Raw genomic sequence first — 72,089 nt, 5'->3', positions numbered from 1 at the left:
AATTTCTTTATAGTTAGAGGGGAATTCCAAACCATGATTATACTTGCAATATGAATTGATTACTTTCAATTGCGATTTGATAAATTGTGAATGCAATTCCCTTAACTGTTTTATTCAAAACTTATTCTTGTATGGTTATTAAGGTGGCCAACTTAGTTTGCATGCATGAATTTGATACTAGAATGTAAGGGAGTTTCACCTAATCATTATGAACTTATATTCATAAGTAGTAAAGGTTGTTAGTCACAATCATGTTAAGTAAATTCCTGGCATAAGTATCATGCGCTTTCATAGTTACGAATGCCTTGTCAACACTTATGATTTTCATAGCACTTAATGATCTTTGATTGTGTCTCTATTATGCGCTTCCATGTAGGGAACTTTTAAGGAATAATTTGATTGTGATGCGCTATTTCCATTCAATTCAATGATTTAAGGAAAATCTGAGGGTTAATTTAAGCGTACCTAATTAACTTGGGGTGTTGAGGTTCATGGTTCATTGAAAAAGCAACTGGAGATTGTTTTGTATGCAAGTGTGTCATGTGTGGAGAAAGACCCTCTAGCTAGCCCATCATCCATCTAATTTCACCAAATTCGTGCAAATCTACCTAGTTTAGTTCTTGCTTTGTTTTACTTTATTTTCGTCCAAAACCAAATCCCCCTTTACTTTAGAGTGTCTAACTAGTTAAAATCTGTTTTAGATTGTGTTTTTAAGTGTTTTGAGTCAAGGAAAACCCAAAATTCGTCCAAAGTTATGTTTAAAGTTAGAAACTGCCCAGATTACGTTTTTAGGCAGTTTTGAGTGTTTTTAGCTTATTTTGAGTCTTGTGAACTTGTTTTGAGTCTTTTAAGTCTAGTTAAGTGTTTTAAAGCTTAGTTTTATCTATTTGAGTTAGTTTAGAGTGTTTAGCAATCCCTCCTAATCCCCGGTCCAGAACGATCCCTACTTATACATATACTACAATTGTCAAAAGAGGGTTTAATTTGTGTGTTAAGTTAATTTTCGCATCAACTATTTAATTGCTTATCCATCTCATATATATTTCTTCACTTTCATCCTTACTCAGTGTACGATCCATTAGGTTCCAATTAGCGAGTCAGTGGGTAATTGTTACCCTTAACGATCGATTGTGAATTGAAACTACATTTCAATTCTCCCTTTGATGAAGATTAGTGTTTGCTAATCCTCAAGGCTTCCACTAACCATGTGTGACACCTAGCAGTATGTCATGGCTACCCAAGCTAAGTAGAAGTGGTTAGAGAACCTATCTAGTTACAATTACAATGCAATACGGTCCTTTTCTAATACAATACTCTTAATCACATTGTTTAAGTGATAGTTTGTTTCATGTCTACTATCCAATGTGATACTTCTCTATATGATTCAATTGAATATGACTTGGATAAAACTTCCTAATTCATATTCGTATGCTTTGGCCAAAGACTCCCGAATCATATCTCAGAGTATTCTCCCTCCACCATGGAAGGATAGAGATCCCTTGTTGTGCATTCATATGCCTACATGACTAGATAGCTTGACCCCAACAATGCCGTGGACACTCTCAATGGAATGCCTTTAACATGATCAAATATCAAGGACCCAACCATTAGACATCTATGATGCCTCAGGTCAAAAGACTACTTTGCATATTGCAACTTAAGAGTTCTGACATGACATGTATGTTCGAACTCATTTTTTATTGTTGTTCAATGTACTTAATTACCTTTTGAGCACCTATGTGTTTGTCTCAGTATCCAACACTAAATGACTTGAGACTAGTCATAATCACGCTTGAGTTAACATAACACATACTAACCTTAGCGGATTGTCAATGCCCAATTGGCAATCCTATGGTTAGGAACGTTTTAGGAATGAACATAAGAGAAAGGTCTCGTTAATCTAACTTACTTAGATCACTTCTCTCTTATATTAAATACATTCCTTGGATTCCCTTATTGCTTAAACACATAATACAATAAATAGTGATTAACAATAAGATTTGCCCTTCATTAAACATATAATAGTTTAACACAACAAGTATTCCAAAAGGTATTACATCAAATGAGTGGCTTTGTGGGCATACTTCCTACAATCTCGATCCAGGTTCAATTCGGTAAAGGATGTCGAAGTGTGTAAAGATGGGTATATTGAGATTTTTTTTTTAATAGAATAGAGAGTGAAGGAGGTAGAGAAATGTGGACTGGGATCGTAGGTGATTGTAGGACTGGGTTTTTGGGTTGACAACTTTTTTTATTAACTATTAAATTATTAAGCCTATTTGTAATATATTTTTTAATTTAATTAGACTTGTATGACCCATTTATGTGTCACATCAGCACATACATAATTTTTGACAAAATTGTGATGGAAGGAATACATTGATTTGAGACACTTGCAGAACTATATTGTTCAATTTATAATTTCAAAGACCATTTTGATGTCCCGGGTCAATTTCAGAGACCATTTTGATGTCCCAGGTCAATTTCAAGGACTATTGTAAGAAAAAATTACTTATGGAGCCCATTTATATAGCACATCAACACTTCACAGATTTTTTAACAAAATTGTGATGGAAATACCATGTTGATTTGCAACCTTTATTTTCAGAGGCTACGTTATTTGATTTTCAATTTCAATGACCATCTTGATAGTATGGGTCAATTTCAGGGACCATTTGTGATAAAAACTCTTCCTCATTTTATGTGTGTGTGTATAATTGAATTGACGCTACGTCTTTCTAACATGTCTCTAAACTCAATTTCCCGCACTCATAACACAATGTAAATAACTTTGCTATACGAAGTACATTAAGAAAAATGCGCTCATTTTTGCTGGCTGAATCAAATGTTCAACGTTAATGCATGTTCTTTTTTTTTCTAGTTGGTAGTTTACATTACTAATTTTGTGGGTGAAATTCTTAGGTAGCTGCCTCAAAGTGCGGTGACACGGCATCAATTGACCTGAGAACATATATTTAGACTTTTTTTTATTAGCATCCTACATAATGTTGAATGCATCCCATATTAAAATTTAATATTAAGTGGCTTATGTAACTTACTATGCAATGACAATTTCGACCTTATGAAGTTTAAAGAAAATAAGAAATTTCTAAATACACCCCAAATTACTTTTAATGTATTACTTATCTTCTTCAATTATCAAAACCCCTCTCACCTTCCACTCCATTATTGAATAAAATTCTAACTATTGAAACTATAAAAACGTTGATTGAGAAAAGAAAAAAATTAACAAATGGAACACGATATCAATATTTCGGAAGCTTCACTGTTTCTCTGTTAGGTTCCTCCCAGTTGCCATTTTTTAGCAGAAATCCTTTTTTTGTTAGCAAGAGGCTTAAGAGACAGAGTAATGAGATTGGTTGTGACGACCCAATGAAATTCAAGCTCAACATACCGGATTGTAGACTTCTTTTTTTTAGAGAATGTTAGGGTTTTAATCCCAAGTCAATTTAATTTATTAAAATTGAAAATGAGTATTATAAGATTTGAAGAATGTGGGCTGTATCGAAAATGTGGGGCGTATGTGGAAAATATTAGGTGTATGAGAATGTGGGATGTAAGAGTATTATGAGAAAGTATGTGAGGTGTATTAAGATAATTTTTAATTGAAAAAGCAAATATTGAGTGTATTAAGTATGTGAAGTTTAATCAACAATATGTGAGATGTTAATTGAATAAGCCTATATTTATAAGTCAGCAATTTGACTTGAGACTTTTTGCATAGGCTTATACTAACAGTTGTGTATATAATTTATAATAGCAGAAATGAAATTGGCCACCTACCACCTCATTGGTTGAAATTACAAACATCATAAAATTAGGGGGGGAAATTACATATTGGGAAAAAAAAGTGTGAAAATGATTTGGACAATTGGCCATCTCAAAAGGCTAATCAATCTTGCTTGAATCATAGGGGCACCATTTTATAAGGAACTGATCAAGTCCACAAAATATTATTCTGAATTTATATTAATTGATATAATTTTAAAGGATTTACCACAATATTCTTCTTCTTTGTTCTTATCTATCCTAATTAATAATATGCTCGTTATTGTTTATATCTTTTTCTGATGGTGTAGTACTTTTCTAATGAATTTCCTATCAATTGGTTAGCCATTGACTTAGACTTACTCTCTAACGTATTGAGCTTAAGTCAAACTGAAGGTAAATGGAGTACTTTAAATACGAATATGAGGTTAATGTGCGCGCGTTTATTTATATAAAGAATAAGAGTTGGACACTTAGTAGGGAGAAAAACTTACTGGTGTACACCGTCGCATGGTATTCTTTCTCAACAAAATAAGAATATGTGGACAAAAATTTATACATGTCTTTATTTTATTGACACGGAAAGCCACCGTGACAGTATACATATGTTATACTTCATCACGCAAAGTCACTTTGCGCAACGAAACTTTAAACTTCGTCACGCAAAGTCTTTACAAAAATAAATAAAATAAAAGAATTATTTTTTAAAATCTTTGCGCTACGTAATCCAAATATTTCGTCGCCTAAACCAATTTATTTTCGTTTTTTAGTTAATTTATATTATAAAATTTAAAGTGAGAATTACTACTTAGGACTTACGCAAACTTGAACTTTTGGATTCCCTTTTAATTGTGATATACAGCAAGTGAACATTTATTTAAGTGTCCTCGTTCATTTGTATGGTTAAGTAATGTCAAAGTCAAGGCAAAGCCAGATAGGCGACTTGCATGCAAGTGTGCATAAATGAAGGGATGTGCTGATCACGACAGGAGCATTGAATTGGAAAGGGATCCGTTCCACCAAATCCTCTTCATCAATAAATCAGGACCTTTGAAATTTGATCCAACCATTAAAGTTATTATAACTTTTAAAATGAGTCCCCATTTTTAACCGTTAGATCAAATTTCAAGGGATCAGATTAATTGATGGGGAGGATTTGGTGGAAAGGATCCAGAGAGGATCCCTTTCCCATTGAATTTACCAGTTCTGTGTACGTACCAATTAGGGTTAGAGAAAGAAGACTAAGTCTGTAATTCTTATTATATTTCTCATTTCACTGCATTTCCATGGAAATTCTCCACTTGCAAAAGATTCTTTTTACAAACACAAACAAATTTGACTAAGTATCCAATAGTATCTATTTTTTTTTTCTTTTTTTTTACTATTATTCTACTACTTTGGCAATATATATTGCAAGACTATATTCATGGAGAACATGCTTGAAGCTCAACTTAGAGAGAAATGGGAATGTTGAAAAACCTTCGATTTGTATTCCTTTGTTGTTTTTCTCTTATACTTCTAGTTCATGCACAAGATGATCAATCAGGTAAAACATTTGATCATCTAAAACTTGAAAATTATTAATTTTGTTCATAACTGTCCACCAGTCTTGTTGTTGCTAACTTACCGTCTCCGATCACTCAGGTTTCATCAGCTTGGACTGTGGACAGCCATCAAATTCTAGCTACTCCGAGTCAACAACCGGCATTGACTACATTTCAGATGCAGCCTTCATAAGCACTGGTGTGAGCAAAAGCGTCGCACCTGCATACAAAGCTACTCATCAGCTACAGGCAGCTTATGTCAGGAGCTTTCCTCGGGGGGTCAAGAACTGTTACAAAGTAAACATCACAAAGAACACCAAGTATTTAATCCGAGCTGCTTTCCTGTATGGTAATTATGACGGCCTAAACAAGCTGCCAAAGTTTGATCTTGTCATCGGAGCTAGTTACTGGGATTCAGTGGCATTTATTGATGCATCTTTAAGTACCATCAAAGAAGTTGTTCACATTCCCACGTTAGACTACATAAATGTGTGTTTACTCAACAAGGGAACCGGAGCACCATTCATTTCATCATTGGAATTAAGGCCTTTGAAAAACACTACTTATCTGACTCCAACGGGTTCATTGGCACTCTCCTTTCGATTAGATGTCGGTTCAACAGTTAATCAAACATACAGGTAAGGTCATTTCAGTAGTACTGGTTTTAATTATATTCTATTTGCTCAGATACTGACAATAAGTAGTACTTTTACTTAATTAAGGTATCCCTATGATGCTTTGGATCGGATTTGGCAACCCTTCAACTTCAATAAGTGGACGCAGTTAGCTACCTCGCTTACCGTTGATGCTCAAAGTCACAATGATTACCATGTACCATCTTTCGTAATGAGATCTGCCAGCACGCCTCTAGATCCTAGTGATACGATGGACTTCAATTGGAATGCCCCGGATACAAGTACTCAATACTATATCTTCATTCACTTTGCTGAATTCCAGCTGCTTAAAGCCAACCAGTCCAGATCATTCAATATCACGTTAAATGGAGATCATTGGTTTGGACCTTTTGCCCCGGCTTATTTATCCACAATCACTGTGTTTAGCCCCTCAGCCTTAACCGGAGGCAATTATAGTTTCTCACTTGTTCAAACGGAGAATTCAACTCTCCCACCAATTCTCAACGCCATGGAGGTCTACACATTGATAGATTTATCACAATCTGAAACCGACACAGATGATGGTAAATCAATCATTTCAACATCTTCTAGTCAATTTTTTTCCCTAAAATTCGTGTATTTGCTTTATTAAATTGACTGCTACATGAATATGCCTGTGAAAATACTAGCGTCTGCCATCACAAACATAAAGTCAACATATGGAGTGGACAAAGATTGGCAAGGAGACCCGTGTACTCCTGAAGGCTACATGTGGGAAGGTCTAAATTGTACCTTCAACGGTTCCCCCAGAATTATATCCTTGTAAGTTTAAGCAGGTCTTTCTTGTTCTAGAAACCATCGTTTTTTATTGTAACTTCGTTAATTAACAAAATTATCGAACTTTTATTTAGGGAGCTGTCCTCGAGTGGATTGACCGGGGAGATAACTTCATATATATTTGACCTCGCCATGTTACAATCTTTGTAAGTATCACATTATCACAAGCTCAATGGTTCATATATTTCTCATAATGGGTACTAAAAGTGTGAATCTTTCTTAACTCAGGGATTTATCAAACAACAGCTTAACTGGATCAATACCTGAATTTCTGTCTAAAATGCCAAACCTGAAAGTCCTGTAAGTACCTTCGATTTGAATTGTTACTCCAAATTCCGTGGTAAAGTAGAAAATCAGGTGATCAATAACTTTGCTCTTCCTTTGCAGTAATTTAGGAAGAAACAAGCTCAACGGTTCAGTTCCAGCCGACCTCATTGAAAGATCGAAAAGTGGTTCGCTATCATTGAGGTTTGTTTCTAGCCAAAACCATTTTTCTAGTATACTGCTTTAATATTTCCTTTTCCTCTTCTTTTCATTACAATTTTCAATGCTTCGATAAACACTGTTGATACCGACTGTATATTCATCAACCTTGTCAATGCTAGTGTTGGAGAAAATGCAGGCCTATGTGCAGAAAATTCATGCAAAAAGGAGGAGACAGAGAAAAAGAAGAACATAATTGTTCCAATAGGAGCAGCAATTGGTGGATTTTTTATTCTTGTGGTACTTGTAGTGGCTATATTGATGTGGCTAAAAAGAGGAAGGAAACAACAAGGTAAATCAAGTATAAGTTTTAAGACTAAGATTAAAAAATCGATAATCCAGAATACATGTTCTGAAGTAAATAGAGCGAACACATGTTCTAATGCTTATGAAACTTTTGATGATCTATTTAAACAGTTGTAACAGCAGTTTCACATCAACCCAACAATCAAGTTGATTCATTCGAGTCCAAAAAACGACAGTTTACATACTTGGACGTCCTGCAGATTACAAACAACTTTCAGACAATTATTGGCAGAGGTGGATTCGGAAAAGTTTACCATGGTTTAGTCGATGATACTCAAGTAGCTGTAAAGATGCTTTCTCCAACATCAGGTCAAGGATACCAACAGTTTCAAGCAGAGGCATGTACCAAGAACCGATACAGAAACTTTAATGAACCAATTTCTAGGAACAAAATATGACTTTAAAGCTTAAATTGCAGGTCAAACTTCTAATCAGAGTTCATCACAGAAACTTGACAAGTCTTGTGGGATACTGCAACGAAGGAACCAACATGGCGCTCATCTATGAATTTATGGCCAATGGAAATTTGGACTCGCATCTTCTAGGTATGGTAGAAACTTGACAACGCAAACACATTAAAGTTTGAAATTTTACCCAGTTTTATTGAAACATTTAACCAATATAAATTGGTTATTTTCAATACTATTGTACAGGTGAGAATAATAATGCAAATGTTTTGACTTGGGAAGGTAGACTCCAAATAGCAACAGATGCAGCACAAGGTTAGCCAGTAAACTTGGGCAAAATCCAAAATTCCAAACTTATTCAACACTTTCCTATTTTGTTTCCAGTAACAAATTAAAGAGTGAAATTGAAATGTAGGATTGGAGTACCTTCACAATGGTTGCAAGCCACCCATAGTCCACAGAGATGTGAAGACAACAAATATTTTGCTAGCCGAAAATTTCCAAGCAAAATTAGCTGATTTTGGTCTGTCCAGAATTTTCCCAACAGATGGACGCACTCATATGTCTACTGCTGTAGCTGGAACTCCGGGATACCTTGATCCCGAGTAAGTGTCTATTTCATTTTGTCAATATCGATTTTCATTCTCCTTTTTTTTTTTTACTTTATTACCAAAGCACAAAAAATAAGAGGAGCATATAGATATGATAAAATGGGAGTGTACACCTTGTATGCACGCTTTCTAAATGGTACGCTTGAGTAACATTGGTCTGGATTTGCAGGTACCACACAACAGGTTGGCTCAATGAGAAGAGTGATGTTTATAGCTTTGGAGTTGTTCTGTTGGAGATCATCACTGGCCGCCCTGCGATATCAAGAACACAGGAGAAGGTTCATGTAAGTCAATGGGTTAGCTCCATGCTTGCTATGGGGGATATCAAAACTATTCTAGATCCGAGATTACGTGGAGATTACGAAATCAACTCTGCCTGGAAGGCTGTTGAACTAGCAATGAATTGTGTGTCAGATACATCCAACAAAAGGGCAAACATGAGTGAGGTAGTGAGAGGGCTTAAGGATTGTTTGGAAGCTGAGTTGGCTCGAACGAACGTCAACCGTGTGACTGAATCAACAGATTCAGTTATTTACTCTATGAATGTGACTACGGAACTTAGTCCTTTGGCAAGGTAGTTCTTTGTTCAGAAGATGAATTTTCCAATGCTTTGTATTTCAATCTTTTTTAGTTTATCTTGTATTGAAGCTTGCAACTACTTAATTGTAAAAAAATCAATTACCAGAGTTCGTATTGGTAACATGATATAAAATCATGAATTGGCTATCATTTCCTTTTTCAATTAAGATATGACTTTTATAAACCCTAGAATTTTGCAATTTGGATGAACTAAGTTCTCGCCACTTGGTCGAGATCGAATAGTTTTGGAGCAAACTCCGTAATCACGGATAATCTGCATAGTTACTTTTATCAAACTTGTGAAGATACGTTGACCGACAACTTTGAACACAAAATGGTAAGGCAATCTACAATCCAAAATCTACTTTGAGCATTCACCAACTTGTACATAAAATTCTGTTGAGAATGTATAGAAAATGACCAAATAGATGTCCAAAGCGAAACGATGTAGAAAACAAGTCCAAGCATAAAAAATAGCTCAGCTTCATCCCGTAAACAAAAGCCATGAAGAAGGCAAAAACAGATTAAGGAGCGAAGACACAACAGAACACCATCAATCTGGAAGTACTGCATGTCCAATCCAACCGGAAAAGGTTGCAACCATGAGATATTTTTGCAAACATAAGCATGCAGATCCAGCTCATGTGGACTTGCTCAAGCCCCAAAGTAAATATTGAAAACTTCTGCTTTAACTAATTTAAATTTGCAAAGCTCCGGCTAGTTAAGGAATGAGAAGAATAAATTGATATCGGACTCCACATTTCTGAAATTTAAATCTAAGACATTTCATTAGACCATAATACTAAGTGAGTATTAAAGGATAATTTAAAGCTTTTTTGTTTCGATGCCTCTTTAACTTGACTTTAATGACTTTAATCTCAATTCCTTGTTTGAAACTAAATTCATCCCTTAACTCTTAGAACTCAACTTTTGTTCTACCGTACCTAGACTCTGTAATAGGCATTACCTTTGCTTCGGTGGCAACATAATATAGGTGCTCCATCTTTGAGAACAAGGATAATATGGGTATTTTAATTGAGATTCAAGACTGATTAGTCTGGTTTATTGTTGAAGGAGAACATTTTGGTGGTAACAAGGCCATGCCCTCGCCTCAAAAAGATTGGGTTTTAGGTAGTGGCTGTTCTGGAGTTTGGGCATAGGCGTTTCAGTTTAATAGTGGGTTTTAGGCATAGATGTTGAAGGTCTTATTGATAATTATCAAGGTTCTAAAGACACTAGACTTTAATCGGGTAGCAGACTAGAGTCTAGAGTTTAGCACCTAAGCATCTAGACTTTTTTTATTTTATTTTATTTTAATTAAAGTTATTATATAACATATAAATAAATATCTACTAATACTTAAAAATATATATATATAATTGTATTGGGATAATATCCATGATCCCCAAGCGCGGCAGGCTACCCCTAGGCAGAAATCTACATGAAGAGTACATACGGAATGAAGAGAAATTGGCAAGGCGACCCATGTGCGCCTCAAGATTACTCGTGGGAAAGGTTAAATTGCAGCTATAATGGTTATGAGCTCCCCATAATCATATCCTTTTAAGTATACAATCCTACATATGCAGACAAACATACATTTTTCACACATCATGCTTAAATTTCTATCCCACTTATATGTCCTTGGTAATGGTATGTAAACCCAATGAAGGAACATGTCTTGTAGCAGGTTAGGCGGGGTGATATAAAAACACTTAAGATCGTAGGTATTTCACTTTGTTTGCATACCCATTCAACTCTGGGTTGCCTGTATTTATAAGCTCAACAAGATAACAACTGAGGGTTTGAAAACACTATTTACAAGGAGACTCAAACGTCAAGGAATCCATAACAGAAAACTACGGATTACAAGATTACAGATATACATCCTAGAAACAAGGAAACCTAATCAGTGAGAAGTTCAAAACAGAAACAAACTCCTAGAAGTACGTTGGACTCCTCAATGCACGGTTGAATTATCCTGAGGTTGACTTCGTCTAACAGCCCCCCGCAAGCTAACTGGTTGGGAAACAACCGGAAGCTTGGAAACCAGAAATTTAAACCTTGACGAAGATAACCCTTTAGTGAAAATGTCAGCCAGTTGGTCCTGAGAACAAACATAATGAACCAAAAGCTGCCCACGAACAACTTTCTCACGAACATAATGAAAATCAACTTCCAAATGCTTGGTTCTGGAATGAAAAACGGGATTGGAAGCAAGTGCAGGAGACATTGTCACACCATATAACTGGTTGAACCAAATGCAAATGGAGATCTCGGTATAACGACCGTAACCACGATAACTCAGCAGCAGTATAAGCCAATTAACGGTACTCCGCCTCGGCACTCGATCTTGAGACAGTCTTCTGCTTCTTCGAGCTCCAGGAAACAAGGTTTGAACCCAAATAGATACAAAATCCTCCAGTAGAATGACGAGTATCAGGGTTACCCACATAGTCTGCATCAGAATAAGCTGTTAACGTGGCATCTCCAGGTCGATACAGTAAGCCATGATTAAACGTTGCTTTTAAGTAACGAAGTATGCGTTTAACCGCTGCCCAATGTGTGTTCTTTGGTCAATGCATGAACTGGCACACCTGATTTACAACATACGACAAATCAGGCCGAGTTAGTGTTAGATACTGTAAAGCACCAACGACACTACGATACATTTCTGGATGCTCATAGGGATCACCAACATGTGCATTTAATTTCTGTCCAGTCACCACCGGAGTAGAAATCGGTTTGGCTTCGGTGAACTTAGTTCGAGTGAGTAAGTCTAAGGCATACTTAGACTAACTGAGATGCATGGAATCACCATTATATTGGACCTCAATACCCAGGAAATAATTCAAGGGCCCCAAGTCCTTCATGGAAAACAAACTGCCAAGTTTCTTGATCAAATGTGCCATTTGAGTAGAACTATTCCCTGTAATTAAAATGTCATCGACATAGACTAACAGAATAAGATATACACCCCGTTTATTGAAGACAAACAAACTGTAGTCACATGTGGATTCTTCAAAACCTAGTTGAAGTAAGAAGTCCGAAAACGGTTGAAACCAAGCCCTAGGAGCTTGTTTTAAACCATAAAGTGAACGTTGCAACTTACAGACATGGTCGGGAAACTGCTGATCAATGAAACCCGATAGTTGACGCATGAACACATCTTCAGTTAAATGGCCATGCAAAAATGCATTTTGCACGTCCAGTTGGCGCACATGCCATTTCTTGGACACGGCAAGACTCAACACAAGCCGAATTGTGGTATGCTTAACAACAGGACTGAACGTCTCATTATAATCCACCCCAGCTTTCTGGTGAAATCCATTGGCTACTAAACGAGCTTTGTGACGCTCTATAGTACCATCAACTCTTTTTTTAATCTTGAACACCCATTTATTGGGGAGCACATTCATGGTATGATGATATGGAACTAAATTCCACGTGCCACACCGTTGTAAAGCATTGAACTCATGGACCATTGCATGTCGCCATTCCTCATGCTTAACGGCCTGACTGTAACAAGTAGGTTCAACAGAACAGAATCAACTGCAACATGCATAGCATACTTAGGATTAGGTTTGATAACCCCTGACTTGAAACGAGTAGTCATGGAATGACCCATATCACTAGGCTCATCAATATGCACAGGTCTTGAATCCACTAATACTTGCTCATTGGATTGAAGGGAGGGTCCTAAAAGCCGACTAGGTTCAACAGGGGACAAGGGTGTATTTGGCACGGTGGTGGGATTATTAGGGGAGTCTGAACATGGGACGGAGGTCGTGACTTGGGGGATAGAACAAGAAACATTTGGGGTAGGATTAGGCAAAGCAGGTAGCATAGGGTTACTAGATAAGGGAAAGGTAAATAATAACGGGGGTAAAAAATTGTTACCTGGTGTATCAACACTTTCAGAAGAAGACGTGAGTCCCTTAAAAGGGAAGAAATCCTCATCGAATAGGACATGGCGAGACAAATAAACTCGTCTCGTGGACAGATCCAAGCATTTGTATCCTTGATGATTGAGTGAGTATCCGAGAAAAACACATGGTTTAGATTTTGGTTGCAATTTATGTTTATTGTATGGTGTTAACCAGGGAAAACAACGACACCCAAAGACTTTCAACATATCATAATTTGGTTTTTTTTGAAAAAAAATCTCAAATGAAGTGTTTGAAAGCACATGCGTTGGCAAGCGATTGATTAAGTATGTAGCAGTTAAACAAGCATCAACCCAAAATTTATTTGACATGGAAGATTTGGAAAGCATGACAATGGCAGTTTCAACAATGTGGCGATGTTTGCGTTCTACTAAACCATTTTGTTCAGGGTGTTTAGGGCACGAAAAGCGTTGTGAAATACCATGAACATCAAGAAATTGTTGGAAAACATGACTTTTGTATTCACCACCTTCATCGCATTGAAGAGTTTTTATTTTGCAATTAAACATATTTTCAACTTTGGCTTTAAACTTGACAAAAATTTCAAACACTTCAGATTTTTGTTTCATGGGAAAAATCCAAGAATATCTCGAAAAATCATCAACAAACAAAACATAATAACGAAAACCTTCATTAGAAATAATTGGAGAACACCACACATCAGAATGTAAAAGTTGCACTGGAAATTCAGACATAGACTCGGAAATATTGAAAGGTAACCTAGTGCTTTTACCTAGAGGGCATGACTCACAAAAGGTTACATCACAGGCACCATCAATAGGTACCATTTTATTTGAAACTAAAAATTTAACTATGGGTTGCCTGTATTTATAAGCTCAACAAGATAACAACTGAGGGTTTGAAAACCCTATTTACAAGGAGACTCAAACGTCAAGGAATCCATAATAGAAAACTACGGATTACAAGATTACAGATATACATCCTAGAAACAAGGAAACCTAATCAGTGAGAAGTTCAAAACAGAAACAAACTCCTGGAAGTATGCTAGACTCCTCAATGCACGGTTGAATTATCCTAAGGTTGACTTCGTCTAACAGGTGATACCTCCTTCTTTAATGAATCTCACATTGCTACAGACTTTGTAAGTGTGTGACGGTATCAAATGATTTACTGAACTATGGAAAGCGTTACTAACTCAAGACAATTCATTTCAACAATTACATTTCACTAATTTCAGGGATTTATCAAGCAACAATTTAACAGGATCAGTACCAGAGTTTTTGTCTCGACTGCCAAACTTAAAGATCCTGTAAGTTATTAGGATTTGTAGCTAATACATCACTACCTTTTTGTAACTTCACTGTGACTCCTAAGTTTGCGATATTTATAATTACTCTACCTTTTTAGAAACTTGGATAAAAACAAGCTCACAAATTCAATTCCAGCTGGATTAATTCAAAAATCAAATGATGGTTTGCTCTCATTAAGGTGTGTGAGGATAAACAATTAAAATATCCACTCATTTATGAATCTCTGTTCAAGTTTAAATCAACTTAAGGACTACCAGTTTTCTCTTAAACTATGAAATTTTCTACTGAAACTAAATGATTAGGAGTTATATGGTCTTCTGATATTATATATATATATATATATATATATATATATATATATATATATATATAATGAAAGATATTTATAATTCCATGTCTTAATGGTGTGGCTTGTTAGAGTATGAGTATGAATAGGATACTAGGGCCGGCTATGATGTTTAAGTATGATATGGAAAAGTCATTTGTAAAGCTGAAAATTGTCCTAGTTCTTATGGGATTATAGAATTGAGAGTTATTAGTTATGTGAAATTGGACTCAGAACTAGAACTTTGTTTATACATAATATGATGTTGATTAAGTTGTTCGAGTCCTATATCGATTCTGATAGGGGATTGGTTAGGACGAGGCTATATATATAATGTCCACTACTCTTACTAAGATCTGCTCCTTTTGTTTCGTAGTCCTATTGATTTGGAAGAGTACTTGTTCTTTGTGAAAGAGAAGAAGGATCATTGTTCATAAGCTATCATGGCTTCTTCATTGATAACAAGTTGTGTAGGTATGTATTCATATGTTTTCCTTTGAGGTGTTAATCTAGTGGTTATGTTTGTATTAGTAATTCAATAGACATAATTTGGTTCTAAGGTTGTGTTGTTGATGTAGTTCTTACATGTAGTACCAGAGCCATAGATTATGCCCATTGAGTTCGAATTGATGTTCAATTTTATTGCTTGAACAAGAGCATGTTTGCTGGGTTAACCAAAGCCACTGATATAGAAAACAAGTCTAGGGTTCTTTAACTTTTTAAAAGAAAAACGACGTCGTATGAGTAAAGAGCCTTTATAACCTTTAAAATAATTTTTAAAAAAAAGTCGACCGTTAACTTTCTGGGTTTTCTCTCTTTCTCCCTATTGTTTTTGTTGGTTTCTCTTTTTCTCTATCTCTTGAATGCGATCTTCTCATCTTAACAATATGCAATCTTCAAATGTATGTTCTAGGATTCACAATGAATTTAAAGAATTTTAGATTTAGTATTGAAAATACTAGAAAGTTTTTCAAAACTGATTTTGAAGAAATTTGAAATGATTGAGATTGCTTCCGCTGCTATTAAAATTATATTGTGATTAAAATATTTCAATTTTCTCAACCTATGAGATCAGATGTATGATCTAGAAGCCATCCTTTTGAACATAAATCTGATTGTTGAATTCCATTGTTTATTCTATGTATGCTTTATCTTGAAAGATGAAAGGCTATATGTATGATTAAATTAATTCATATTGTGATTATATAGTGAATTAGATAGAAATCAGGAATCTTACAACATTCGAATTGTAGATTTCATGGTTGTCTTCTGCAATTTCACTGAAAACGATTAATTTGGGATTTGTGCCAATACTCACTAGTGGAAGCAATTATATGAAATGGAGAACAAATATAGAATTGCTTCTGACATTGAATGAATATGATCACTTGACAGACCTCAGCCTGCATCTCTGATTGACAAGAGTACAAAAGTTGAGAAGGCTAATTTTGAGAGGTGGACAAGGGCTAACAAGGTTGCATTGACCACACTAGAGAATGTAATGACCAGAGTCGACCATGAGGGTGTGCAAAAGGTGCCACTGCATAGGGCCCCCAATTCGGAAGGGCCCTCAAAGTTTCTTTACATGTGAACAGATACCTATTATATACTTAAATGTGCAAAATAATAATAATCACCACACCAGCGCTAGTGGTGTAGGCCTTCAATCTTCTTGTACATGGCCCGAATTCGAGTCTTTGTCAAACTATTTTGCTATTTTTTTAAGTTTTGCAAATTTATTAACTTAAAAAGTTGATAAGTTTTACACAAAAAACCATGCAACATATTTCGAACCAAAGACCTTTCAAGACAGGAAACACTCTTGTCCACTCAAAGTGGTGCTCTAATTTGTAGTATTTAAATTTTATAGATACAAATTGAAAAAAAAAATAACAAAGAAAATACAGTATTAAAAAATGGAGGACCTCCATCTAAATCTTGCACAGGGCCCCTAAATTCTCAGGGCCGGCCTTGGCAATGACCGATACAGTGCGTGGAGGAATCAAGAAATTTGATATGGCATTTAGCTACCTTAAAGCTATGGAGTGTGAGTTTAAAGAATCACAAAAAGGGAGAGATTGGCCAACATATCACTCTTCTGACTACTTACAAGTTTGAAGGAGGGGGGTCAATTTGAGATTATATCATGAAGATGATTGATGCTTCCCATAAGCTTAATTCTTTGGATGTCAAATTGATGAGAAGTAATTGGTTTTCATGATCCTGCAAGCACTACCTCTGAAGTTCAACCAACTGAAGATCTCTTACAACACTCAAGATAAAACCTGGACAATTGATGAACTTATTACTTAGTTGTGTACATGAAGAAAATAGACAAAAACAAGACAAAGGAAAGGAAGTTGACTGTCAATTTTGTGCAAGCATCAAGGGGAAAGAAAGAGTTCAATGCTAGTTCGGGTAAAACTTCTAAATTCAAACCTTTTGATAAGTCCAATGTGCCTGCTAAAATTTTTTTTTTCTCTAAGTCTAATAATCTTAAGGTGAAAACTAAAAATATTGAAAAGATTAGATGTCACCATTGTAAAACTAAGGGCCAATATAGAAAAGACTGAGAAATTTTCAAGGATTGGTTTAGGGCTAAAGGTAAAACTGATGTTTATGTTTGTGAAGAATCAAATCTCATTGAAATCCTTGCAAACTCTTGGATATAACAAACACACTGCATGGTTTTGAAAATGTTTTTGTTGGTGAAGGAACTAAAGTTTCAATTGAGGCTATTGGAATTGTTAAACTTAAATTAGCCACTGGTTTTGTTTTAGAATATTTTTTAATGTGCCCACAATGAGAAGGAATTTGATTGGGTAAATTACATTTTACCCCCTCAAGTTTGGGGTCGATTTCAATTTCTTACAGCATCTTTAGAACAGTTCAATTTCATACATTTACTTATCATTTTATTTCAATTTCATACATCCGTTAGAAAATTTATTAAGTAAACCATTAAGTGATGATGTGGCAAATATGGGATCCACATTTGTGCTAACGTGGTTGCCAAATTTGTGCCATGTGGTAAAGAAAAAAAAAATTTGTGTATTTAAAATATTATAATAATTTACCCTATTAAAAAAATTAAAATAAAAATAAAAACAAACCCATAAACCCATCTTCCCTTCCCCCCCCCTCGACCCACATCCTTATCCTCCACTCTCTTCACCTCCCCTCCCATCCAAAAACCCACCCTATCCCACCCCACCTCACCCAAAACCCCCAAAAAACCCATATTCTTTGCAGGAAGAACAACACTCCTTCAATTGTCAAATACCAAAATCCCATTTCGATGTTGTTGTTGGCTGCATCTCGTGGATCCGATTGACGCTAATTCAAGGTTAGAATGAGAGAATGATGAAGAGAAAAAGATGGAGGAGGTTGCCGGAAATAGGTGGGTGGGGTGGGTGGGGTGGGTGGGGGTTACGGTGGGGGTGGGTTGGGGTGGGGGGTTATGGGGGAGGTAAGGGTGGGGTGCGACAGGGTTGGTTTTTGGATGGGAGGGGAGGTGAAGAGAGTGGAGAAGAGGGAGGTGGATCGGGTGGGGGGAATGAGTTTCTGGGTTTGTTTGTTTTTAAAATAGGGTAAATATTATAATATTTTAAATACATAAAAATAATTTATTTTGTCACATGGCACAAATTTAGCAGCCACGTCAGCACAAATGTAGATCTCATTTTTGCCATGTCATCACTTAACAGTTTACTTAACAGATTTTCTAACGGATGTATGAAATTGAAATAAAATGATAAGTATATGTATGAAATTGAAATGTTTTAAAGATGTAAGAAATTGAAATCGACCCCAAACATGAGGGGGTAAAATGTAATTTACCCAATTTGATTTTCGCATCAAAATTAGTCAAGCAAGATTTTATTTTCATGGGAAGAAATGAATGTGTCAATTTTTTTTGAAAAGGCTCTTTGCTTGGAAAAGCATTTTTGCATGATTACCTGTGGAAAATGAATGCTCAGTTTTGAACAATAACTTGCAAGTTTTAAATATAACAACCAAAATAATGCATAGTTTTGATCATAACTACATGTTGTGGCATAAAAAGTTTGGACATATTTCAAAACAAAGGGTTTTTCTACTGTCAAAATTAAAATTTATACCTGCTATAGATTTCAAAAGTGCATCTGAGTGTGTTGATTGCATGATAGGAAAAACAACCAATGTTAGAAAGATGAATGCTAATAGGAGTCAAGCTTTACGAGAGATTATACACACAGATGTTTGTGGTCCTTTCCCTGTGAAAATCATTTGTAGGAGTTCATATTTTGTGAGTTTTATAGATGATTTCTCCAGATATAGCTATATTTTTCTCATAAAGTAAAAGTACGTGGTTCTTGAATATTTTAAAGTCTTTAAAAGTGAAATGGAAAAAATAATTGAAGCTAGTGATTAAGATTGTTAGATTAGATAAAGGAGGAGAATATCTTGGCAAGTATATAGAGGCTGGACAATAGAATGCACCCCTTTCACATTTTCTAGAACAACAAGCTATTGTGGCTCAATACACCACTCTTAGAACACCTCAATAAAATAGGGAGGCAAAGACGAGAATCTGGACTTTAATAGGAATGGTTAGAAACTTAATTTCAAGATCCAAGTTGCCTGGTTTCCTTTGGGGAAAAGCATTGAAGATAGTAAACTATAATTTGAATAGAGTTCCTTCTAAATCTCTGCCTAAGACACCTTTTGAGTTATAAACTGGCCGAACACAAAGTTTTGATCATTTTTCATGTGTGGCTGCAAACCAAAAGCAAGATTTTACAATCCAAATGAAAAGAAGCTAGATTTGAAACCCATTTCATGCTAATTTGTTGGAAATTCTAAGAAATCCAAAGGTTTCAAGTTCTATTCTCCATAAGCACATACTAGAATTCAAGAAACACACAATGCAGTTTTTTGGGAAGATGAGGATGTTTTAGACTTGGTTTAAGACACCTTTATTTTCGAAGAAATTGATTAACAAGAAGACAACTTATCTGCATAGCTTTATAGTCAAATATCAATGGTTCTAAGCATGACTGCATCAAATGTTGATTCTAATCAAGAAATAGATGAATTTGTGATACCAACAAAAATTCAAGAAACTCTAGAACAACCAAATGGTTAACTCACTCAAAATCTAGAAGAACATGTGTAAGAAATAGATCAGTTGTCTGCCCAAAATGCATTGAGGAAATCTAGTAGAATAAGGAAGCCGACCATTTCAAATAATTATGTGTATCTGCAAAAAACTGAATTTGATTTAGGTGACATTGATGACCTAGTTACATACAGTTAAGCAATTCAAAATCCTTAAGTACCTCTGGAAAAAAAGCTACGGAGAAAGAGTTGGATTCTGTATCCAAGAATAATGTTTGAACCATAATGACTTCATCATCTGAGTTCAAGCCTATTGGGTGCAAATGGGTTTTCAAAACCAAGAGGGATGCTAATGGAAAAATTGAGAGACATAAGGTAAGGCTGGTTGCAAAAGGCTTTACTTAAAAGGAAGGTATTGACTATAATGACACTTTTTCACCTGTTCCCTCCAAAGATTTAACCTCCTAGATTTATTGAAAGAGGTAGAATAATATGATATGCAAGCTTAACAAGTCAATTTATGGACTTAAACGAGCTTCAAGACAATGGTTTCTCAAATTTGATCAAGGGATTACTGGACATGGCTTTACAGAAAACAAAATTGATGATTGCATTTATCTTAAGTTCAAAGTATCAAATTTTATTTTTCTTCTTCTTTATGTTGATGACATACTTCTTGCTAGTTCAGACTTACAATTGATGAAGGAAACAAAAGCCATGTTGAGTACTAGTTTTGAAATTAGAGACCTAGGATAGCCTCACTATGTTTTGGGAACAAAGATTGTCAGAGATAAATAGAGGAAGATTCTTGGTATATCTCAAAAGGGTTACATTGAAAGAGTGTATTAAGTTTAACATGGAAAGCTGTTATAAGGCTGATGTTTGTGAATGAAGGTAATAAGTTCTCTCGAGATCAATTTCCCAAGAGTGAACATGAGGTTGAATTAATGAAGATGAAACCTTATGATTCGTTACTTGGTAGTCTCGTGCATGCTAACATCAGTACCAGACATGATTTGGCTTATATTGTTGGATTACTTGGAAGATCTCAGTCAAATCTAAGAGAACCTCATTGGATTGTTGCAAAGAAGGTGTTGAGGTACTTAGAGAGAACAAAAGAATTTATGTTAGTATATGGCAAAAAGGAAAATTGCTTGGAAGTTATTGGTTATACAGATTCAGATCTTACTGGAGATATGGATGAAAGAAAGTCAACTAGAGGCCACATTTTTGTCTTGATGGAGGTGCCATTTCATGGAAAAGGGCTAAGTAAACTGTAGTGTCAACTTCTATTGTGGAAGCTTTGTTTGTGGCATGTTTTGAATGAATGAAGCAAGCAATTTGGCTCAAGAACTTTATTGCTGAGATGAAGATAGTGTATTCAATCAAAAAGCCTCTGAAAATGTTCTGTGACAATACTACAGCAGTGTTTTTCTCAAAGAATAACAAGAGAACATCAGCTTTTGGATCTGAAGTTTCTCAAAGTTAGAGAAGTGGTCAAGAAATGAGAAAATGAGATTCAGTTCTTGTCAAAACAAATTTGATGATAGCATACCCTCTCACTAAGGCACTACCAAATAATGTGTGTAAAGACCATGTTACTCGAATGTGAGTTTTGGAGATTTTTGACAAGTGGGAGTAGGCTGATTATTGAAGCTTAAGGACTGTTATTGATGCTTCATTGTTTAGCATTGTTGTTGAAGTTGTGGATCTAAAAGCTAAGTTAGTTTGTTGGTTTTTGGTTAAGCTGTATTTCTTTTCTTAGTTAGTTTTTCTAGTTGTTTTATTTTGGTTTTCAATAAGGATTCAATTTTTCATTTTTGTGATCAATTGTTTCAGAAGACAAATTCAATTTATAATAGTTATTTTGCTAGGAAATCATTTTGTGATTTTGTTGAAGCATGTTTTTGGACTATTTCATATACTATTCTGGTATTGAATAATTGTTGGTTAATGAGTTTCGGCATTAACTGGTATCTTGACTTTTTTGTGTTGAGATTGGCATGAATAAGTGGGAGAATTGTATTTTGACATTGCTGTGTTTTTTACTCACATAAATACAAAATGTAGATTATACATGCAGTAATTCTTGGGTTAATTTTGAATTGTGCAAAAGAAATTTTTGAGTTCCATGTATTAAAATGCATAGGTAAGTTGTATGTGAAAGTAAGCTTTTGATCAGTTAAAACTTTGTGATCACTTCCATTTTCTTAAAAGTTGGATATCTTTGTTCATACTCAAGTGGGAGAACGTTAAAGTATGAGTATGAATAGGATACTAGAGCCGATTATCATGCTTAAGTATGATATGGAAAAGTCTTTTGTAAAGCTAAAAGTTGTCCTAGTTCTTGTAGGATTATAGAATTGAGAGTTATTAGTTATGTGGAATTGGACTCAGAACTAGAACTTTGTTTATACATAATATGATGTTGGTTAAGTTATTCGAGTTCTATACAAACTCTGATAGGGGATTGATTAAGGCGAGGCTATTTATGCAATGTCCACTACTCTTGCAGAGATTTGCTCCTTTTTGTTCCATAGTCCTATTGATTTGGAAGAGTGCTTGTGCTTTTGTGAAACAGAATGATCATTGTTCAGAAGTTATCATGGCATCTTTCTCGATGACAAGTTCTGCAAGTATTCATATGTTTTCCTTTAAGGTGCTGATCTGTTGGTTATGTTTGTATTAGTAATTCAATGGACATAATTTGGTTCTAAGGTTGTGTTGTTGATGTAGTTCTTACATTGCCAACATTTCTTTCAATACCAAGTTGTGTGAGAATCAAAATCTAACTGCACCGCTTTCCTGTAGAAAGTAAATAAAGAATAAGAAGAAGGAAAGGTTCGTGGTTCTAGTAGCAATAGCAGGAGCATTTCAATTGTTGTAATTTTAATTCTTTCATCAACTGTAGTTGTTGTTTGGTGGCGTTTGAAACCGAAAAGAAAACATAGTAGAATAACATGTACAAATTTCAACCGAAGATTCATATAGCTATGCATAAATAGAAATTCTTTGTCCATAATATATTGTTATTTAACTTTTATCAATGGTCTCCACAAATGTTACTGATTCAATGCCCATCTCACGGCCAGGGACATCAGAACTATCGCAATGTCAATTTACATACTCTAAGGCACTTAAGATCACTAACAATTTTGAAGGGACTGTTGGTAGAGATGGATTTGGATTAGTTTACCATGGCTACATAGGTGATACTCAAGTAGTTGTGAAGATGTTTTCACCATCATCGATTCAAGGAGTCAAGAATGTCATTCAAAAGTATGTAATAAGTAATAGAAAAACTTTTCAACAATTTAGATCAATCATATACTCATAAATGAAATAAAATAAAATTCATTTTTGCAGGTTAATCTTCTCATAAAAGTTCATCACAAAAATTTGACAAGCCTTGTTTGATATCGTATGGATGTAACCAACACAGGGCTCATCTATGAATACATAGTCGATGGACACTTGCACGAGCAGCTTTCAGGTTTTGCTCATAAGCTGGAATTGATCTTTTCTTTTTCTTTTTTCAATTTTTTAGAATCAGATTAGTTAACGAAGAAGAACGAAACAACCGTCAAAGTAGCTTTAACAACACTCAGAACCATTTGAACATGCACCAAAAAGATATAGGAAAATAAATAGTAGGCCGCATAAAAACAGATGAACAATAAAACCAACTACATTAACTCGCTCTTAACACTTGTCAGTTTTAGCAGCATTCATTAACTCTATCAGAATTTTGCGCTTTCAATATGTGAAATCTATTTCCTCTTTCAGGTTAGATATTGTTGAAGGATGCATCCCACATAAGAAACTTGACTAAGTAACAACTTATATCAAATGGTTCCACTCCTAACTACATCGAAATCTATTGTGACAAAACCCAACACCTGCCAAGTTGTGTAGGCGGTTAAGTAGTGGGCAACTGGCTGATGTGAAAATTAACTAGCACTCAAATTAAACCCTCTTTTTATCAATTGTAGCAATGTATGTAAGTAGGGATCGTTCTAGACCGGGGATTAGGAGGGATTGCAAAATCACTTGGAATTGACTCAAATACGTAAAAACAAGTTTAAAATACCAAACTAGACTCAAAGAATGCAAAACTAAACTCTAAAATACCAAAACAAACCAAAAGACTCAAAACAGCCTAAAATCCACTTTCTGGGCAGTTTTGGACACTAAGCACCAAATTGGACGAATTTGGGTTTTAACTTGAATCAAAACACTTAAAAACACAAAGTAAAACACTTACTAACTAATTTGACACTTTAAAACAAAGGGGGAATTGGTTTGGACGAATTTAAAACAAGACATAAACTTTGTAAAACAAAACAGTTTTGAAAACGAATTTGGTTTAAATGGATGAATGGAAGGCTAGCTAAGGGGTTCATCTCCACACATGTTATACTTGCATTCAAAACGATTTCCAATTGCTTTTCAATAAACCATGAACTCTCAACGCCCCAAGTTAATTAGGTCCGCTTAAATTAACCTTCAGATTTTCCTAACGTTATTGAATTGGATGATTGCATACGACAACCCAAAGCATTCCCCACAAGTCCCCTACATGATTGCATAATAGAGATACAAGCAAGAATCATTAAGTTCTATGAAAACCATAAGCATTGACGAATCACTTGTTACTATGATTGCATGAAACTTATGCCAAGAATTTACTTAACGCGATTGAGATCATCAACCTTTACTACTTGTGAATATAAGTCCATAACGATTAGGTGAAATTTCCTTATATCCTAGCATTCAATTTATGCATGATAATTAAGCGTGCACTCTCAACCAACACACACAAATCAATGTAATTCACATAGATAAGTAAATTGAATTCACAACTTATGAAACGCAATTAGAAGTAATCAAATCATAACGCAAGCATAAACATGTATTTCGAATCCCCCCTAGCCAAGGGGGGGTTTAGTTCCTCATACATACAAAACAAAGAGAATTGAATTTAAACATTGAAATCAAAGGAAAAGAAACACCTAGAAATTCCAGCGACGCGAACTTGAATTGCATGAACTTCCGAGCTTCCTTCTCCTCCTCCTTGGTGCGGCAAGGGTCTAGGGACAGGTTTAGAGCCTTAATGGTTTGGATGCATGGTTATGGAGGGATGTAGTAGTGTTTAGGGGAAGGGGATGGTGCGGCAAAGGTTAAAAACTAGGGAGAAAGGTGTTTGGTGGCTGTGGCAAGAGTGTGGAGAGGGTTGGACGAATTTCTGGAGTGAATTGTGAATTGTGGTGAGTGGTGATCTGATTTAGGGGTTAATAGGAGTATATATAGGCACTTAAAACCCTAGGGTAATCAGATATGGACTTGGATAACCCAAATCCACAAGGAAATAGGTCTAAACAATCAGATTTTGCAAGGGAAAAGTGGTCCTAGGTGCGGCAGGTTTGTAGGATATGGATAGGCCTTCTAGAATGCCTTGCAAGGCAAGGAACTAGGGCATTTAGAAGCTAGGGTGCGGCACCAATGTAGGGATTAAGGATAGGGCTTCTAGAAAGCCCCAAAACTGATAGGAAATGTAGAAACTCACGGCAAGGAGGGGAATTCTTCTAGAAACTTCTCATTTGTGTCCTACAACACTTAGGAGCCCTTCTAGCATTAGGAAAACATGTCTTAATCCTCCCTTGACTTGGAATTCTTCTTTGTTGCTGAAACTTGATGCCATTTGGATTTAACTTTCCTACTTCGAGTAGGAAACCTTGTTTGAGTAGGAATCTTCATCTTCAAGGAATCCTAATTCAACTAGGAAACCCATTTTGACTAGGAATCCTAATTCAACTAGGATTCCATCTTCACTTAGGCGCTTTCCTACTTCGACCAGGAAACCTTGTTCAAGTAGGAAACATCATCTTCAAATCTTCAATTTCGTCCATCATCTTGGCTCCAAGCATATGACATCCATTCCAAGCTCTAAATTGCTCCAAAAGGCTCCAAAATGCATCCTTTTGCATACTTTGCCCTTAGAACCTGAAAACACATAAAACTAGCTTAAAAGACTACTTTACTAAGCAAAAACACTATAAATGTACAAGAACAAGCTAAACTAAGGCGCATAAATATGCTCCTATCAAATTCCCCCACACTTAGCTTTTGCTAGTCCTCGAGCAAAACAAACGAAACAAAAGAACAAAACGAAATAAAACAAGTAAAACAACCTAAACCTTCCAACAATCGCCTCAGGGATTTCCAATGCACATGACATGTTAAAAATCATCATTCCCACAGATTTTAGCCATCTTTACACTTAAGCCCATACTTAATCATAGTCACTTCTTACTAGTTCACATTTAACCAATTAAAACAATGTTTTGAATGTAGTAACATGCCTTAGAGAATCCCTCAATTCCTTACTAGATATGCACTCTATTTTCACTCAGATTTTCTAACTACACACCCTACACTAGTTATATGTGAGAAGATTGATGTAAAAATAAAAACGAATGCTCACATATATGTATGACAAAGGGAGCAATTTCCGGAGTTAATAACATGTTTATAAATATGATCTCATGAATGGAATGCTACTACTTAGATGCGAGAACCAATGACACCATATGCTCAAACCAATTTCAAACTCCACAAATTGAAATACACAACACTCAAGATTAAAGTCAAGGGTTGTAACGGGGCTTAAGGTATTGGCTAACAAAAACGGATATGGAAAACAAACGTTCTTTAAAACAATAGTAAGCAAAGTATGGAAATCGAAACTTAGAATTCACTTTAGCATGCCGAAATCAATTTCAAAACAGAAGGGAAGACTCAAACAATCAATTAGGGCCGAATGCAACTCTTTGGACCATTTCTTCAACAAACAACAACTTAGAGCTTATTTTTATGCTCTTCCAACTCCTTTTCATACTTTTCACAACTTTTTCTTTTTTTCTTTCTATTTTGCACGAATTTTTCTTTTCTCTTTTTTTTTTCTAACCCGTGCCCTTCTATTTCTTTTGGCACACAAAAGTTCCCTCCCCCACACTTATGTTTCTGCAATACCACGATCAAAGGAATTCATCTTGAGTCATGCTTAACTACATTCTAAGAACAAGAGTATGGATAATCCTAATCTAGGCTAGGTAAGGATAATGTGGGTTAACAAACAACATAGGCTAAACAAGGCTCAACGGGGTTAAACCTACAAAAACACATGCATGGAATGACGGCTTTTTGGCTATGGTGGTAACTACTAACTTCATCTTGAATATGTGTTATGCAATTCAATAACATGTTTTGAATGAAATTGGCATGAGTTCTAGCATTTGGAACTAAATGATGAAACGCCTTCTAAGTAGTAACCAAGCAAAGAATAATGAGATCATGCAACGACTTTAGAAAACAAGAATGCACAGATTTTAACTCTCCAAATAAACGTTTAGGCTCAAGTCTCACAAGGTTGTAGCGTTTGTTTGAGTTCCTTCCTTCAAGCATGTTACAAAAACTAATTTTTTTTTTTTATGATTACATGTGAATTCATAAGTTATAACCACAACCAAGCATACACAAAGAGTAAATCAAACTTTCATCCATGTTTATAACTCTCTTTAACAGTCATGCAATTACAAACCGAATCCTCATCATTGTGTTGGAAGGTACCCTAAGACATAAACAAACACACAAAAACAACTCTTTTTGGGTTTTTTTTTTTTAAAACAATTTTTTTCAAATTTTTATGGGATTTTCGGATGTTTGAATCAAAACACACTAAAACAGCTTAAAAACACTTAAAAACAGCAAGGAACAACATTTAGAAGTTATGAGTGATAAACCCTACGAATTTGCATCAAAACACTTTGGTTACCCCTCACACTTAAATCAAACATTGTCCTCAATGTTTCAAGCATAGACTCACACAAATAACAAATAAACAAACAAACAGCAACTAACACACTAAGCATGGCAGAAACGAATTGTAACAACAAAGAGAAGAGTTTAGGAACGCAAATCTGGAATTGGAATGCTCTCTATGTCCTCCTTTGTTGAATGCATGGGTTGCCTCCCAAGTAGCGCTTGCTTTAACGTCGTACAGCCGGACGAAGACCTCATTCACTCCTTACTAGGGCCCACGGCATCCAAGGGTAAGTCATCCACGGTATGCTCCACAAAGGTGTCATAATAGGGCTTCAAACGATGCCCATTCACCTTGAATTCTTGTCCTGTTTTCAAGCTTTGGATTTGGACTGCACCATGAACAAAAACATTAGTAATAACAAACGGTCCAATCCACTTAGAACGTAACTTACCGGGAAACAAACGTAAACGAGAATTGAACAATAGCACTTTCTGCCCAATTGAGAATGATTTCCCACGGATCATGTTGTCATGGAAAGCTTTGGTCTTTTGCTTGTAAATGCTTGCATTATCGTATGCCTCGTGCCGTATCTCATCAAGCTCATTCAATTGCAATCTCCTTTTACTTCCCGCTTCATCGAGGTTCATGTTAAACTTCTTGATGGCCCAAAGTGCTTTGTGCTCCAATTCAACGGGAAGATGGCACGCCTTGCCATAGACAAGTCGAAAGGGGGACATCCCAATGGGGGTTTTGTACGCCGTACGATACGCCCAAAGTGCATCATCTAACCGTAAGCTCCAATCCTTCCGTGTTGGCCCAACGGTCTTCTCAAGTATTTGCTTGATCTCTCAGTTGGAAACCTCGGCTTGGCCATTCGTTTGAGGATGGTAAGGTGTAGAAACCTTATGGGTGACATTGTATTTCCTCAATAACGCTTCAATGGTCCGATTGCAAAAGTGTGACCCTCCATCACTAATGATCACTCGTGGCATTCCAAACCTTGCAAAAATGTTAGTTCTAATAAAATCTGCAACCACTTTAGAATCATTAGTCTGGGTGGCCTTGGCTTCCACCCATTTCGACACATAATCAACCGCAAGCAAAATATACATGAAACCATACGAGGAAGGGAAGGGACCCATAAAATCAATACCCCAAACATCAAAAATTTCAACATTTAGGATAGAAACCTGCGGAATTTGGTCCCTTGCACTAATTCCACCCATTCGTTGGCATTTATCACATGTTAAGCAGAAAGTTTTAGCATCTTTAAAAATACTAGGCCAATAGAATCCACATTGTAACACTTTGAGGGCTGTGCGTTGTGTGCCAAAGTGCCCTCCACATGCATATGTGTGACAAAAACTCAAAATTGAATGACATTCAGAATCGTGCACACAACGACGTATAATCTGATCGGGGCAAAATTTCCATAAGTACGGATCATCCCACACATAAAACCGTGCATCATGCCTAAGTTTATCATGTTGGTGCCTAGTGAACTCACTTGGAATACGTTTTGACACCAAAAAATTAACAATGTCGGCATACCAAGGTGCACTAACCTTAATGGACAGCAATTGTTCATCGGGGAATGTCTCCAAAATCGGCAAAGACTCCTCATTATGCACCATTCGGCTTAGGTGGTCAGCCACCACGTTTTCACTTCCCTTCTTGTCCCGAATCTCTATGTCGAACTCTTGAAGTAGCAACATCCATCGAATTAGCCGTGGCTTGGCCTCCTTTTTAGTGAGCAAGTACTTCAGAGCTGCATGATCAGTGAAAACAATTACTTTAGTACCAATTAGATATGATCGAAATTTATCTAAAGCAAAGACAACGGCAATGAGTTCTTTTTCCGTAGTGGAATAGTTCAATTGTGCATCGTTCAACGTCCGTGAGGCGTAGTAGATGACATGCGGCTTCTTGTCCTTTCTTTGTCCTAAAACAGCTCCTAAAGCATAGTCGGACGCATCACACATGAGTTCGAAAGGTAGGCTCCAATCCGGTGGCACAATGATGGGTGCCGTGGTCAACAACTCCTTGAGTTGGTTGAATGATGCCATGCACTCCTTGGTGAATTCAAACGCCACGTCTTTTTGTAGGAGACGGCAAAGAGGTTGTGCAACCTTCGAGAAATCCTTGATAAACCTACGATAGAATCCTGCATGGCCAAGAAAAGAACGAACCTCTCTAACCGAAATTGGAGAGGGTAAGTGACGTACAAGATCTATTTTCGACTTATCAACCTCAATACCGTTTTCAGAGACTATATGACCTAAAACTATGCCTTGTTTAACCATGAAATGGCATTTTTCCCAATTAAGAACAAGGTTAGTTTCAACGCAACGTTTTAAGATTAAACTAAGATTATGCAAGCAACCGTCAAAAGAATCACCAAATACGCTAAAATCATCCATGAACACTTCAATGATTTTCTCTACATAATCAGAAAATATGCTCATCATGCATCTTTGAAATGTAGCAGGTGCATTACATAAACCAAAAGGCATGCGACGATATGCAAAAGTACCGAAGGGGCATGTAAAAGTGGTTTTTTCTTGATCTTCGGGTGTTATGACAATTTGATTATAACCAGAATAACCATCAAGAAAACAATAGAAAGCATAACCGGCTAACCTCTCAAGCATTTGGTCGATGAACGGCAATGGGAAGTGATCCTTCCTTGTTGCGGCGTTTAGCTTCCTATAATCGATGCACACCCTCCAACCGGTTTGAATGCGTTGAGGAACAAGTTCATTCTCGGCATTTGCAACCACAGTCACTCCAGATTTCTTCGGAATGCATTGAACGGGTGAGACCCACTTACTATCCGAGATTGGATAGATTACCCCACAATCCAAAAGCTTGATTACCTCCTTCTTCACAACTTCCATCATTGGAGGGTTGAGACGGCGTTGAGCCTCTCGGGATGTTTTGGACCCCTCCTCTAGAAGTATGCGATTCATGCATGTAGTAGGGCTAATTCCCTTGATGTCGGCCAATGTCCATCCAATTGCCGTTTTGTACTCCTTAAGCACTCGCACCAATTTGCTCTCTTCTTGTGCCGTGAGTGAGGATGAAATAATGACGGGCAACGTGTCATTCTCGCCCAAGAAAACGTACTTCAAATGACTAGGTAACGGCTTAAGTTCAAGTGTAGGTGGCTGTACCACTGAGGGAAGCATTTTATTAGCCAAAACTGAACTTAAAATACGGTCCGAATACTTACCCGATTGTGATGGCAATGACTCAAGGGCAGCCACCATCTCAAAGACTTCTTCACTAGGGAGCACGGCAATGGACTCCAATTGCATGTCGTGGGCTTCCTTGGGGTTTGATTCCATGTCCTTCAACGTCTTTCCTTGTGCAATGGCCAAATCAAGTGCATCATCCTTCAAATTGTCCAAATGGTCCTACGACAAAGCATCAATTACATCAATAGCAAAACATGAATGGGTTTCATTAGGAAACTTCATAGAATCAGAGAGATTGAAATTAATAACTTCCCCATCAAATTCCATCGTCAGAGTGCCATTATAGACGTCAATCTTCGTCCTAGCAGTCTTCATGAATGGCCTTCCAAGGAGGATGGGTAATGAAGGGGCATGGTCCGATTCATCCATCTCAAGTACGTAGAAGTCCGCCGGGAAGATCAAATGATTAACCTGCACTAACACATCTTCCAAAACTCCCTTTGGATAGGCATTAGATCTATCGGCTAATTGTATGATTACACCATCGTTTTTCAACGCTCCTAGATTCATAGATGCATAAATTGAATATGGCATGACATTTATAGATGCACCTAGGTCTAACATGGCAGATTTAAACCTAGAATTACCAATAACACACGGAATTGTAAAACTACCCGGATCTTTGCATTTTGGGGGCAGCTTGCGTTGTAAGATGGCTGAGACGTTTTCACTTACTTTGACCACCTCCTTGGTCGAAATCCTCCTCCTATTGGTGCAAAGTTCCTTCAAGAACTTGGCGTACCTCGGGACTTGCTTGATTGCATCCAAAAGGGGGATATTGACTTAAACTTTCCAAAACGTCTCCAAAATGTCTTTTTCCGCTTCTTCTTTCTTTGTTTGCTTAAACCTACTAGGAAAAGGAACATTTGCAGGGAAATCATTAGTAGAAACTGAACTTGACACGTTTTTACCTTTATTGGATGAATTGGACGAATTTGGATCACTTGGAACTTGCGGCACATTTGGTTCCATCTTGGCCGTGAGTGGCCTTTGTTCCTCCTCTTCAATTCTCAACTCTTCCTCCTCGTTGGACCGTGGCTTGGATGGGTTGAGGTCAGATCCGACTTGCTTTCCACTTCGCAAATGCATAGCTTTTGCAGATTCAAATCCACCTTTCGGATTGACCACCGTTGAGCTAGGCAACCTTCCTTGCTCACGAAATTGCCCCATGAACTCGGCAATTTGTCCCACTTGCTTCTCCAAGTTGTCCACCCTCTTGTCTTGGATTTGCCTCTCTTTGTTTTAAGTTTGGACTTCCTGCGTCAAAGTAGTAAGTAATTGAAAAATCTTATCATTATCACTTGAATTACCTACATTGCTTTGGGCAGGTTATGCATGGACTTGTGGTGGTGCCAACGGCTTTTGATAGAACCCCGGGGGTTGTTGCCTAAATCCGCCTTGTTGTTGGCCTTGTTGGGGGTCTCGCCATTTGAAATTCGGATGATCACGCCAACCGGGATTGTAAGTATTGGAAAACGGATCACCACGTGATTGATATTGGTTGCCATATCCCACGGCATTGAGTGTTTCCCATCCTCCATTCTCGATTAATTATGGGCACTTGTCCGTAGGGTGTCCTTGCGTGGAGCATACGCCACAAGAAGCTACGGTTTTGACTTTTGGACCTTCCACCACCTGAGAAAGCAACGTAGTAAGGTTAGCCATTTGATTTTGAAGTTCAGTTATGGCACTTACCTCATTGACTTGTTGTTGCCGTGGCATGCTCCTTTGTCCAACACCTTCGTATTGTTGAGCGTTCAACGCTCGATTAGCAATCAACATCTTTGCAGCTGTAGGGGTCTTATCCACCAATGCTCCTCCCGCTGAGACATCTAGCATTTGTCATTCGATTGGTAGAAGTCTCTCGTAGAAGTATTGTAGAAGTAGTGCCTCCTTCATTTGATGCTGTGGACATGAAGCAACAAGAGATTTAAAACGTTCATAATATGTAGGAAAGGATTCACCTTCATCTTGTTGAATGCCACTTATCCTTTTACGTAGGAGGATGACTCGAGAAGTTGGGAAAAACTTCTCCAAGAAAGCACGTTTCATGCTCTCCCATGATGTGACAGTTCCGGGAGCCAATTCGTACAACCAATCCTTTGCCTTCTCGAGAAGAGAAAAGGGAAAGGCCTTCATCTTCAAGATGCTCTCATCCACGTTCACTGGAGTCATGCTTGAGCAAACTACTTCAAACTCCTTCAAATGCTTGTTCGGATCTTCCATGGACAGCCCATGGTACTTCGGAATGTGATGTAACAAGCTTGACTTCAATTCGAACTCGGCAGTTTTGTCCTGAGCCGCCCTAGGGTATTGGATACATAGAGGTGCGGCATTATCCAATCCCGAAGCGGAAAGCTCCTTGATCGTTCGGTTGTCCACTGCCATGTCTTCCACTTCCTCTTCAAATTCAGAAACGGACTCGGAACTTGCACTTGATTCACTAGGTTCCGGGTTCTTCCTCTTTCGTCTCAACTCACGCTCAAAATCGTCGTCAAAGTCTAAAATATGTTCGTGAACCGGATTAGAACTCCGAGTCATAAACAAGTACCTAAAACAAGAAACAAAACAACATAAGAATCTGATCTAATAAGAAAAAACGACAATAACAATCCAAGGGATTAGCAAAGTTGCTAATCCCCGGCAACGGCGCCAAAATTTGATGTGAAAATTAACTAGCACTCAAATTAAACCCTCTTTTTATCAATTGTAGCAATGTATGTAAGTAGGGATCGTTCTAGACCGGGGATTAGGAGGGATTGCAAAATCACTTGGAATTGACTCAAATACGTAAAAACAAGTTTAAAATACCAAACTAGACTCAAAGAATGCAAAACTAAACTCTAAAATACCAAAACAAACCAAAAGACTCAAAACAGCCTAAAATCCACTTTCTGGGCAGTTTTGGACACTAAGCACCAAATTGGACGAATTTGGGTTTTAACTTGAATCAAAACACTTAAAAACACAAAGTAAAACACTTGCTAACTAATTTGACACTTTAAAACAAAGGGGGAATTGGTTTGGACGAATTTAAAACAAGACATAAACTTTGTAAAACAAAACAGTTTTGAAAACGAATTTGGTTTAAATGGATGAATGGAAGGCTAGCTAAGGGGTTCATCTCCACACATGTTATACTTGCATTCAAAACGATTTCCAATTGCTTTTCAATAAACCATGAACTCTCAACGCCCCAAGTTAATTAGGTCCGCTTAAATTAACCTTCAGATTTTCCTAACGTTATTGAATTGGATGATTGCATACGACAACCCAAAGCATTCCCCACAAGTCCCCTACATGATTGCATAATAGAGATACAAGCAAGAATCATTAAGTTCTATGAAAACCATAAGCATTGACGAAGCACTTGTTACTATGATTGCATGAAACTTATGCCAAGAATTTACTTAACGCGATTGAGATCATCAACCTTTACTACTTGTGAATATAAGTCCATAACGATTAGGTGAAATTTCCTTATATCCTAGCATTCAATTTATGCATGATAATTAAGCGTGCACTCTCAACCAACACACACAAATCAATGTAATTCACATAGATAAGTAAATTGAATTCACAACTTATGAAACGCAATTAGAAGTAATCAAATCATAACGCAAGCATAAACATGTATTTCGAATCCCCCCCTAGCCAAGGGGGGGTTTAGTTCCTCATACGCACAAAACAAAGAGAATTGAATTTAAACATTGAAATCAAAGGAAAAGAAACACCTAGAAATTCCAGCGACGCGAACTTGAATTGCATGAACTTCCGAGCTTCCTTCTCCTCCTCCTTGGTGCGGCAAGGGTCTAGGGACAGGTTTAGAGCCTTAATGGTATGGATGCATGGTTATGGAGGGATGTAGTAGTGTTTAGGGGAAGGGGATGGTGCGGCAAAGGTTAAAAACTAGGGAGAAAGGTGTTTGGTGGCTGCGGCAAGAGTGTGGAGAGGGTTGGACGAATTTCTGGAGTGAATTGTGAATTGTGGTGAGTGGTGATCTGATTTAGGGGTTAATAGGAGTATATATAGGCACTTAAAACCCTAGGGTAATCAGATATGGACTTGGATAACCCAAATCCACAAGGAAATAGGTCTAAACAATCAGATTTTGCAAGGGAAAAGTGGTCCTAGGTGCGGCAGGTTTGTAGGATATGGATAGGCCTTCTAGAATGCCTTGCAAGGCAAGGAACTAGGGCATTTAGAAGCTAGGGTGCGGCACCAATGTAGGGATTAAGGATAGGGCTTCTAGAAAGCCCCAAAACTGATAGGAAATGTAGAAACTCACAGCAAGGAGGGGAATTCTTCTAGAAACTTCTCATTTGTGTCCTACAACACTTAGGAGTCCTTCTAGCATTAGGAAAACATGTCTTAATCCTCCCTTGACTTGGAATTCTTCTTTGTTGCTGAAACTTGATGCCATTTGGATTTAACTTTCCTACTTCGAGTAGGAAACCTTGTTTGAGTAGGAATCTTCATCTTCAAGGAATCCTAATTCAACTAGGAAACCCATTTTGACTAGGAATCCTAATTCAACTAGGATTCCATCTTCACTTAGGCGCTTTCCTACTTCGACCAGGAAACCTTGTTCAAGTAGGAAACATCATCTTCAAATCTTCAATTTCGTCCATCCTCTTGGCTCCAAGCATATGACATCCATTCCAAGCTCTAAATTGCTCCAAAAGGCTCCAAAATGCATCCTTTTGCATACTTTGCCCTTAGAACCTGAAAACACATAAAACTAGCTTAAAAGACTACTTTACTAAGCAAAAACACTATAAATGTACAAGAACAAGCTAAACTAAGGCGCATAAATATGCTCCTATCACTGGCCTAACTCTAAAATCTTAACAAATACCTCTTAACTGTGCAAATTATTTATATCACCACATAGGTTTCTAAATTAATTAGAATAACAAAGAAAATTGATTGATTCATTATGTACCAATGCAGATAACAGGTTAAATATATTGAGTTAGGTAAACAGACTTCGAACTGCAATTAACGCCGCACCCGCACATGGTGAGCAAGTAAAAATTTTCATACTCCTCCCTCTATAGCATTTCTACTTTTATATTGTTAACAAGTGTAATGAAAATTTTGAGTGTAGTATTGGAGTATCTACACTACATATGAAAACCACCTATAATCCATAAAGATGTGAAATCTACAAATATATTGTTGAATGAAAACTCAAATTTTGGCCTATTCATAAATTTTCCTGCTGAGGATGGAACTCGTGTGTGGATACATGTTGAGGGTACTCCTGGGTACCTTGCAGGTACTACCAATCAAACATGGTATATGAGAAAAGTGATGTTTATAGGTTTAGGATTGTGCTATTGGAGATCATCACAAGTTGACCTATCATATCACAGATGCATGAAAAAGTTCACACTATGCGATGGGTTAGTTTCATGGTTGGCAAAGGGGACATCAAAAGTATCATTGATTCAAGGTTGAAAGGAAACTTTGATAGAAACTTTGTCTAGAAAGTTGTTGAAAAACCTTTGGCTTGTGTATCTTCTAGTTCTATCACAAGGAGTGAGCTAGCTAGTTATAGAGCTAAAAGAGTACTTGGCAACGGAGTTGGCTCGGAAAAAAAGAAGAGTTGCCATACTGATTCAGAAGATTCAATGGAAAATGATGTCATTAAAATTCACCACCGAGGTAAGTCCCTTAGCTAGGTAGTTGTACTGCTTTATCAATTTACCCGGGTGTGAAAAATTTCATCTTGTGTGCTAAATGTATAAATTTCAACTCTCTGATTGATGTATACAATAAGTACTAGTAAATGGCGCATGCCAAAATCAATTGATGGACCACGTTAGTGTCTTTAGGACTCTATAATTTGAATTTGGATGATTCTTAGCTACTGGAAATCAAAGAGAATGTGATCTCCAAGTTGCAGAAAATAGGTTGAACAAGAAAGAGAGGGAGAGAACGAGAGAATGAGAAATGGAGAGAGAAAGAGCAAAACCAAAAACATCTATGTGAGTCTACATTGGATTCCTTCATTCAGCTACAACAACAAAGAGCGTGTGAGAAAATATAGTCGTTGCTAGCTCACACTTTAGCTAGAAAGCTAGGCACGTGAGTTGCACATGTGCAACTTAAGCACATCACAAGATTAGATAGGTGACACAATATACACCATCTAGATGTTTTAGTTGTCGTCATCCATTACAAACGAGTACAATTTAATACTTAAGAACATTTCTAAAACTATAAACCAAAAACTAAGTTCTTTCAAACTTCAAGCCTTCAATCAATCATGCAACAACAGAGCCTACAGCTCAACACTCTAATAGTTAGGTCCTTGATCTTTGAATATGTCGATGACATTCCATTGAGAGTGTCCATGGCATTGTTGTAATCAAGCTATCTAGTCATGTAGGCATGTAAATACACAACAAATGATCTATAACCTTCTGTGGTGGAATGAGGCTACTCTGAGATATGATTTGGGAGTCTTTGGCCAAAACATATGAATATGATTAAAGAAGAATGTTCCAAACCATATTTAATAGAATCATATAGAGAAGTATCACATTGGATAGTAGACATGAAACAAACTATTAGTTAAGCAAAGTTATTAAGAGCATTGTATTAGAGAATGACTGTGTTGCATTGTAGTTCTAACTAGATAGGTTCTCCAACCACTTCTACTTAGCTTGGATAGCCATGACATACTATCAAGTATCACTCATAGGTTTTGGAAGCTCTGAAGATTAGCAAACACTAATCTTCATCAAAAGGAGAATTGAAATGTGGCTTTAATTCACAATAAATCGTAAAGAGTAACAATTGCCTACTGCCTCACCAATTCGAACCTAATGAGTTGTACACCGAGTAAGGTAAATTTGAAGAAATATAAATGAGATGGATAAGCAATTAAATAGTTTAATTGTCCGTGGTCAAGATTAATCATTTAGTTAATCAATCGTACAAAAGGTTCATATTTGGACTTTTAAGTTAGTTTCGGGCTTCGAGGCCCCAAAGAGTTTTGGACCAGAAGGCCCATTGGTTTTAAGTTATGTAACAACTAAAACCTAATGAGGAATTAACCCAAAATTAAAAAGGGATGCCGACCTATGCAAGGGAGAGTGAGATGGTGGACACTTGTGAGGTGGTATAAAAGAATCTTTATAGCTATCCCCTCGCTAGGGTTTCTTTAAGGCAAAAGAGCAAAACAATTTCTCTCTTTGTCTTCTAAAGAGGCCGGCCACACTAAGGAGATACTAGTAGCAATCTTACCTATCCCTAGTCATCCGCCTTCTCTTCACACCTCATCCTTGGTGTGGAGACTTAGAGGTTTGCAATCTTGCAAACTTTGGAGTTCCTTTTCCTCAAATTCTCCAGGAGCAAAGGAGAAGCAAAGAAGAAACTATCCAAGGAGAAAAGAACACTAACACAAGGAAATATCCAAGAAGCAAAGGAGGTGACTTGAAGACCCTCCACATGGGTGAATCCCTTGTGTAAACAAGGATGAGATGCAAGGGTAATGAAACTCAAACTCTTTATCTTTAATTTGTTAAAGAGTTTTAGGGTTCACCATTCACTAGGCTTTGAAAGTCAGGGGTTTTAGAATTGCTTTTGAATGCATGCCTACTTTAAGTGTTATATGTATGCTTATGCGTTCAAATATTCTCACATGTTCTTAGTTAGGACAAAAAATTTCCTTTAGCATTGAGCCACTACACCCTCTAGAACTCATCACATTCCCAAAAGTAGAGCTAAGTCTACTAAAGCGTCTTGGTGCCAATTGGGTAAACAGGTGTGCATCTTGGCCAAAAGAAAAGGGAGTCAAAGCAAGCAATCGCATGTTATTCATCCCAATTTTCCTTTGTATGCCTTTCCATTCATTTCATAGTAATGGCGGTGCCCTAAGTAAGCATGAAATCGCTTGCTAACTTACTTTGGGGTGGCTTTAAATCACAACCCCAGGAACCATGTTTCAAGACTTACAAAGTCAAAAGACACTATGCAAATACCCAAACACTCGTGCTCTTCATCAAGTTCGTGGAGAATCAACAAGCATAACAAAAATGTGCCAATTCATCCACACTAAAGCCGAAGACCACCCACCATGTGAAACTTCTCGTGGTCCCGTTTCGTTCAAGATCAAGCCTCGACGACCTTCAAAACACAGTGTCCATCACCCTTGAATCAAGTTATATGCAGAGGGACTTCAAAGCACAGTGTAGAGGAACTTCAGAACACGCATTCTACACATGACAAGCACACTTATATGTTGCATCTTGAAGTAAGGGCATTTGTAGCCATCAAAATTTCGATGAAATATATGTTCGCCAACATATTAAATTTTTTACTCGCAAAGGGTTTACATGGCATACATCATGGGTCTAGCCAAATTGCACGCATAGCATGTGACTCGTCAAAACCGAACGAATCATTAAGAGTGACACATGTTGACATCTGAGACATCCATCAAACAAATCAAATCAAGTAGAAAATGAGACAAGATAACCCTAATTTGATCAAATTATATCAATTAAGGTTTGATTTCTAATCAGAAGTCTAACCCACAAATTACGGGATTTATAGGTGTTCCAAACCAAGCCAATTCTTTGCCTACAAATACTAGACACTCATTCACAAGTGAGGTGCAGAAAAAGAAGGAAGTAACTCCTCACACACATCCTACACTCAGAATCCACACATTTACCAGACACTCAAACACTATACACAGTTAGAAGACTCAGGAAGCTCTCTGCATTCTTCGCCATGGTTTTTATCACAAGTGATCCCTAACACTGACCCATATAAATTTGAGGATTAACAATTTGTATCAGAGTTTGTAACCCTAAACTTTCATTAGAATAAAAATTATTGTGTACGTGTATTTTTTTAAGAGAAAAAAATTTGGACCATTTGTCGATTTATGCATGGCATCCTTGCGCAGGGGCTATGCTAATCTTCTCTGTATCTTTCCAATTTTATCGGATATCTTGTTTGAAAAAAAAAAATGCATTTCACAGCTATTTAATTAAAGTCAACATCTCCCCCACTTTTGTGAAAGTTTACAAAATGTCAAATTAAGCAAATTTTCCACACACACAATTTATTATTTTGGGACTATAAAAAGCAAAAGCCAAAGCCAGGGATCCGGGTTCCTTTGAGAACGTCAGAAAGTTTAAGACCATCTTCAAAGGAAATGTCAAATTATAAGAGTCAAATTACAATGGATGGCTGATGTGGCAATTTAAAATCTTATGTTAAATTTTGTACTTCTCCAACCGAATTGTCAAATGTTATTTTCTTATTTAAATAAAGCTTTTAAATGGTTGTAATTATTATAAAAAATGTTGAAACAAAATTTTTGTTGGTTGAAATGTTAGTGGAATGAGAGACCTGCCATTAAAATGAATTAAAAGTAAATTTGACATTGATGTCAAAATTGACTCCAAGTCACAAAGCTTTCAAATCCAGTCACGAAATAACACTTTGGTTGGATAAACTTTTAATGACAAATATACATAGTAGCATTCCACCTAGGATTTTAATATCTCCTTAGCAGATGCCCTAAATTTAGCAAAAATTCTCCAGCCAAATATCATCTTCGTTTATCCAATCAAAACAAACTTCTCTAATCCCTTACAAGGCGAAGCCAACTGAGATCCACAAATCATGCATATTCATGACACAACGCATTATCACCTTTTTATTTTTTCATAAGAAAAAACAAATAACAAGGAAAAGCCACGACAGCAGCATTGATCAAAGGAGTCAAACTGCCAGGCATACAAGGCTTCATGAGACAAAGCATTAAACCAAACTTTGCAAATCATTCTTGTCATGACCTCTAGCTGCAATTGCGTAGTATGTCGAAACTGAATAACGTCAAAGCAGCTAACAATAAGGATGTTTTGAAGGATAGCTTTGATGTGCCAAAGAGTATACGTACACACTTGCCCATATGGAGTCGATAATAATTTTAGAGTCACCTTCCTTTCTCATTTCAATTTTTTTCTCTTCCGTCTGGTCAAATTCACATCACCCCATTATCATCAAGGACATCATCATTTAGAATTTGTGTAGCTTTAAATGGAATTGGAGTTTAATTTGCAAAAAAATGGCTAATTGCCCAAAAACATACTAATTATAGAAGGAAAAATCCTTGGTGTATATTTTGTGAATGGCAGACATTTTTTTTCAATAAGATCGGTAAGTGAGACTCGCCATCTCCAACAGACCTCAGGTGCATCAAGGGCAAACCAATTTTCTCTATATAACGAAAAATAAGTTATAATCACTTTATAAGCTTGCCTGGTTTTCGATTTTTAAATTAATGTTCGTGTGTTATATTATTTTGTAAGGTTTTGGTTGATGTCACCTTGTTTTGTGTTTGCTTTTTTATTATTAACTAATAAAATAAATTTTAAAAAAGGAATAAGTGTGGGTTTATTGGGTAAGGGTCCTCTCTCTTTCAGAAGAAGAGATACCTCACACCCAAGTCCCTGTTTATTGATGAAAAACTATTCTCGCCTATTATATTATACAATTTTTTTTAACAAACACTATCATCTGCACTAAAGGGGAGGGAGTGGGCTTAACCTCACAATTGGCTAGCAATAATGTGATTTAAATTTTTTTAAAAAAATATTACTAGACCGTAGTACTAATCTCGCTATTATATTATACAATTTAATTTAAACAGTTATAATTTACTGTGGTGAATATTGAGTTTAAGACTTTACGTACAAGCCAAATTAGGTTAAGCCATTTGCAAAGGTTCCAAAACCGTAAAATTCATAACACACATCATTACGACCAGAATAATGGATCAACATCATCATGAAGAATATCATTAGTTGCATAATCTATCCCTAGGATGAAGTTTCTTTATAAAAGGAAGGTTTTATGCAAATTAATTAACAAACCCACCTGTCCAAAAGAAAAGTAGTACAACATGTGCTAAGCAATGAGATGTTGGGGTGATTTTCTAGGGCACGCTTTGGGTTGAATCAAGGAGACATGACCACTGACTAGGATTCACAATTCTTAAGAGAATGTCCCTTGCATTGGTTAGCCAAACACTGACATTAAAAAGAAATACCCATATACAAAGATCTCCAAGAAAGCTAAGCTTCAAATACACAAAACACATTAAACAATTATACAACAATAGCTTAAAGTGATAAATCGCTTTTTAGCCCTTGATCTTAATCATAGGCGTTATAATTGCAAATCCTTTTTGTATAAAAGCAAAATCATGTGCCGCTACACTATTTCCACTCGTTATTTTGCTGCTTCCACTATATTATTATCTTAATATTCCTTCACTAAAACATGACACATTTGGATAGTGGAAGCAGCAAAAATAGTACTGGATAAAAATTCATTCCCAAATGTTGTACTTGTGAAGCTCCTGGGTGGTGGATGTTATGATAGCATGGAATGAGCCTTAATAACTCATGATACATGTAATGATGATGAAGAGAGTGATTTGGATCTTGGATACAAAATATACTACTTTAAATTTCTTTTTGGGTAATACAATAGGGTTTTAGGGGTTAATCATTGGCGATGAAATGAAACGATCATGATGAGAATGATTAAAGGACTAAGGACATAGAGCTAGGGCTTTTTTCATGGTTTGTGATTAGTTTTTCAACCGTGGGGTTGGTGGATATGATTAGGGTTTTGGAGTGGAACATGATTATGGGTTTGCATGGGAAAAGAGGGGTTGAAAGAGAAAGCAAAGCTTGTAGTAGGAATATTAGAATTACTCATGGACTCAATTTTTTGGCCTAAGTTTTCAAGTGCCTTGACCTGTGCCCTCAAGAACTTGAGATAATTTGCAGCCTCATCAAGCATTGATGCAGTGTCCATCTTGCTTCCACCAGGAACCATCCTTTGCAAAATCCTAATTCTCTCACTGATCCTCTCCCTCCTTTGCCTTGCAGCCACAGTTTGTGGATCAGATGATATTTTCACATTCTTCCTCTTTGGCCTCTCCACCAGCTCCAGCCCCAAGTTCACAGGCCTGAAAGCCGCAGCGCGATAAATCATCTCTTTCATCTGCGCAATGACCTCTGGATCGGGTTCTTCAATAGAGGAAGTTGACACGGATGAAGTTGGTTGTTGAAAGCTGATGTTGGATGAGCTTGGACGCTTATTATCTGATCTGGGTTTCTTCGTTTTTGGTGGGTTGTCGGAGATGAGCCTGAAACCCCCCTCACTAGTAGAAGAATAATCTGTTTGAAGAAGACCTAAGTGACTATAATTTGCTCCGTGCAATTTGGGCTCACTTTGATCATGGCTTCTCTTTGTGGAATTTAGCTTACCTTGGCTTTGGACATATAAATCTGATGAACTTTGAGAGACTACTGTTTCAGTGTTCTCAGACCCTCCGGACGAGATTGCGCTATTATTTCCTGCTCCAAAGTTCCATAAGTTACTTCTACAGTCCGAAAAAAGCATAGAAATTCCATCGTCATCTTCTACAGATGTGTCGGTGTTGCTATTAGTGGCTGAGAGCAAGCAATCCAAGGAATCAACGGAGTGCATCGTTGCTGGCTTAGCCTTGACATGATGATCTTGTAAGCCTTGAACATTGGCTTGCAGTTGTACATATTTCTCAAGATTGCCATAAAGATCAGCAGCCATGAAAGTACCAGTGCTCAGTGAACTCATCAAATTATAAGTCCTGTTGACCTTCAAAGGGGTTTGACACGATTCACCAGCTCTCAAAGTTGGCATAACATGCACTGATTCCAAACCACACGGATTTTTCTGATTAGCAATTTGATGAGAACCAATACTGCTCGGTTTTTTGGTATTTGAATTCATAATCGCATGCGATGTTTGCACCTTCGGAAGCCCTTGGATTGGAATCAAGGCACTGAAACTTGAGTTAGACACCAACAATTCTTCAAGGTTATGTACTTGATTGCTCCATAATAAGGTTGATGTGTTTGTGATGTGTGAGCCGTCGTCCCAATCCAAACCGTCCATTGATTACAAACCTACAGTAATAGTTTTGTAGATTCTGTTCAGAAAGGTACAAATGTGATGTAATAATACTTGAAAAAAAATGTCTATATGACATAATCAACTAACATATTGATGATGCATGTATAGTATACATATCTCAATATTTCAGCCCTTAATGATGTTATTAGCATTCGAAAAACGTCATTCTATACTACTTTTTTATACAAAATTTTCCTTGTGTTTATCAAAGGAAATTTCATGATGACATACCAGTACCAGATCCAGCTGCCAACCAATATTAGAATATCAAAGGAGGAGCCAAAAAAGACCAGGAAATGAGATGCTTTAGTGACTTCAATGCTTTCTCTCTCAACAGAACCAAAATCAATCCTCAGCTTCAGCTTTGTATTTTGTTAGCAATTTTGTCACTTTTAAAAACTGCATGCCTTCTTTAACTTCGGCTGTATCATCAATATTGTGATGACCAAGGGAACAAAACAACCACATCTCATGTCAGTTTTGGCAACTTTAAACTGTTCCACCACATAGGGACAACCACAGAGATAAATCCAAAGAAGCAGCTCAAACATGAAAAATATTCAAATTTAAAAGACAAGTACGTTCTCAATGAAGAAAAAAAAATCAGAGCAAAGAAACTTGAAATAAATATATTGGGAAATGAAATGTTGAGGATGAAGGCTTTTCCCTACCTTAATGAGCAGCCATGGAACACCTATACATATATGTTGATACAGTGTTCTGATGGTTGTGGCATGCTTAAATAGATAGCAGGAAACAAGGGCTAGCTCCAATTATTTAATAAATAAATAAATTATTGGTAATAGTAGTTGAACATGTAGAATATGAGGAAGAGAGAATGTATTAAAATATCATTTTTAACAGTTGAAAAGAAGTATAATGAGTTTGGAAAAGATAAGGCTTTTGGTCAGTTTGGTGCGGGTGTACACTAGTAGAAAAAACACTTTGCGCGACGTACGTACCTTCGTCGCGCAAAGTCAAAAATCGTTGCCCAAAGGTTTGCGCGACGCAACCTTCGTCGCGCATTAACCGTCGCGCCAAGGCAGTGACGCTAGGGTTTGCGCGACGAACAAGTAACATGCGTCGCGCAAAGATACTTTGCGCGACGCACGTCCTCCGTCGTGCAAAGTCACTTTGCGCGACGCAGGACGTGCGTCGTGCAAAGTAACTTTGCACGACATAGGACATGCGTCGTGCAAAGTGGCTTTGCACGACGTAGTCATGCGTCGTGCAAACCCTTGTTTTTTGTTTTGGTCAAAAAAAAAAAAATTTTTGTAATTTTTGATAAATATTGCGCGACGTAGGACATGCGTCGCGCAAACCCTTTTTTCTGTTTTGGTCAAAAATATATATTTTTTTAAATTTTTGATAAATATTGTAATTAAATTCTAAACAATAATTAATTAACCAAGCAAAAGTATTTAATTATAAAATATATAAAAATGTACATACAAGATGTCCGAACAAAAAAGAAAAAAACAAGTAATCTTCTAAAGTAAACAATAAAACGATGAGATATACAAAGAAATATCAAACTATCCAGAGACCAACAAACAAGGACATTGTCACTTGAAGCCTTCAAATTTTTTTAACACCTCCAAACAAAGGACCTTGAGAGCGAACTACTGCCCCTAATGCTTGAGCCTCAGCAATTGTTACCTCTCTCTATCTGCACGGACATAAGCATATGGATCAAGAAAAAAATTTGTACTTGTATAGGTAGAACTCTTGAAAAATTATATTAAGGGGGATCCTTTGAGAAAAGATAAACACATGATAGATTATGAACTTGCTAAATAGCCATGGATTCAATTCTACCAGCCCCGAATACCAAAGAACATATATTACTACAGGTTCCCCGGTATGTATGGACTGCATGAAAACAAATGGAAGGCTTGAAATTTCATATTGAGACATTAAACAATAGTATTGTAAGCAATAAGAAAGAAAAACAAGCACATTCAAGAAATTTTCATGCTTAATATTTGTTTAGTAGAACGTCTCTCATTGTAGAATCTTTAAAGCAAGTAAATAGGTTACTATCAGCAGTTATACCTTACGAAGAGAGTGGCTGGTATGACAGACAAATGTGGGTAAAGCCACATGAGGTTAGCACCCTTCACCTTATCCTTCCTCAGTTAATAAGGATCAAGGATGAAGTCCCTCTAGAAAATGTCAACCTTCAAAGTTTAATCCACATATCTTATTCAAGTATTCAACTGAAGAAGGCTTAGAATAATCAAGATATGATGAAATTCAAAGAAATTAACTGATCACAAAAGCCTCAACATTCAAAGATATTAACTGATCACATAAGCCTTAACGTTCGATGATATTAACTGATCACATAAGCCTTAACGTTGATGCATATATTGCCTCTAAATCAAAACCTCGAAAATTTGATTATGCTATGGAAACTATATCTTGTGGCTTATCACTAGAGCTTAATACTCGAACAAAGTTTCTAAGAGTCGGACTATGTCCCTCTGTATGGTGTATATGTGCATATGTATGTCAAATATTAACTGTGAAGGGTCGTTGGAGACGGTGCAAATTTGAAGATATCTAAAATTGGTCATTAGGCAACAAAACTATATGATTCTTGACCTTTAACTAGTTAAAACCAGCAATTGGAAGCCCAAATTTTTTTTCTGTTCTAATATTAATAACTAAGATGCAAAACCGTAGAAAATTTATGCTAAAACATTATTTCTTACGATACTGTGAAGCATCCAGCTTCAGCCACAATCCTTTTTTCATAAACTTCATATAAATAGAAAAACCATGTGTTATTCTTATAAGCATGAATGCAGCAAGCCATGGTGCAAGACCCAAACAAAGTGCATGTGCCATACCAAATCTTGGACTGCATAACATGAGAAAGATCATAAGTACTACTAGCCGATAACTCCAAACATGTTTAATTAAAAAAATGAGCACGTTGTTTGTTTGCATTAATGCTTTCCAGAAGAGATTAGAGTACGTTCCTTGTTGGAGATTAAAGGGAGACTAACACTTTCATGGTCATCAATTACCATGTGAATGCCATGAAAAACAAAAGTTCCACAGACGGATGTTTCTCACTACAATTCAAATTAAGGAAAAAGTAAATGCGTTGCGCAGGTTTTAAACAAAAGTTCCACAGACGGACGTTCCTTGTTTGTATATACATTGAGATCGCATACGCCAAAAATTGAAAAAAACAAACATTCAGAGATCAAGTACGGGACAAAACTTTTTTACGGTTATAAACGAAAAATCACGATTTAACGGTTATTTTAACTCTGATTTTGATGATTTTTTACAACTACACTCTTTAACCCTATATGAATACAATGAACTAATTCGATCATCAATTTAAAACATTTACACAAGTGGATACCACAAGAGAAAAAGGCAATGCAAGAACCCCCCCCAAAAAAAAAAGACTTTGCGCGCCGCAAGTGCACGTACGTCGCGCAAAGTTTGAGAAAAAAAATGGTAAAGCATTCTTTGTTTGGCGCCAAGATCTTGCGTGACGCACAAAACGTCGCACAAAAGGCCTTGCGCGACAAAACTTTGCGCGACGAAGAATGCCGTTGCGCAAAGTTGTTTTGTGCGACGCAGGAACTTGTGCGTCGTTCAAAGATGTTTTGCGCGACGCCTGTCTTCGTCGCGCAAACTGCCGTCGCGCAAACTGCCTTTGCGCGACGTTTTGTGTTTTACGTCGCGCAAACATACTTTGCGCGACGAAATTTTCTTCGTCGCGCAAGATTTCGTCGCGCAAACATGTTTTTCTACTAGTGGTAAGAGTGTATTTTTGCAGATGGGGAGCATGAGACTTCAGAGAAGCATTTTGAATCCTGACTAATTGAATTATTAAAAGATTTATTTTTGGTTTTTTGTATTTTTTTAGTGGGAAATTTAGCTTGACCTCCTTTTGCTTGCTTATGCCATTCCATGCGCACTGTAAAGTTGCAGTGGCAATTTTAGCTGCAGTTAGAGAGTAAATAGAGTGATCAGAGCATCTTTTACACTAGTATACCACTACTGTCTTTCTAAAAGATTACTATTAATCATAACCACTTTTAAAGTTTTCACTTTCTACTATATTACTTTTTCTTGGTAATCAAATACTTACATATGGTGCCACCACTAGACAACCTTATAGATAGTAATAATCTGGTTGCAGTCTCTAGCTAGCTTGCTACCTTGAAAAGAATAAAAAATAGAAGACATGTTTATGAACTGGTATGAATCCATTCAAAATTACCGGGTGCAAAAGTTTGATGTGTTTAAGATCTCTAAATTTTGTTATAACATTTTTTGCCTTATCAGAAACAGTACTCTTTAACCAAAGAATTAATATTTTGTAATGTAATCGCATGTACGCATAATGTCTACAACATGACTATAATGACAATGTTGTTCTATGTTATTATAACCATGGATTATATTGTAACCTTACTTTTCTTGTAATTTAAATAATGAATAATGACATCATGTTGTGATGCCACTAAACGTGAAGGTAGGGAGCGCAGAAGAAAATAACAATAATGAGTAATTTTATGACGTACGTGTATACTGTAGTAAGATGTATAGGGTGAAACAATCAACGTTGACATGTAGTATAATATAAAAAATATCATTCTATAATCTCACCATTATTATGTAGCCTTGAACAATGAATTTTAAAGATTATAATGTAATTTTATTAAACAAAAGGCTACTATTGCCCTATTTGGAAGAGACCGCTCCTCCTAAACATGTTAATCACAAAATTAATTGACATATGTGCTGAAAAATATTCTATATTTATATGTGTTATTTATGTATACCTACTATGCTGTGAATGTAGAGAAAAAAAATAGTGCAACTAGGTACTTCACCGCACACATATTCATAAACTATTTCTTCTCACGAGCTACATTTGTACATCAAATTATGCTATCAAACGTGCATGTCTAGTAAAATTGGTGATTAGTGAGAGTACAATGTGTAAACACTAAAGATAATATATATAGTCCCCTATTATTAGAAGTTCCAACTTGGGCAGGCATAAAAGTTTGTAGTGGGTGTTTAGAACATGACAGTTGTTTGCAGGCAATTGCAAGCAAAGAAAAATATAAATTCAGAGAGGAGAAGATAGCATGGAGCAGCAAGTTGCAAATTGAATTTTGTCTTATCACATTTCACATCCTAAGTTAGCATATAGTTCGTTCTTGTATTTCTCAGTAGTAATCAAATTTTCTATCTGTTACGAGAGAGAAAGAGAGAGAGAGAGAGAGAGAGAGAAGCAGGCAGGGGTTCTGAGTCTTCCCACATGCGCCCCATCTCATTACAGCTCAGTGAATGGGTTGCCATAGCCCATTACATTTGCTAATTACTAGTACATCTCTCTCTCTCTCTCTCTCTCTCTCTCTCTCTCTCTCTTTTGCAGTGGTATATAAATATTTGTCAACTCTCATGTTTTTCTTCACCCCTTCTGTAGATCATCAGTGGTAAATATAAAGGGGAAGCATATCATTTCTTGAAAGATATCATTGAAACCATAACAGAGAGAGAGAGAGAGAGTAAACATATATATACACACACACAAGTTACAAATAACATATTCAGCAACTGAATTATGCAATATATATGTGTGTGTATATAAAATTCATAATTTTCAAATTACAAATTGCAGGGGAAGTGACATGAGACTGCCTCGTTTTGGTGAAAAGATATATATGTTATCAGCTTGAAAAGGCTGGAGTAGATTACCTTTGAAATTTGCTAGTCTAAATTATTGGTACGTACATCAAATATCACTGCGCACCATGGTCTAAAATATCCATAATATCTCGATATTTCCATCGAAATTTCCATGTTTTTGGACTATCGATATTTTTTTGGACTACCGATATTTCCGATATCATCGATATTTTAGACCTTGCTAAGTCACTCGTGTATCTTACCATGCAATGTATAAAGTGTAAAATATTGTACTAATTCATTATATATAAATGATTATGGTGTGTTTAAACTTCTTTCACTAATTACTACATATTTTCTACACTCACAATGTTTGCCAGCTCGCTATATAATCAACTTAAATCAATTATATCTATCATGCAATGCATTTCCTTCCAATTTTTTTATGATAAACTAATAGATAATTAACTAAATAAACATCCTGTAAAGTTTCAATAAAAATTTTCAAGTTTTTCTTACAATTTTCGTGGTTTTTATTCAATTTTTATCGATATCGATAATATCCCGATATTTCCATCAAAATTTCTATGTTTTTGAACTACCGATATTTTCGATATCATCGATATTTTATACCTTGCTGTGCACTAACAATTTGAATTGAACCGATCGCCTGCCTTTTATCAGTTAACTATTTACGCATATAAAAATGTATATGTATGTGTGTGTTGTGTACGCGTGCGCGCTTTTCTTTGCACCTTGTAGTATGTGTTTATGTATGGATTACTCGCAAATGAATTATATACGTCTATATGTCATTCATTGTGACAAATATTCATCAAAGTAGAGAATTGACTATTTTTTATCTAATATTAGTCTCATTTTACATGATCAATTTTTGGATTAAATGGTTTTTCTATTGACAAGATAAATGATTACAACCGAAAAGAAAGAAAATTCATTCATTCAATAAAGGGATTAGGAAGGATTCGGACTGCGGCTGCTAATGCAACCTACTCCTTCCTCCCCCTCAGAGCAATTGAAAGGAGATAAGCCCCCAATAGAACGGTCCCTCGCCTGCTCATTAAGTAGTAACGCTTAATTTTATATTGAAAATGTAATTAATTTTCACACACCTAATTTCTCTCTTTGCATAATCCTCTGTATTCTTAGCATTTGAATTGAATTGGTTAATCAAAAGAAAATAATGGACAAAACTATATACGAGTGTGCATTGACAACAATGTGTGTCCGAATATTATTTCTCTAATAAAATAACACAACATATGCTAACTATATATGTTTACCTATGTTATCAATATAACTATATATGTTTACCTAAATGATACGTATAGCACAGAACACTACATTCACACCCATCTTTAGTGTGAAACTTTCATACGACTTGTAGTAAAATTTCATGGAGTAGGATTCTCTACCTTCCTATTCTCATCCTCTTCCCTTCCCTCCCCTCACACATTGTTTTTTGTATTATTATCTTTATAAAAAAATCAATATAAAATGTTGATGTGGCTTAACCGTGACCTTTCAAATAAGAGAGGAGGAAAGGAAAGAGAGATTAGAAGGGGAGAGAATCCTCCTCCAAATTTCATACTATTAATCCAACCAATCCAATCCAACGGCATGAAAAATTGATAATTCAGTGGGCCCCTACTTTTGGGCATTGGTGGTGAAGAAGTGGCCCATCTGTCTCTTTGGAAAATACAGTGTCAATTAATGACTTCAGCTATCCCCCGCATTATTTTTGGCCTTCTGTTGGTGGAGGAGATGTCAGCTCAAATCCTCAGAGGCCATCTCAAACCAAACCCAAAAATTATTGAAGTTGGCCCCACCGGCTTCCATCATTCCATTGTTACCGCTCACACGTGAACGCAACTCTCTGTTCACACGTGGCACCATGTCATTGGAAGTGAAGCTGATGGGATGTGCATGTCCACGTGGGATATCCGAACAGTTGTGAAATTGGAATGAGAATCCTCTCATGGTCCTCTTTGTGATGATCATGAGGATCATCGAATCACGTTCGTTCATCGAGTTAAATATCAGAATGTGCAAATAAGATTACAAAATAATAAGAATATTATTAAACAGTTACAAAACTGTAAAAGGTTACATCTTGACTAACTTAACTTTATGTCAAACTATATAAGCTATATTTAAAGAGAGCAAAATCTAGAAATTCTAATTCGGTTGGGCTAAGCTCATATACTAAACTAATAAGCAAACTCAAATAATAAAATAACCATAAATACTAATATTTTTCAACACCACATCAAGCTCATGGCGGTATACGACATGAATTTGCAAACAAGCAAATGCGGACTGGCTCCGTTAGGCAGACTGGCAGGCATGCGGTGAACTTGACTTGCAAAGTGACGAACTAGCGAACTTAACTTGACTTGCGAAGTGGTGAACTGGCAAACTTGGCTTGACTTGCAAAGTGATTCTGATTCTTACATGTTAATGTTGAGAGTATAAAAAGAAAGTACATAAGTAAGCCCCGTCACTAAACGGACGAGATTTTCATATCTCAGCTGTACCAACAAACAAACGATGTCAAAAAATTATGGCAACTATCACTCAAATGATCAACACTCCAAGCAATCGAGAATTCATTGTGAACAGCAACGACAGACACCTTAACTTCAAAACAAAGCCAACAACTTGTGTGGCCTAAAACAAACTTAACCATTTTTTTCCTTTGCCAATGTGGGCCTAAAACAAACAGCCGAAAAGGCTTTTCTTGTTATAAATAGGTAAAAGTTAGAGATATAACCTTTACTAGTGACAAGAGCGAAGCAGGTGTAAAATATCACTCTCTAACTATAACACTAGGGGATGAAAAATAAAAGATGAGGGGATAGATAATGATGATATTTTATCTTTCCTTTTTCTCTGTGTGTTTTGATAGCAGTCAGAGCGCTCTATTTATAGAGAAACTCCATACAAACATATTCTTACATTTCGAAATTTACAGCACATGACTTTGAAAATATGATCTCCTTTATTTCCAAAGTCTACATTACTTTGTGTAGGTATTGAAAATCTATGTGGGCATTCTTTAATCTGCCAACATTTTCAACATTGCCAATGTTTTCAACACTCCCCCTTGGATGCCCACATATCAACATTAGTTGCCTCGCTAAAACCTTGCTCGGAAAAACCCAGTGGGAAAAAACCATAGCGAAGGAAAAAGAGTACAACTTTACCTGGATTGTTGATATAGTGTTAAATATGCTTATGTTGCCTCGTTAAACCTTGATAGGAAAAATCCTAATCGAAGGAAAAAGAGTACAACATGCATGTATCATGGATGCTTCCCCTGATAGGTATCTCCTCATGATTCCGCATTTTCCAAATTTAGTTGATTGGTAAGTCAACATAATCTGATACTTTGCACTAACTTTTGAAACGTGCATTTTGGTAGAGACTTGGTGAACAAGTCTGCCATATTTTCATTGGAACGGATTTGTCTGACTTTAATAACTTTAGCCTTTTGAAGCTCATGTGCACTGAAAAACTTTGGAGATATGTGTTTAGTCTTATCGCCCTTGATGAATCATTCTTTCATTTGGGCAACACAGGCTGCATTATCTTCATGGATGACAGTTGGAGTGTCTGTCTTTGATGTTAGACCATATAAATTCCGGATATGATGGATCATTGATCTTAACCAAGAACATTCACGACTTGCTTCATGTAAAGCAAGTATTTCTAAATGATTTGAAGATGTAGCAACTAATGTTTGCTTTGTTGAGTGCCAAGAGATTGTTGTATCTCAATTCTTGAACACATATCCAGTTTGTGAGCGGGCTTTATGCGGATCAGAGAGAAAACCAACATCTACATATCCAACAAGGACCTAGTCATTTATGGATTTCTTTAAGTAGAAGAGACCCATGTCTGTTGTCCCACGAAGGTATCGCAATACATCTTTGACTCCTTTCCAATGATGAATTGTTGGAGCAGAGCTATACCTTGTTAACAAGTTGACTGAAAAAGCTATATCTGGTCTAGTACATTGTGCTAAATACAATAAAGCACCAATTGCACTCAGATATGGTACTTATAGACCAGGGACCATTTCATCATCTTCTTTTGGACAGAATGGATCTTTCTTAATGTCCAGAAAACGAACGACCATTGGCGTGCTGAGTGGATAAGCCTTGTCCATGTCAAATCGCTTCAGGATTTTTCAATGTAAGCTGATTGGTGGACAAAAATTCCACTAGCACAATGCTCGATCTACAGGCCGAGACAAAATTTTGTTTTCCAAGGTCTTTCATTTCAAATTCGCTTTTCAGATATTCAGCAGTTTTATTGAGCTCTTCAGGGGTTCCAACTAGGTTCATATCATCGACATATACTGCCACTATACCAAATCCAGAGTTAGATTTTTTAATGAACACACAAGGACAAATGATATTGTTGGTATACCCTTCTTTGATCAAATACTCACTGAGATGATTATACCACATTCGTCCATATTGTTTCAGCCCATACAATGATCGCCTTAATTTGATTGAGAGCATACCTCATGGTTTGTAGTTGTTTCAGGCAACTTAAGTCCTTCTGGGACTTTCATATATATGTCATTATCTAATTTTCCATATAGATACACGGTGATGACATCCATAAGTTGCATGTCAAGTTTTTCTGAAACCACTAAACTTATTAAGTAATGGAACATAATTGCGTCCATTACAGGGGAGTATGTCTCCTCATAATCAATTCCAGGTCTTTGAGAAAAGCCTTGTGCAACGAGTCGTGCTTTATATCTTGCAATCTCATTTTTCCCATTGCATTTCCTTGTGAATACCCATTTGTACCCCATAGGATTTATACCAGGCAGGGTTTGGACTACTGGTCCAAAAACATTTCGCCTTTCCAAGGAATTTAATTCTGCCTGGATTGCATTTTTCCACTTAGGCCAATCATGTCTCTGTTTGCATTCATTAACAGAGTGGGGCTCAAGATCATCACTTAATATGATTTCAGTGGCTACTGCAAATACGAACATGTCATCAATGATTATTTCATTATGATCCCATAATTCATTAGTACAAGCATAATTTATGGAGATTTCTTTGCTTTCATGTACCTCTGTTTCTTCAGGTACATGTGTCTTATCAAGGACATTTTCTTTTTCTAAAAGTACAGAATCATGAATTGTGGATGTGTCATTCATATTTCCTTCTTGAATGATTTCATTTGGATTCAGTTGTGCCCTCGTCTTTCTCTTTTGAGGGGCTGAATCTTTTGAACCTGGGGGTCTACCACACTTCAGGCGTGCACCAGATGAATCATTTGCTGCCACTTTATTTTGTCCAACAGGGACATCAATTCTTGCAGGTGCATTTACAGCTGGTATATATGATTTTGTCACTTTCATAGCATCATTAAATGCATCTGGCATTTGATTGGCAATACTTTGAAGATGAATGGTCATTTTTACTTCATTTTCTCATTGAATGCTTCGAGGATCAAAATGTGATAAGGTGGGAACAACCCATGTCAGCTCTTGCTGTTCTTCTGGAACGATCTTTTCTCCCCCTAATGACGGGAAGACTGTCTCATCAAAGTGACAATCAAAAAAACGAGTTGTAAACATATCATATGTCAAGGGTTCCAAATATCTAATGATAGATGGTGAATCAAAACCCACATAAATTCCCAGTCTCCGCTGAGGTCCCATTTTAGTTCGTTGTGGTGGTGCAATAGGTACATAAACAGCACAACCAAAAACTCGTAAATGTGAAATGTTTGGCTGATGCCCAAACACGAGTTATACTGAGGAGTATTGATGGTTGGCTATTGGTCTCAATCGAACCAATGATGCAGCATGTAAAATGGCATGTCCCCATGCAGAGATTGGCAATTTTGTTCTCATGATCAGAGTGCGAGCTATTAACTGAAGCCGCTTGATCAATGCTTCTGCTAGGCCATTTTGAGTATGGACATGAGGAATAGGGTGTTTAACACCAATGCCCAATGTCATACAGTAATCATCAAATGTTTGAGACGTAAATTCACCAGCATTATCAAGTCGGATTGACTTAATGGGGTAATCTGGGAACTGTGCTCGCAACTTAATTATCTGAGCAAGAAGTATCGCAAAAGCTATACTTTGAGTTGACAAGAGACAAAATGTGACCATCGGGTAGATGCATCAACCAAAACCATAAAATATCGAAATGGTCCACATGATGGTTGAATAGGCCCACAAATATCCCCTTGAATTCTTTGCAAAAATGATAAGGATTCAGCATCAACCTGTGATGGTCTAATTACCAACTTCCCTTGAGAACAAGCCTTGCAAAGGTTATCATTTGAGATAGCAATGTGTCTGCTCAATAATGGATGTCCATTAGAGTTGGTAATGATCCTACGCATCATGGTAGATCCTGGGTGACCCAGACGATCATGCCAAAGCATGTAAAACTTTGAATCAATGAATTTCTAGTTTATGACAGTATGTGATTCAATTGTCTTTATGTATATATAATATAATCCACTCGTCAAACCACGCAACTTCTCCAATATACGCTTCTGGGTATCATTGGAGGTAATGAATAGATACTTCACATTTTATGCATTTTTCATTTCAATGTGGTATCCATTTAAATGTATGTCTTTAAAACTCAACAAATTTTGAGTAGATCGAGTAGCGTACAACGCATTCTGTATGGACAATATTGTTCCATTTGGTAACATAATCTGGGCTTTCCCTGAGCCTTTAATCACATCTGATTGGCCTGATATTGTTGTTACCCATACTTTTGTAAGTATCAAGCTTGAGAAATACTTTCGATCTCGAAGTATTGTATGCGTGGTTGTGCTGTCTGCAAAACAAATATCTCCGCCATCGCTCTTGTTTTAAGAATGACCACAATTTATAACAGGAAATTTAAATGCCTATTTTATTGAATCTAAAATGCTAGTTTCAAACTACAAGTTCAGTACATCAAACATAAACAATTCAGTCGGACCGGTATACTTCATTCCCCCTTTCCACAATGAAGTTTGAGACATCTAGGTGGGTTGTGTTCAACTACCCTGATAAGTCACACACTAGGTTAGGTATATCCATTGGTTTAGCTTGGTGGAGAAAATTGGTCTCGACACCCTTCTCCTTGATAAAGGCTTGATATAGATCCACCAGATGTACACGCCCAGTGCCCATTGCCACCACACCTATGGCATGCTCCTTCATAGTTTATGGGAGCATTGTTCATATGAGCTTTGCCTTTGTGGCGATTCGCATTTTTGAAGCTCTCTTGGAACCTGGTTATGAAACTGAACACCATGATTCTTGCATTTCCCACTCCACCGTGCTCGCATGTGGTCACGTCCTCGTTTATGATTATTGCCACCAGAGGATGTGGCGTTCACTTCGAGGGAAGCAGCATTCACTTCTAGGAATGGTGCAGATCCAGTAGGTCGGGACTGATGATTTTTTAGCAAGAGCTCATTGTTTTGTTTAGCAACCAGAAGCACAGATATCAATTGGTTGTATGCGGTGAAACCTCGCTCTTTATACTGCTGCTGCAAGAGCACATTTGAGGCATGAAAAGTGTTGAAGGTCTTTTCCAGCATATCTTCCTCAGTGATGGTTTCCTCACAGAGTTTCATCTGGGAGCTAATTCTGAACATCGCAGAATTGTACTCAGCCACTGACTTGAAATCCTTGATCTTTAGGTGAGTCCACTCATAACGAGCTCTTGGAAGAATCACCATTTTCTAGTGATTGTATATGTTTCTCAATGCCTTCCAAATAGCTAATGGATCTTCAATTGTTAGGTACTCGCTTTTTAGTCCTTCATCAAGGTGGCGACGGATAAAAATCATGGCTTTTGCCCGTTCTTGAGAAGATGCATTGTCTCATCCTTGATTGTTTCTCCAAGATTCCCTGCCTCCAAATGGATCTTGGTATCCACTACCCAGGTAAGGTAGTTCTTTCCAGTAATGTCCAAGGCAACAAAATCAAGCTTTGCCAAGTTCGCCATTTTTCTGAAAGAAAAATGAGATGTGTAAGAACTTACAATAATATGTATTCTCGAGGTATGTGGTGTTAAAACTTCTGGTTCTTACAAATTTTTCATTTTGATCTTCAGGCCAAAATGATATGCACTCGAAACTTCAGGCTCGAGATTTTCAAGATGAATGAGGAGGGCGATTATACCGCACCATTCTTATAACATACGATGGGTGATAATTCTGCACCACTCAAGTAGCAGGAAAATTTAAATACGCAGAGCAGGGTGGGCGATTATACCGCACCACCTAAAATTGCAATAAAATTAAACAGCAGGCAAATTTAAATATGCAGGGTAGGGTGGGCGATTGTACCATTCCACCTAAAATTTGCAGTAAAATTAGATCTCTAGTACAAGATAGGCGATGATATCACACCATCTTAGATTGTAGTAAGATTAAATTTGCAGTTCAAGATGAGCGATTGTACCACACCATCTTGGATTGCAGTAAAATTAACATAAATAAACACTAGGTTAGTAATCAAGAGTTACATCAAACATGAAATCAAAGATATAAGTAACTATTAGGTTGAGAACTATAAGCAGGTATGGTGCAAACAGTTCCTCACGAGGGTATATCCAGCAGTTGAGGCAGAGGAAGAAGAAGAACAGTAAAATCCTTAGAGGAAACATTTTTTTTTTCTTTCGGCAAAGAGAAATGAGAGAATGATTAGATAGTCGTGCTGATAACGTGTTATAAATAGGTAAAAGTTAGAGAGATAACATTTACTAGTGACAAGAGCAAAACAGGTGTAAAATATCACACTGTAACTATAACACAAGGAGATGACAAATAAAAGATGGAAGGATAGATAATGATGTTATTTTATCTTTCCTTTTTCTCTGTGTGTTTTGATAGCAGTCAAAGCGCTCTATTTATAGAGCAACTCCATACAAACATATTCTTACATTTTGAAATTTACAGCACATGACTTTGAAAATACGATCTCCTTTATTTCCAAAGTCTACATCACTTTGTGTGGGTATTAAACATCTATGTGGGCATTCATTAATCTGCCAACATTTTCAACATTTCTTTTATTTTTTTCTCCTTTTTTTATTTTCTTTTTGTCGGTTTTCTTTTCTCCTTCCCTTCAACCTTTCTTTCTAGGCAGTGGTTTTCTCCAGAACAAACAATACAATTACGAGTGCAGTGGATTCAACGGAGGTGTGCATACAATGGATACAGTGGTGCAAGAGGATATGGTACGATTTGACAGAGATGGGTCAGGTGCGGATTGTTCAAGCGGGTTTGGCAACAAGTGGTGGTGGACAACGGCGGCGAGAACTGATTGCACTGATGCGGGACATAAATGGTGCAGCAAGGATGGCGACGAATCAGGTGTGACAAGGTTTGAAGCAACAGCAGAATGCAAGTTCGATCTAGCCCTGGATCAGATTTTTGAAACAGAAGGACGACAGGTTTGCGGAGGCCAGTTGCAGGAGGTCATCTTCTGGGTTTCTAGTTGTTGTGGCAGCGTGGGTGGATGGTGAGGCACGCAACAGACTGGTATGGACGATCTGTTAAAGTGGTTGGAACTTCCTAGCCGTTAGGGTTCCTTGTTTTTAGGGTTTAGTTTTAATCATGCAAATAATCTCTCTTATACTTTAGGGATAAGATTTCATTTTTCTGTTTCTAACTTAGTCATGCACCACGATCCTAGGTCCTGTAAAATCATGGGTTGTTGCTTCCTTTCCTATTTCATTGTAAGGCTATTTAACAGCCATAAGTGTTATTCAATTTAATAAGAATTCTCCTAGTTTTCTAATGCAATCAGGTTTTACGCTCACGAAAGCTTTATGTTATTCTTTTGGTTTTAACATCTGGTATCAAAGCCCCACCACAGGGCCTAATCAATGCTTGGAACACAGTCACCAGAGTGAAGGAATAGTGATATGGCGTCTGAAAGCAGCTTCGTGCAACCTGCCATTCCGAGGTTTGATGGACACTATGATCACTGGAGTATGTTAATGGAAAATTTTCTACTTTCCAAAGAGTATTAGAACTTGGTGGAGACATGGATCACTGCAGCAACAGAATAAGCTGATCCAAGTGAAGCACAGAAGAAAGTGATTGAAGATCAGAAGTTGAAGGACCTGAAGTGCAAGAACTACTTGTTCCAGGCCATTGATTGTTCGATCTTGGAGACAATATTGAAGAAGGATACTGTGAAGGACATATGGGATTCTTTGTAGCAGAAATATCAAGGAACAACTCATGTAAAATGTACCCAATTGCAGGCTCTTCGAAAGGAGTTTGAAGTGCTGCACATAAAGGTTGAAGAATCAGTCAATGACTATTTTGGAAGAACTCTCATCATTGCTAATAAGATGAGGATTCATGGAAGTTGAAGGACCTGAAGTGCAAGAACTACTTGTTCTAGGCCATTGATCATTCGATCTTAGAGACAATATTGAAGAAGGATACTATGAAGGACATATGGGATTCTTTGAAGCTGAAATATCAAGGAACAACTCATGTAGAACATGCCTAATTGTAGGCTCTTCAAAAGGAGTTTGAAGTGCTGCACATGAAGGCTGGAGAGTCGGTCAACGATTATTTTGGAAGAACTTTCATCATTGCTAATAAGATGAGGATTCATGGGGAGCACATAGAGGATGTCGTGATCATTGAGAAGATCTTGAGGTCTATGACTCCAAAATATGACTACGTTGTATGTTTTATTGAGGAATCAAATGACTTGGATATTTTGTCGATTAATGAGCTTTAGAGTAGTCTATTGGTGCCCGAACAAAGAATTAGCCGCCATATTGTAGTGGATGAACAAGCACTGCAAATCACTTCTAGAGCCCAACAAGGAAGACGAGGTGGGGGTCGAAGTACCTATCGTGGAAGAGGAAGAGGAAGGGGTCGATTTTGGTTCGACAAATCAACCCTAGAATGTTACAATTGTCATGAGTTAGGGAATTTTTAGTAGGAGTGCCCAAAGAAAGCAAAGGATCAAAAGGCAAACTACGCAGAGACAAAAGAAAAGATGTTGTTGATGGCGCATGTTGATTTCAATGAAGCTAAAACGGAGCATATTTGGTTCCTTGATTCTAAGTGTAGCAACCATATATGTGGCAAGAGGGAGAAATTTATTGAATTAGATAGCAGTTTCAGAGAATCTGTAAAGATAGGAAATAACTCAAGTCTTACTGTACAAGGAAAAGGCAAGGTTTGAATAAAGGTGAATAGATTTGTTCATGTGATCACATATGTTTTCTTTGTACCAGAACTGAAGAACAATCTGCTAAGCATCGAGCAACTACAAGAAAAGGGACTCGATGTGCTTATTCAAGGAGGAAAATGTAAAATCTTTCATCCTGAGAAAGGTCTAATCATTGAAAATGAGATGACTCATAATAGAATGTTGGTTATGCTCACTTACTATCTATCACCAAGAAAGTAAAAGTGTTTATCCTCTTTGACCACAGACCAAGCTACGCTTTGGCATTGTCAATATGGACACCTCATCTGGAATGGACTCAAGGTACTCCAGCAAAAGAAGATGGTGGAAGGGTTACCAGAGTTCAAAGCCATTCAACGAGTATGTGAAGGCTGTCTGGTAGGAAGACATCACCGTGATCCATTCCCAAAGGAAAGCATATGGAAGGCTTCCCAGGTTCTTCAATTAGTGCACGCTGACATATGTGGTCCGATTCATCCAACTTCGAACAACAACAAGAGGTATCTAATCCCCTTTATTGATGATTTCAGCAGAAAAAATTAGGTTTACTTCTTGATAGAAAAGTCAAAAGCCCTTGCTACCTTCAAATCCTACAAAGCTAAGGTTGAGAAAGAAGCTGGAGCATTCATTCGAACTTTGAGAACAAATCGAGGGGGTGAGTTCACATCATAAGAGTTTGCAAGCTTCTGTAACGAGAATGGGATACACAGACAATTGACAGTTGTGTACACTCCCCAACAAAATGGTGTCTCCAAGAGGAAAAATTGAACCATTATGAATATGGTGCAAAGTATGTTGTCAAAGAAGCGAGTTCCTAAAACCTTTTGGCCTGAAGTTGTGAATTGTACGGTGCATGTGCTGTATAGAAGTCCAATTCTCGTCGTGAAGAGCAAGACACCTGAAGAAGCTTGGAATGGACTCAAACCATCAGTTGAGCTTTTCAAAATTTTTGGCTGCATATCGCATGTCCATGGACCTGACAGCAAGAGAGTGAAGCTTAATGCCAAGAGTCTCAAATGTGTATTTCTAGGGGTAAGTGAAGAATCTAAAGCTTACAGGCTGTTTGATCCTACGCCAAAGAAGATAATTATTAGTAGAGATGTGGTCTTTGAAGAAGACCAAGAGTGGAGTTGGGATGATAGTCACAAGCAAGCCATATTGGCTGATTTGGAATGGGAAGTCGACGAAAAAGCAAGTACAGAAGAGGAAAGCAATGGAGATGAGTATGAGGCAGTTGAAGAACTAGAGGAAAATGGGTTTGATTGCATCAACTTTTTTTAAGGAAACACCTCAAATGTCTCACTTCCAGAAGGACGAACACAAAGACCCCCAGCATGGATGAGAGAATATGTGACTAGTAAAGGTCTCTCCGATGAAGAGGGTGTGAATATAACTCATCTAGCTTTGTTCACTGATAGTGAGCCAACGACATTTGAAGAGGCTGTGAAAAGTGAAAAATGGAGACATGCCATGGATCAAGAAATTAAGTAATAGAGAGAAATGAGACATAGGAACTAACAAATCTGCCATCAGGAGGAAAGACTATTGAAGTGAAATGGGTTTTTAAAACAAAACTTAATGAGCATGGGGACATAGACAAGTATAAGGTTCGACTAGTTGCTAAAGGATACAACCAAAAATATGGAGTGGATTATGCAAAAGTATTTGCACCAGTGTCTCGCTTGGATACAATTCAAATAGTGCTTTTTCTTGCTGCATAGAAAAGCTGGTTGATTTACCAACTTGACATCAAATCGGACTTTCTGCATGGAGAAATTAATGAAGAGGTGTTTGTTGATCAACCTCCAAGTTATGAACAGAAAAAGGAAGAATCAAAAGTTTATCAACTCAAGAAAGCATTGTATGGACTCAAACAAGCTCCACGAGCTTGGTACAGTCACATAGAGTCATCCTTTGTCAAAGAAGGCTTCAACAAATGCCCCTACGAACATACTCTGTTCACTAAAACAACGGTTTGAGGTAAAATATTGATTGTTTGTCTTTGTGTTGATGACCTTATATTTATTGGGAATGATGAAGTTATGTTCGAAGAATTTAAGAAGTCCATGATGGTTGAATTTGACATGACTGATCTCAAAAAAATGAGATACTTTCTGGGCATTGAAGTATTGCAAAAGGAAGATGGCATCTTTATTAGTCAACGAAAGTACACTCAAGAGGTTTTAGAAAGATTCAACATGGATCAGTGCAACTCAGTGCAAAATCCAATGGTTCCTAGTTTAAGCTTACAGGGTAGGAAGTCTCTACAAGCAAATGGTAGGAAGTCTCATGTATCTAATTGCCACACGTCCTGATTTGATGTTTGTTGTAAGTCTAATCAGTAGGTACATGGAACATCCCACTGAGTCGCATTTGATGGCAGCAAAAAGGATTCTAAGGTATGTGAAAGGAACAACTAGCTTTGGGGTGTTTTATAGGAAGGGAGAAGATGAAAAGCTCTTTGGTTACACGGACAGTGATTATGCCAGAGATCAGGATGACAAAAAGAGCACTTCAGGGGCTATGTCCTTATGATGAATTCAAGTGCAGTATCTTGGTCTTCAAAGAAATAGCCAGTGGTTACTCTTTCTACCACCGAAGTTGAGTTTATTGCTGCAACATCGAGTGCTTGTCAAGTTGTTTGGGTAAGGAGAATTTTGAAAAACCTTAGTCATGGGCAATCTGGACCTACGGTGGTGTACTACGACAACATTTCAGCCATTAAACTCTTGAAGAATCCAATAATGCATGGTCGTAGTAAGCACATAGACGTTCGTTTTCATTTCCTTCGAGATCTAGTCAAAGAAGGAGTAATGCAACTAAAACAGTGTTCTACCCAAGAGCAACTTGCAGATATCATGACTAAAAAGTTAAAGTTCAAAGTTTTTTTGAAGATGCGAGAGTTAATGGGTGTTTGTGAATACCCTAGAATAAACTGATTGTTAATGACATTCAATTTAAGGGAGGATGTTAAAGTGGTTAGAACTTCCTAGCCGTTAGGGTTCCTTATTTTTAGGGTTTAGTTTTAGTCATGCAAATAATCTCTCCTATACTTGAGGGATAAGATTTTATTTTTCTGTTTCTGACTTAGTCATGCACCACGATCTTAGGTCCTGTAAAATCGTGGGTTGTTGCTTCCTCTCCTATTTCATTGTAAGGCTATTTAACAGCCATAAGTGTTATTCAATTTAATAAGAATTCTCCTAGTTTTCTAGTGTAATCAGGTTTTAAGTTCACAAAAGCTTTATGCTATTCTTTTGGTTCTAACACGATCCAGGTTGAAGGCGCAACGTGGCTCGACTTTAACGTGGCTCTGGCGCGGTACGACTCCAACGGTTGAACTTCAGCCTTAGTTTTTCTACAGATTTTTTTTTTTAGGAAAACTAATGAAAAGGACTTGAAAACTTTTAGTTTTAATGATAAGAACAAAATAAAGGGTAAAGTGAATAGTACCATGATTGACTTTTTAGTGTAAAAATGTGGTTTTTTGTTAAAGCGAACAGTACCGAGAGCTTTTCGTTAAAGTTCCCTTTTTTTTTCTCTGCAACTACAACTCAACAATTTAAAGCCATAGATCAAATGAAAAAGAAAGCAAATGGACAAGACGACAAAATGATATCAACAATTAAATCTCAAAGGATTGGACTGCTCTAATACTAAGTTGAATATGAGAGTTTGCAAATAAGACTACAAAATAATAAAAATATTATTAAACGCTACAAAACCTCAAGAGGTTACATCTTGACTAACTTAACTTTATGCTAAACTATAAGCTATATTCATAGAGAGCAAAATCTAGAAACCTAATTCTGAAGGGCTAAGCTCATATACTAAACTAACAAGCAAACTTAAATAATCAAATGACCATAAATACTAATATTTTTCAACACATCATACATCGTGCGATCAATTTTCGTCAAGTACTGTTTATATTCAATTTTAAATAATAAAAATTTACAATGATTTATGACCACACGATGTACGATGAACGGACGTGATGATAGGATCCCTGAGATCCTCACAAAGAGGATCCTCATTCATGAAATTGGACCATCCGATTCGAAGTCGGAATCTCCCTTAAAATTAACATTATCATGGAGAACTTCAATCAAGCTTCTAGATTACCTTTGGGGCGTGTTTACTTATCCGTAATCGGAATGAAAATGTATAATTGAATTCCGATTACGAAGTACTCCGGTGTTTACTAAACATTGAGGAATCAAAAAAATCAATGGGGCCCACACAAATTTTGGAATTCAATTCCTTGTATTGGTGGAATTGGATTCCTTAGATGTAGATGATAATCCAATTCCTAATTGCTTGGGCAATCGGAATGACACTTTTGTTCCCTTTATGCCCTCACTTTTTTTATTTCCAAGACTATCCTTTATAAACCCATTAACCCTAGTTTAATTATGCACAACTCCTTACTTTTTTTATTTCCATGCTCATTCACATTATGCATAACTCCATGCATATGCCAAAGAGAAGAAACTACAACTTGAGCGAGAAAATTTATAAATGCTTAAATTTATAAAAATAAAAAAATAAAAACAAAAGCATTTTAGTGTGTCTATGAAATAAAAAAACAATTTAATTTTTTTCTTACTATTATATATTATATCAAATTTTATTAAAATAATATATATAAAATATTTGATTTGGGACAAGGGCATCTTAGTAATTATAGTGGTTTATATTCTGATTCTGCTGAATTAGTAAACAGTTTTATGGAATTAGTGTCATTTCTATTCCGACTTCAGAACATAAGTAAACAGTTTTAACAGGAATCCGATTATGACTTCTCCTCATTCCAACTCCTCCTCAATTCAATTCCTCCTATTTTCATTACGGTTACGTAAACGCACCATTGATGTGGTTGTGGTGCACTGGAATTTTTCTCTTTCACAATCTTTTGGCATTACATCAATATCTCAAAGTAAATGTTAACCTCATCATTGAAGAATATAGCACGCGAAGGAAAAGATCCTACCCAAAAATAAATTGGCAATAAAAGAGTACTATACCTCCAAATAAGCATATGTAAGGTTATTTAACTTTCCAATGTGCGATAACACTGCACATCCTCCAATGTGCGATAACACTGCACATCTTCGCAAGAATCACAAGTATTTGTGATGGGGTCTTGCATATAAGAGCTCGTTTGAATGTGCTTTTAAAATGACTGAAAGCGCTTTTAGAGAAAATATTTTGGGATTTTGAAAACACATAAAGTGTTTTTTGTAAGAAGCACCAGTTATGTGCCTCTTCCAAGAAGCACTTTAAGTGCTTTTCTAAGATTTACTTCCATTTTTATTAATGATTGGTTCTAAAAATATTTTCACCAAAAGTGGTTTCAGTCATTTCAAAAGCACATTCAAACAAGCTCTAAGATAGCTTTGATGTCACGTTATGGTATTCGTTTCGACATAGTTTAATTGTAGTAGAATCCACTTGTTTTGGTGAACTTTGGCTTCTCCAAATCCCATGTAAAAATTCCTTATCTTTTTGTAACTTATACGCATTAGACCTAGATTACGGCTGCTCATGCAACCTACTGTTTCCCCAATGAACATATAAGCTATACGTGTGGTTATAATCCATAAGTAAAGTGTTACAAATAATATCCAAAACTTCACCAAAATTAATCATTTTCGTATCAAGGGACAATCTAAACGAAGCTAAGCAACTTGAAACCTGATTTGCATGTTGTTGAGTGTAACGGACATCTAAAGTTGTCACTTGCCAAACAATATACTATTAACATATGTGAATTTTTAGTTCCCTATAACACCAAATTCCATCTCAAAGTCCATCCAGAAATCTTCAACAAAGCGGTGATTTAAACGGAAACTATGCAAAACCCTTGGTAATGAGGAGAACTTTTCTTGTGAAAAATGTGGCACGGTGGACCATAGATCATAGGCCATGTCCAATTCTACAGCCCAAATCTTAAAACGCAATCAGGCTCACCCGAAACATGGCCTATTTGATCTCTTTGCACGTGTACACAAAGTTTTTTCCAATCTGATGGCCTTAGCTCAACAACTCAGAAAAGGTCAAAAGCCCATGAGATAGGGCTCTCAAGTGGAAGTATCATTGTCTCAAAGAGTTCTTAAGTTGGGTCCATATGGGATCTAAACAAATCGTACTTTGTTCTAAATTAGGCTAATGATAATTCATAATAACATGCTTCCACAACAACAACAAAAAAATTATTATCTCATTAAGTGAATCAATTGTATGAATCAGAAAACGTCATTGCTCTCGATTTTGCGGCAAATCTTCCGTTAGCTCCAAATACTCTATGTCTTTTCAAGTCTTCCTAGGACTTTCCTCTACCCTTTTTGCCCTAAGTCTCTATCTCATAATCGCATCTTCTAACCAACACATATGTAGGCCTATGGTTCACATGTGTTGCTGCTTGGCCACTCTTATTTTACTTCGATTATCCTCGTTCTTAATCATGTTTTTTCTCATGTACTCGCACATCCAATGAAGCATTTTCATCTCCACTACATTCATTTTTCACATGTGTTGCTACTTGGCCACTCAACATTCTATGCCATAAAGCATTGATGGTCTTATTCCCGCCCTATAAAATTTTCTCATGAGCTTTGGTAGCATACGTCAGTTGCACAACACACTCAATGCACTCTTCTACTTCATCCATCCAACTTGTATTCTATGGTTGAGATCTCTATTCAATTCTCTGTTCTTTTTTAAGATAGGCCCAAGATAATGAAAGCGTTCACTCTTTGTTACTTCATGATCTTCAATCCTCGCCCCTATCTCATTTGGACATCTATCTGCTCTGAACTTGCTTCCTATACTCTGCCTTTGACCTACTTAGGCGAAAACTTTTAGATCGCAACACTTCCCGTTAAAGGTTAAGCTTCGCATTTACTCGCTTCTAAGTTTCATCTATCAACAATGTATAGCATCTTGAATATATCTTATTAACTCATCCATTACCAATGCAAAAAGATAAGGACTTAAAACTGAGACTTGGTGTAAACTTATGGTTATGGAAAGCTTTTAGTTTGTCCTTCATGAGTTCTTACTTCATCCTACAATATATTTATAGGAAAACTAATGAAAAGAGCTTGAAAACTTTGAGTTTTAATGATAAGGACAAAATAAAGGGTAAAGTGAATAGTACCAGGATTGACTTTTTAGTGTAAAAATGTGGTTTTTCATTAAAGTGAACAGTACCGGGTGTTTTTCGTTAAAGTTCCCTATATTTATTGCTTGGATATGCAACTCGTACTCCTTTCTTCTCTAGAACCCTCCAAAGAATTTCTCTTGGGACCCTATCATATGCTTTTTCCAAATCTAGAAACACCATGTGCAAATCCTTTTGTATATGTCTATATCATTCCATCGATCTTCATAGAGATAGATTTCCTTCATAGTCGAATGTCTTGACATGAACCCGAATAGATTGTTTGAGACCCGTGTCTCTTGTCTTAGTCTATACTCAATTACTCTATCATAAAGCTTCATTATATGACTCTCTCTTTTTTTTTTTAACAAATTATATGACTCGTTAACTTCATACCCCTTATAGTGCTGGGTGGTGGAGAGTGTGGCAAGGTGATGTAAGCATATATAATCCAATTTACATGCATGGTTAGCGGAATTTTGGATTCCGTTTAACCTTATTAAATTAATCCACATGATCTAGGTGAAATGACGTGCTTGTGTTCATGTAAAACATTTTTAAGAACGCATGCATAAACTTAAATTAAGTTTAGAATTCCAACCTTTCGATTTCATATGAAGATGAATTCGTTGTTGAGGCTTCCAATTGTTAGCCCTCTACTAATATCCACATGAATGCATTTCCGGTTAATGAAGCAAGAAGACGACAAATTACTTGGTTCTTCTCTTCCAACAGATGCAGCGACAAAGGTGTGTTTGTGTGGTGTTTTGTTTTTCAATTTCTCTAAATTGAAAAACCTAAATCATTTTCTCTAAATTCAATTTCACAATATGTAAAACCAAATCATTTTCTCTAAATTCAATTTCACAATATGTAAAACCCACACTTTTACATGTAAAAAGAAATATATGACCCCATAAAATTTTCTATTTCACATGTGAAAAGGGCCAGTTTGAAATTGTAGGGCTTTAAAAAAATAAATAAAAAATAAAAAAAATCTTACGATGTGCTTTAAGAAGAATCAGCTGTAAGATAAATTAGTTGAGTGTTCGATATATTGTATATTCAAAAGTGTTGGGAGTATGGAAAGCAATGTAAAAGCGTTTGGTAAATTTTAATGTAAAAGTGAAATAATTGTATATAATGACAAAAATATACATGGTAATGGAGTGTTGACGACGATGGTAGTGGCAGTAGTGGTGGAGGAAGCGGTTGTTGGAACCATATTCGCGCACAACCGCGAAATGGTGGCTATGCACAAACTCGAGCAACCTGCCAAATAGTAAACAACCATCATTAAACCTAAAACCAGAGGGGGGTGTGGTGTACCAGCCAAAGGCTCTCCAATGGTCAAGTTAGTGAATGATTTTAGACTCAAGTAGTGGGCAAGAGAATTCAAGTGTTCAGATTGCGTTATTAGATTTAGAGATGAACCCTAGATGGGTGAATTTATACCATGGGAGAGACATTTTTAGGATAGAATCCTCACTCTAAGCCAGGAGAATCCTAGAGGATATCTAGAAGTAGATATTGCACCATTTTAGGAGTTATGATTACTTGTGGCGCACATCAAATCCTAAATTGTAGAAACTCCAAGACTTATAGGATCTTATTATGTCCATATCTAGATCAGATTGCGTGTTTTGCAAAACAAGCATGGTCATCCAGTAGAATCGTAAAGACTCCGCCTATTGCCCCAGAACAGGGTAATGGTGGCACCTCAGCTCCGTCTGATACAGCTCCGCACGGAGCTTGTGAGTCCATGACCGAACTTCTAATGTAACTGTATTTGGATTAGCCTTACTCAGCCTTGAAAAATCATGGCCCCACAACGATGGTGGTGATGATTATGGCAACAGTGGTGGGGTATGGTGGTGGTGCCAATAATGGGTTATGGTGGTCGGGGTGCAGATGTAACAATAGTGGTAGAAACGGCAGCAACAACTGTTGTGGTTATATTGGTGGTGGTGGCAGTGGCAACAATGGTATGGTAATGGCGGCAGTGGTGGTGGTGTAAGTTGGTGTTTGTAGTGGCATGGGCGGGCGATCACTTTGTTCTCCAAGGGATAAATGTGTATAGAAGCATAAAAATGTCATTTGTTAAAACTAATGAGGGTATAACATGCATTGAAAATATTCCTTAAAGACTCAACTCCACTTTTTATAAAAGCGGATTTTAAAGCAACCTACATACTGCTTATAAAAGCTATTGTCTAGAAGCCATTACTTTTAAAATAAGCAATATATTTTATTTTATCAAACATTTTGGGTAATTTACGTTTTACTCCTTCAAGTTTGGGTGCAGTTACAACCTTATACAACATCTTTAAAACATTTCAATCTCATACATTTACTAATCATTTCATTGCAATTTCATACATCCGTTAGTCAAACCGTCAATTTTGACCGTTAAGTGATGACTTGGTTAATATAAGGCCCACGTGTTCTCATGATGTGGAAAATAAAAATAATTAAACATTAAAAAAATTAGTAAAAAAAAAACTAAATTAAAACAAAGTGCGCCCTACCCACATTTCTCAAGGTACCTTAACATAGAAGTAATGAGGAGAGAGATGGATACCCACTTTTATTGCAATTTCAGGGCCATGGGGGGAAAGGGCGCGTGGAGGTCAGAATCAAGTGTAAGTGCCAAGGCACTTGCATTCCTTTCTACAATTGTGAAATCTAGAGTTTTATGTTTGGCTTTCCTTGTCAATATTGTAATTGTACCACACATGCTCAATCCAGTTTTAAGCTTCACTCTATTTATGGGATTGTATTGGTGAAATTATGCGGTCAAGGTTGTGGCTCGTCTCCTCACTCAGAGGTTGGTTCATGCATGTGCATTTCATGTCTAAATTCTCGTTGCATTCTGATTAGTTGGTTGTCTCGTCAGTTTTGCGCTCTGACTTTCTACGAGTTGGGCACACTATTTAAGGCAGCCCATATAGGCTGACTGACACCTTTTATACGAGATTGAGCTTTTCACCATCGATCTACTCAGATTGCTTTTATATTTGACAAGTGTCTCTTTGTACTTTGTTTACAACAATCAAAGGTCTTGTTTTAATAGGGATAGAGGATTTCATTTCCTCTTTGCAAAGAAAGTTTACAATTCTTAGAGGGTTGATTTTTCCTCTCCATCTTAGATCTCCCTAGGAGTATCAAGCATCTTTTTTTGGTAAAATTCTTCTTTAAATATTTATAAATCTCTCTGAAAAATGCTTGTTTAAATCTTCTTATATTCTCAATTGTTTTGGCTAGGAAATTTTACATTTTCAAAGAGTGTTTTTAAAGCCTTCAATTGCCTATTATGTTCTTCGTTAGAAACCCTCGCCACAAAACCATGTTCATACTTTAAATACCCAATCATTGCATAATAAGGTTGCATTGTTCTTCATGGTTTTGCATTAAATTCGTGGTCAAGTTTTCAAGTTTCAAATTTGCTTATTGACTAATTTTTTGAATTCTCGTCAATTTCTTCTTTCAACTGTCTAACTGAAGAAACAGACTAGTCATTGAATCCAGATTGCACACTATCATTATTATCATATCATGTGCATTTGTAGGTGTTGGTCTCAATGCCACAAGGTGAAGAGGTTCAGGAGGAGCTTCTATCTTGTGAAGACTAGAGACGACTCTATTTCGGTGTCACAAGGTGAAGAGGTTATGAGAAGCTAGCACTTCGTGAAGACTGAAGGAATCCTCAACTCGTGCAAAGTAAGGTTGCACAAAGGTAAAGCTGCTCGAAAGATTAGATTTAGGAATTGAGCTTTGTGTGGATCTTTGTAAGAACCTTATTTGCACTAGTGGATTAGACTTAGTGGAGAGTCCCCATTTTTTTAACCTATAGGTGGGTTTTTCGACCAAAAACTTATTGCGTTCTTTGTCTCTTAAACTTGTTTACATATCTTATTTACTAGGATACGTTTCATGCATTCTATGAGTTGTTAGTTGATATATGTTTGTGACTATGTTTACACTACATAATATGAGCTATGAACTAAATTGTTATTGACTAGGATAACTTGTAGTGAACTAAGTTTGGTTCGTAGATTTGCATTTGGTTAACTGGTGAATCTATACTTAGTTAACTAATAAGCTTAACTAGT

At 36.7% G+C, this 72,089-nt stretch overlaps 2 protein-coding genes, 1 long non-coding RNA gene, 1 other non-coding gene and 1 pseudogene across 6 annotated transcripts; 2 read left to right on the top strand and 3 right to left on the bottom strand.

The window, feature by feature from the left end:
* Nucleotides 1–3,375: 3,375 nt before the first annotated feature.
* On the top strand, nucleotides 3,376–3,470 carry LOC126612737 (small nucleolar RNA Z107/R87; annotated as a pseudogene).
* Nucleotides 3,471–5,198: 1,728 nt separating this feature from the next.
* On the top strand, nucleotides 5,199–9,320 carry LOC126609855 (LRR receptor-like serine/threonine-protein kinase IOS1). Of its 2 annotated transcripts, XM_050277787.1 has the most exons (13): nucleotides 5,199–5,335; nucleotides 5,434–5,971; nucleotides 6,056–6,531; nucleotides 6,637–6,769; nucleotides 6,859–6,930; nucleotides 7,013–7,084; nucleotides 7,172–7,252; nucleotides 7,390–7,559; nucleotides 7,685–7,911; nucleotides 7,992–8,118; nucleotides 8,227–8,295; nucleotides 8,396–8,585; nucleotides 8,761–9,320. In XM_050277787.1, the coding sequence occupies exons 1-13, from the start codon at nucleotides 5,251–5,253 to the stop codon at nucleotides 9,167–9,169; spliced, it is 2,649 nt and encodes an 882-aa protein (XP_050133744.1). In that variant the 5' UTR covers nucleotides 5,199–5,250; the 3' UTR covers nucleotides 9,170–9,320. The 2 variants fall into 2 exon arrangements, with proteins under 2 accessions (XP_050133744.1, XP_050133745.1); XM_050277788.1 differs by lacking the exons at nucleotides 5,199–5,335; nucleotides 5,434–5,971; nucleotides 6,056–6,531 and having other exon boundaries at nucleotides 6,647–6,773; nucleotides 6,863–6,930.
* Nucleotides 9,321–39,775: 30,455 nt separating this feature from the next.
* On the bottom strand, nucleotides 39,776–39,882 carry LOC126612694 (U6 spliceosomal RNA). Its single transcript, XR_007619263.1, has one exon. It is a non-coding gene; the product is annotated as a U6 spliceosomal RNA (small nuclear RNA).
* A 2,260-nt stretch (nucleotides 39,883–42,142) lies between these two features.
* On the bottom strand, nucleotides 42,143–44,597 carry LOC126612133 (transcription factor bHLH87-like). 2 transcript variants are annotated; one of them, XM_050280444.1, is made up of 3 exons: nucleotides 44,566–44,597; nucleotides 44,126–44,316; nucleotides 42,143–43,887 (listed from the first exon to the last, which is right to left on the bottom strand). In XM_050280444.1, exon 3 carries the CDS (start codon nucleotides 43,874–43,876, stop codon nucleotides 42,530–42,532), a length of 1,347 nt encoding a protein of 448 aa, XP_050136401.1. In that variant the 5' UTR covers nucleotides 43,877–43,887; nucleotides 44,126–44,316; nucleotides 44,566–44,597; the 3' UTR covers nucleotides 42,143–42,529. The 2 variants fall into 2 exon arrangements, with proteins under 2 accessions (XP_050136401.1, XP_050136402.1); XM_050280445.1 differs by lacking the exon at nucleotides 44,566–44,597 and having other exon boundaries at nucleotides 44,126–44,383.
* A 700-nt stretch (nucleotides 44,598–45,297) lies between these two features.
* LOC126610127 (uncharacterized) lies at nucleotides 45,298–47,023 on the bottom strand. The gene is made up of 2 exons (XR_007618376.1): nucleotides 46,075–47,023; nucleotides 45,298–45,910 (listed from the first exon to the last, which is right to left on the bottom strand). It is a non-coding gene; the product is annotated as an uncharacterized LOC126610127 (long non-coding RNA).
* Nucleotides 47,024–72,089: the final 25,066 nt, after the last annotated feature.

Source organism: Malus sylvestris, chromosome 17 (genome assembly GCF_916048215.2).
Source record: "Malus sylvestris chromosome 17, drMalSylv7.2, whole genome shotgun sequence".
Taxonomy (NCBI): domain Eukaryota; kingdom Viridiplantae; phylum Streptophyta; class Magnoliopsida; order Rosales; family Rosaceae; genus Malus; species Malus sylvestris.
Note: the sequence above shows the minus strand (reverse complement) of the source record. Positions and strands in the feature narration are given on the sequence as shown.

What these genes read in the sequence shown, in the direction of transcription:
- LOC126609855 (XM_050277787.1), top strand. Translation starts at nt 5,251, where the DNA reads ATGGGAATGTTGAAAAACCTTCGATTTGTATTCCTTTGTTGTTTTTCT. An exon ending in TGCACAAGATGATCAATCAG is followed by an intron (nt 5,336 to 5,433) that starts GTAAAACATTTG and finishes CCGATCACTCAG; the next exon opens with GTTTCATCAGCTTGGACTGT. An exon ending in AGCAACAGATGCAGCACAAG is followed by an intron (nt 8,296 to 8,395) that starts GTTAGCCAGTAA and finishes ATTGAAATGTAG; the next exon opens with GATTGGAGTACCTTCACAAT.
- LOC126612133 (XM_050280444.1), bottom strand. Translation starts at nt 43,876, where the DNA reads ATGGACGGTTTGGATTGGGACGACGGCTCACACATCACAAACACATCA.